This window comes from Odocoileus virginianus, chromosome 31, assembly GCF_023699985.2.
Source record: "Odocoileus virginianus isolate 20LAN1187 ecotype Illinois chromosome 31, Ovbor_1.2, whole genome shotgun sequence".
Lineage (NCBI taxonomy): Eukaryota > Metazoa > Chordata > Mammalia > Artiodactyla > Cervidae > Odocoileus > Odocoileus virginianus.
The window spans coordinates 38,803,815-38,864,762 of record NC_069704.1 but is presented as its reverse complement, the minus strand read 5'-3'; the positions used below and the strand labels follow the sequence as shown (position 1 = coordinate 38,864,762).

Below are 60,948 nucleotides of genomic sequence, written 5' to 3'. Positions count from 1 at the left end.
AGATGCTTTCTCAACAGGACAGGGCTCTCTCTGGGTGATGTTCTACTTCAGTTTAGCATGCCTAGGAAAGCTGTCTGGTGCTGCCCCCACCGTCTGTGCAGAGAAGGAAAACCAGCAGAATTATTGACACTCGAAAGGAGCCAATGCTTCGGGGGATGGTAGGCATCAATACAGAGACAGAGTCTCTGATGAAACCTTCTTCCTTGCTTGAACAGAGAATGCACCAGATGAATGATCATCTTTAATAGGTAAGGAAAGAGAGGACATTTGTACTGCACCTTTTTAAACTCCAGGTCTAAACTAGACTTTTACACACTTACCCTGGGATGTCCACTACAAAGCTTTGTGACCACTGTTATTTTACAGATGAGAAAATGAAGCATAACCAGTCCCCAGATATGCAGCTGTAAACAGCAAAACAAGAGAATCTGACAATATGCTTCAGACCAAAGCCACAATCTGAACTCTTCCCCATTCCAGTTTTGAGGCTGATTGGTCATGCTGGGTGGTTCAATGGTAAAGACTCTGCCTGCCAAGGAGAAGCAGGTTCCATCCCCGGGTCAGGAAGAGCCCCTGGAGGAGGAAATAGCAACCCACTCTAGTATTCTTGACTGGGAGATCCCATGGACTGGGGAGCCTGGTGGGCTCCAGTCCTTGGAGTTTCAAAGAACTGGACACAACTTAGCAACTGAGCCCTGAGTCATGCCCCAAGATGACAACAACATCACAGGTGGTCACAGAATGACTTACGAGTTTATTCTTGGGGAAGGCAACATTGATCTAGGAAGTGGTTTGCCAACCAGGTGCAGTGGGTTGGCCTGTGTTTTTGCCATAAAGCAGCAGATATCAATTTCATTTTCACATCTTCTGCAGGTTCTTCAAAGTCATGATTAGAGGGAAGGAAATATTCAAAGGCCTGTCATCATTCCAGCCGGACTCTAAAAAAAAAAAAAAAAAAAGGTTTATTGGATAGGAAAACAAATGATTTTAGGCATATCATCCAGCATTTAAAAATCATTCTTGGGACTTCCCTGGAAGTCTGGTTTTTAAGACTCTGAGCTTCCCCTGCAGGGGGCAAGGGTTTTATTCCTGATCAGGGAGCTGAGATTCTGCAAGCTGTGTGGCACAGCCAAAATATATATTTTTTAATATTTTTAGAAAAGGATAACAATGTCCCATTGATTCAATAAATAAAGAAATAATAAAAATCATTCTCATCTCATATCAAAACACTTCCATTCTCTTACCTTATCTGCATCAGGCTCTTGATACAATAGTTTATACTGATGACCCAGGAATGGTGAAATTAAAAAAAAAAGAAAGAAACCTGAGGCCCTGACTCAGGGACATGCTTATTCAGGTCCAGGGTAAGTAAATGGAGATGAGTTTGATCTCAGAAATGTGTGTGGTGCTCTCTCTGCAGAGAGACTTGGATGAAGACACTGTTACCTGCTGAGTGTTTGCGCTGCCGAAGGAATGAAAAAAATATCTTCCAAGGAGCACACGTAGCACATTTGATGCCACAGCATTGAGGCCATGCCAGTCAACCCAGAGTAGAAATCAGCTCATTCCATCTCATTAACGCTGTCTTGGTGGTTTAACAGGTTTCTATGCTGAAAATATCACCAGCTGGACACTTGACACACAAGATCCCACCTTCAGAAATGAATTATCAGTCGTAAGTCCAGTGTGATGCCAACTGCACCCTGGGTTCACTTGGATATTCAACTCTCAGAAAGAAGAGTGAGAAATCTAAAAGGGAGGGGGTATATAGATACATCCAGGACTGCCCAGGTGGCTCGGCAGGTAAAAAAAATCCACCTGCAAAGCAGGAGACACGGGAGATGTGAGTTCGATCCCTGGGTCAGGAAGATCCCCTGGAGGAGGAAATGGCAACCCACTCCAGTAATCTTGCCCGGGAAATCCCATGGATGGCAGAGCCTGTCAGACTGCAGTCCAAAGCATCCCAAAGAGTCAGACATGACTGAGCAACTGAGAACGCGTGTATACAGTACATAGAGCTGACTCACTCTGTTGTACAGTATATACCAACACGACCGTGTAAAGCAACTATACTCCAATAAAAGCTAATTCAAAACACAGAGTGTTACAGTGAAAATCATTCCCAGGATCACAGAACAGCCAAAATATGACCTTTTTCACTAGGAACTCCCCCACTTAAAGCAACTATTGAAGCAAACAACAAAAACCTAGAAACAGAGACCAATGATCCTTATACATTTCAGAGGGAAAAATGGCTTAAAATAACTAAATATATAGCAAACATGGATCAATACCATTTAGCTTCTGCTTCTTTAATTATCCATTTACTCCATTATTCAGCATGGGTTCATTGCACACTTGCTGTATTGGAGGCTATTATTCTAGGTTCAGCAGATGTCACCACTCTAATGGCAGAAAATGAAGAACTAAAGAGCCTCCTGATGAAGGTGAAAGAGGAGAGTGAAAAAACTGGCTTAAAACTCGGTGTTCAAAAAACAAAGATCATGGCATCTGGTCCCATCATATCTGGCAAACAGATGGGGGAACAGTGGAAACAGTGACAGACTTTATTTTCTTGGGCTCCAAAATACTGCAGATGATGATGGCAACCATGAAATTAAAAGGGGTTTGCTCCTTGAATCAAAAGCTATGACCAACTGAGACAGAAAAAGCAGAGACAATACTTTGCCAACAAAGGTCCATATCGTCAAAGTTATGGTTTTTCCATTAGTTGTGTATGGATGTGAGAGTTGGAGCATAAAGAAGGCTGAGCGCCAAAGAATTGATGCTTTTGAACTGTGGTGTTGGAGAAGACTCTTGAGAGTCCCTTGGACTGCAAGGAGATCCAACCTGTCAATCCTAAAGGAAATCAGTTCTGAATATTTATTGGAATGACTGATGCTAAAGCTGAAACTCAAATACTTTGGCCAGTTGATGCAAAGAGCCGACTCATTACAAAAGACCCTAAGAAAAGGCCCTGGGAAAGATTAAAGGCAGGAGGAAAAGAGAACGACAGAGGATGAGATGGCTGGATGGCATCACCGACTCGGACATGAGTTTGAGCAAGCTGTGGGAGATGGTGAAGGACAGGAAAGCCTGGCGTGCTGCAGTCCATGGGGTCACAAAGAGTTAGACACAATTGAGTGACTGAACAAGAACAAAAAATTCAAAGCGAAAGTGTGAAGGTGTCAGTTGCTCAGTCGTGCCCAACTCTTTGTGAAACCATGGGCTGTAGCCCACCTGAGTGCTCTGTCCATCAGTTTTCCCAGGCAAAAATACTGGAGTGGATTGCCATTCCCTTCTCCAGGGGATCTTCCTGACCCAGGAATTGAACCTGAGCCTCCTGCATTGCAGATTCTCTACCATCTGAACCACCAGGAAAGCCCAAGGAACCCAAGCCTCATGGAAAGGCAAAACAGGTGATGAAAGGCACATAGGAGGAAGGTAATAGATGGGGTTGCCCAGGTTAACAAAGAGGAGGTGTACACTGTTTGTTAGAGTGGAGGAGCCTTCAAGAACGCACATTTTCATTAAGATCTTAACAAATGTACAAATATTTACCAAGCAGAAACTGAGGACTACAAGGAGATCTGGAAAGTCTGTGGACACCAGGGTTAATAGGTCCATTCATAGTCCATCATAGAAGATGCCATGCTTTATAGAGACCAAGGATGGTAAAGACAGACAGAAGAGGGTGGCTTTACAAAGCTTTTTTTTGTGTGTGAGTGAGGGGAGAGGAATTGGGCAGAGGGGAAAGTTGATATTGGCTTCTAGGGTTCTGTTCTGTATAGACAAGGCCTCATCTGGTCCTTCACCAAGAGAGAGGATGAACCAGCTTAGACTAGAGGCAATAGGAAGTTGGAGGCATTTTTAACTGACTCTTATGTAGATAGTGTAGTGAATTAATATAATAGCAAAGTAAAACTAGGGAAAATTACTCAGAAAAGTTTTATTATTTTTTTTTAAAGGTGACTTAAAAATATTTATTCTACTCCCTCTGCTAACTCAGATGGTAAAGAATCCACCTGCAATGCAGGAGATCTGGGTTAGATCCCTGGGTCAGGAAGATACTCTGGAGAAAGGAATGATAACCCACCCCAGTATTCTTGCCCAGAAAATTCCGTGGACAGAGGAGCCTGGCGGCTACGGTTCATGAGATCACAAAGAGTCAGACACGACTGAGCGACTAACACTTTTCACTTTTTCTTCACTGTCTCAATTATTGTGGTAAAAGCTGACTCCCTCCAGCAGATCCTTGGACCAGTAGCACAGGATTGAATACAAGATAGACTCATTACCTATCATTGAGATTTTAAATAAATGTATTACTTTTTAAAGTAATGAAAATAATGCCCAATGAAGTCAGATACTTAGTGGAAAATAACTGAGATATTGATAATTCTTGGCATAGGACTCAAGTCCCCTAGATGTTGATACAGTACATAGTTCCTCCCCATCCTCAGATTCACGGCTGAATCGGATGAGGCAGACTGGGACCTGGGACCAGAGACCTTTGCTGCAGTGTTTGCACCTGGACAAATACTTCCTCAAGCAACAAAACACCAAGTAACTATTAATATAAGGAACTAAAAATAAATGTGTGCATGTGCGGTTGTGGCAAATTATGGACAAGCAAGATACATAAAGATCAAAACCCAGCTGCCATTTCCAAGGAGCCAGAAACAAAAGCAGGTTCACAGCTAGAGAGCAATTTCATCTTAGGTTGAGTCATACCTTGAGTCTCACCCATACCTGATTTAGATCATATTCAGATGAAAATTTGGACTTTTAGAGTGCACGCTAGAATGAGTTAAGACATTTAGGGCTGTTGTGGTGGGGTGAATGTGTTCTGCACACACGAAGGATCTGAATATGGAGAAGCCAGAGGCAGGTGTGTTATGAGCTGAATCGATTCCCCATCTGCACATTCATACGCTGAAGTCCTCAGAGCTAGAACTTCGGAATTTTATTGTATTTGGAGATAATGCTTCTAAAGAGATAATTAAGTTAAACAAGGTCATTAGGATGGGCTCATCTACAGTAAGTCCCCTATATACAAGTTTCATTCCAAGAGCCAGTTCATAAGTCCAGTTTGTTTGTAAGTCCAACAAAGTTAGCCTAGGTGCCCAACTAACACAATTGGCTATATAGTAGTGTATTGTCATAAGTTTATAAAACTTTTCACACAAATAATGCATAAAAAATAAAAGCAAAAAAAAATTTTAATCTTGCAGTGCAGTACCTTGAAAAGTACAGTAGTCCAGTACCACAGCTGGTATACAGGGGCTGGCCTCGAGTGAACAGGCAAGAGGAGTTACTGACCGGAGCAGGGAGAGGAGGAGCTGAAGAAAGGGGAAGTTTTAGTTGCTCAGTCGTGTCTGACTCTTTGCAATCCTGTGGACTGTAGCCTCTGTCCCTGGAATTCTCCAGGCCAGAATACTGGAGTGGGTAAGCCATTCCCTTCTTCAAGGGATCTTCCCAACCCAGGGATCGAACCCGATTCTTCTTCATTGCAAGCAGATTCTTTACCGTCTGAGCCATCAGAGAAACAAAGGAAATTCTATGAATTCAGAAACCGGGGGAAACATGAATTCAGAGATGGAAGCTAAATGAATGCCACTTTAATCACAATTTCAATTTTTGTCTCATGGTAAGGATTTAATGAACAGCATACCACATTTTAGAAAATTTCAAAGCAGAATTGGAATTAAATCATTAGAAGTAAGAATTAGTAGGGAAAAAACAACAGACTAAAATTCACAAATATAATTAACGTTGGAATTAGCAGTTTCAAAAATAAGAAACAACTACATAATTACACTTAAAGAGTTAAAAGTTGACCAGAAAAAGAAATTAGGAACAAAAATAACCTGTAGATTTAAAAATAGATAAAATATAATTAAAAATTAAAATGCAATGGATGTGCTGAGCAGCATGTTAGACATAGCCAAAGAGAGAAGTAATAAGTTTTATGGCAGGTCTAAAGAAGGTATCCAGTTATGCAGCATTGTGAGATATAGATGAGGGGGAGCATAAGTGACTTATTTAGAAATACTGAGTTGATTGTTTGGTGTATAGTGGATGGAAACCAAGAATGGGGAAGTATACAGCAGAAGCTCTTATCTTTCATTATAAATCTTGAATATTATTGGATATTTTAAACTATATGTATTTCATGAAAAAGTATTTTATTTTTTTAAATTTTATTCTATGATGGTTTATAGCTGATTAATAATGTGTTAGCTTCAGATGTACAGCAAAGTGCTTCAGTGTTACATATGCACGCATCCTGGTGGCTCAGAGGTTAAAGCGTCTGCCTACAATGCAGGAGACCTGGGTTCGATCCCTGGGCTGGGAAGATCCCCTGGAGAAGGAAATGGCAACTCACTCCAGTATTCTTGCTGGAGAATCCCATGGACGGAGGAGCCTGGTGGGCTACAGTCCACAGCGTCGCAAAGAGTCAGACACGACTGAGTGATTTCACTTCACTTCATTCTTTAGGAAAAAAAAAAAAACTTTAAAAAGAGATAAGACAGCTGTCCTTTATGAGACTCAGTAATCTAATTTAGAAATCAAAGTTCTGGTTCATATAAATAAGAAAATAATGTAGACAATTGTGATGAAAATTTAATATATTTATTTTCTGGCTGAAAATCAAAAGATGCCATTTTTCTGATCTTCACAATAATTTTTCCCCTATATTACAAGTTGGTTTCCCCTAGTGGAGAGTTTAGGCAGGGCAGACTAAATCCTGGTGTTGATTCAACAAGCACCAAGACTGTGCCATCATCATTCTGCCGGAGGGACAACGTAAAATTGACTAAGAGACAAAACTGCGGCTGATCCAAAGAGACACGTACAAAGTGGGTCCTTAAAATGCAGTAGAAGTGTCAAGAAATTGCATATTGAAAATTAACTGGAATTGGAGAGTTAGGCAATTTAGGGACAATTTGTTGGAATGAGTAGACTAGGAGGTGGTCTGGAATAATTAGAGATGGGAGTCTGTGCCTGCAGTAGACTTGTGTGAATTCCTCATATACATTGGCATCTGTGAGTTCAACCAATGAAGAGGATGGAGGAGATGAGAAGTCAGACTGTCCTATGAAGTGAATGAGTGAGTGATGGTCACTCAGTCGTGTCCAATGCTTTGCAATTCCATGGACTGTAGCCTGTCAGGCTCCTCTGTCCATGGAATTCTCCAGAACAGAATTCCTGGAGAGGCTTGCTGTTTCCTTCTCCAGGGAATCTTCCCAACCCAGGGATCAAACCCAGGTCTCCCGCATTGCAGGCAGATTCTTTACCATCTGAGCCACCAGGGAAGCCCTATGAAAAGACTCAGAAATTGAACAAACAAACGCACCTATGAATACAAAGGGTAAATTGCTCTCTTATTGTGAAATCAAATGCATGGCTTCTATAAATCAATGAGATTACCAGTCTTCGAGTGATCAAGACAGAACCCAGCTTTGCTGTAATGCTGAAACAGTGTCATGTCAGTGCCACTAGAAATCTGACCGACTTGACAAAGCATCCTGCTTTTGACTAAGAATTCTGGCACTGAGGGGATATTTTCTGGGCAGTGGGTTTACTTAACCTCTTTTCTTTAAGGGGCACTGCTAATATAAGACTGTTATAATCAAATCTTCTTAATACAGAATGATTTTAAAAAGTGATTTACTATTTTAATTAGATGTGATGGTGATCAGACTGCCTTGCATTACACTATAGTACTTAGCAGATGATAGTGTGATTTTCTTATCACTGAGAAAAAATTTTATTAGCAGAGTCAGAGAATGCCCACTTGTATGAGATAACTAAAAATGGTTTTTAGAAGAGGAATAGCTATGTCACAAGAAAAATGGTAAAATCGTCTAAGCCAATGATACTTACAGTCCTATGGTTAAAATCCTTCCCTTTTTCATACCAAAATTTTGATATATATATGTTGTATGTGCTTAGTTAGGATCAACTCTTTGAGACCCCATATAGCCCGCCAGGCTCCTCTGTCCATGGGATTCTCCAGGCAAGAATACTAGAGTGGGTGGCCATTCCCTTCTTCAGAGGATCTTCTCACCCCAGGGATTGAATCCAGGTTTCCTGCACTGCAAGCAGATTCTCTACACTCTGAGCCATCAGGAAAGTCCATGCATATTCTTAAGTATATATTTTTCCCCTTAATTACAAGAGGTACAAAGTTCCTCCTTAAGGCACTTTTTTGACAAGATATTAGAAATAGGACTTTCAGATTTGCTTTAGTTAGCTAGCTTTTTTAATAAAGCCAATGATAACCAAGGAAACGTTGATGTTTCTAGTGGCAACCAGAGTATGGTAAGAAGCCCAGGACACGGTCTGACGTGCACCTTGGTGCTGCGTGTTTGGTTGGTTCGGGAGGTGAAGATTTATCTGATAGGACACAAAAGATACTTTATGTTTTTAAAGATTTTTTGATGTGGACCATTTTTAAAGACTTTATGTACTGAATTTGCTACAATATTGCTTCTGTTTTTATGTTTTGACTTTTTGGTCCAAAGCATATAGCATCTTAACTCCCGACCAGGGATTGAACTTGCACTCCTGCACCAGAAGACAAAGCCTTGACCACAGGACTGCCAGGGAAATCTCCAAAAGATACTTTAAATCACCCTGTTCTCAAGGCTCTTACTTATATCAGCTTGGGGAAAAAAGATTAATTTTTTAAGAAAAAAATCTCATGTTAAGTGGCAAGCACTCATCCAGAGAGAAAAGTAACACGGAGTAACCTACTTCATATGTGAATGTGGATGGATTTGAACCCCAGAGACTTTCTAACAGGCCATCTTTCAGGCTCAAAACTTTGGTTATTGTAGAGAAAAGGAAATAAAGGGGGCAAGAAGATTATTAAACTTCTCTTTGTGTGTTTACATAATTTACTAGTTAAAAGCCAATGGAGATTACTTTTTGTAATTTAAAAAGAAATAGTGTTTTTAACTTAGAAAAATGAGTCATGCCTGATTTCCCATCTCCATCCTCAGCATAGAAAATGGCTTGTCGATGTCCTAAAACAGTCAGAACGAGAACAAATAATCTTCAGTAACAAGGGCACCCCATCCTCGGCCTCTGCTACCACTGAAGGCCGATCGTTAACATGCATTTTCAGCCTCACTGCCCACCTGTCTCCTAAGTAAGAAGCTATTTAGAGTTCCCCACCCACCCAGTGTGCTACTGGGGGATAAGCACTTAGGATGAAGACATTTGGCCACTGTTGACTTAAATGTGGCTTTTGTACTGAATATGAGTATGAGAGAGAAATCCTAGTTTAAAAAAAAAAAAAACTCGGTAAGACACTGAGTAGATGTGAGATGCTTTACCATCTTTTTTGACTCTCCTAAAACCCTAATCACACCTTTTTCCAAAATAGCAAATTCTCTTCTTGCTATTCTTTTCATGCATACTCATCAATTATCCTCACCTGAGTGTGGCATCTGTGACCTGCCTAGACCCTATTGACTACAAGTCAAAATTCTGCTTAGTTTCATGCAGAGGTGGGAAGAACATTCATCCTTTTTTCTCATTTGGTGCCACATGCAATTACATGGGCTCTAAAACAAATTGGCTTGTATCAAGCTAAGTCATTAAAATATTATGAAACTCAGTTCACTATAATCTCAGGAAACATGCAAAAAATAAATAAATAAAACTTAAACTACCATCTCCATCCTTTGTATTAGACCTTGCTCCTATTCACATCACCTCTTTTAAGCATAAAATATGGACACAAAGAGACATGGCAGGTAGGATTATGAGGAGGAAGGCTTGGCCTAGAGCAGGAGTCCCCAACTTCCAGGACTTAATGCCTGATGACCTGAGGTTCAGCTGATGTAGTAATGATAGAAATAAAGTGCACAATAAATGTAATGTGCTTGAATCATCCCCAAACCATCCCTCCTCCCCGCTCCCTGTTGGTGGAAAAATTGTCTTCCACAAAACCAGTCCCTGGTACCAAAAATGTTTGGGGACCACTGGTGGAGGCCATTAACTTATCTAAGCAAAACATTCACAGTTCCAAGACAGAAGTGTCCACACTGGAGGGGGGATGGTGAGGATGTTAGTGGAAGAGTAAGAAATTCATAATTACAAAAGTTGGACTAATCAGAAAAGTTTTATGGACAAGATAAGACCAACTTGATCTCAGAGAAAAAGGATTTGGGACTAGGGAGCTTGGAGTGCATTTCAGGAAGCAGGTGACACTTATGTTAAGTAGGTGTCATGGCAGTGCAAACACAGGGTGGAAAATAATTTCAAGATACAGAGCATTTCAGAATGGAGTGAGTTTATTAAAGACAAAGAGCAGAGATAATGTGGGCACTGCGAGTGCAGTGTGCAAACCTCCTGACCAGCCAGGGAGAGTCATCGGAAGGGAGAATTTTGTTTTATTATTATTATATTTATTATATTATTTTTATTATTACTTTTTTATTAGAGTGGGAGATGTTATTACAGTGGGCTGGCTCAAGGTGAACTGATGCTTTTCATGGGTTGGTAGCAATTTTTATAGCTCCAAGACCAAGAAAATTCCTACTGGAAAGCTGGCATTAGGTGATTGCTTAGGGCACTATAGGGTAAACACTGGGGTGGGAATTTTTGCCTATTTTGGGTCAGAAAGCTGGCTAGTGATGATCAGGAGGGCTTTTGACAACAGTTACAAAGGGACTCAGTCAGCTTCTGAGGTGATCTTGGTTCTGGGCTCTGCTTCTGCAGTCTAGATGCAAGGTCTTGCAGCTGTGACCTTGTAGCAGGGCGCCATAATAACCAAGTAGAACATTAACAGCTTGTGGGCAGCAGGTGCTGGGGAGCAAAGGGAAGATGGAATTTAATGAGTAGATGAAGCCATTCAGTAGAAGAGCTTGAAAGCTAGGTAGAAATATTTAAATTAGATGTTAGATTTAAACTAGCAATAGAAAAACATTGAAATTATAAGCTAAACATGGTCAGCCCACTGGGAGAAATTGTTTCAGTGATTTTGGTTAATTTAATAGGAGTTTGGATTTGTGATGGTGCTCTGTTGGAAAGATCTCCTGGAGAAGGGAATGGCTACCCACTCCAGTAGTCTTGCCTGGATAATTCCAAGGACAGAGGAACCCGGAGGGCTACAGTTCATGGGGGCTCAAAGAGTGGGACACAACTGAGCAGCTAACATCTTCACTTTTCTTATTTTTCTCCTCAGAAGTACTACATTAGACTTTCAGGAAGATGCAGGACCCAATAGGAGCCAAGCCAATTCTTCCATCATGGCCCATTTGGAAATCCTGAAATCTCTAGTTAAAACAGTTATGGCACTTTCCAAAATCTCTGCTTGGTAGAGGAGAGGTGACAGATAAATAGACCTAGGACACAATTCTGAGCTTGGAAACTGCAAAGCTGTCAAAATGTCCAGAAACTCATCCAAAAATGATGGCTGCACAGGGAAGTTTCCCTAATTTCCATTTCTGAAAAAATGAGTCAATAATTCTTTAGCCTCGTGCTACATGTATCATGACACATGTTTGATTTGCAGTCTAAAAGAAGCACTAATATAGAAAAGGGCAAAGAGATGAAAGTGACCCAGAAATGGTTGCAAGCAAAGCCCATTCACAGTGGACCCCAGAAGATTACAGGTCATAAATTGGTGTATGCTTTTTGATCATCTAAATGACTGCCCATGACTTTTTCTTTATTATCTCATAGAGAAGAAGAAGAAATAGAGAATCAGCAGAGAGGAAAAATACTAACATGTTTCTGAACATTTAAGAAGGGCTGGGACATCCCTGGTGGTCCAGTGGTTAAACTTTGCCTTCCAATGCAGGGAGGATGGGTGTGATCCTTGGTTAGGAAGCTAAGAATACCACATACCTTCTGGCCAAAAATCTGCAACATATATAAGTAGCAATATTGTAACAAATTAAATATAGACTTTAAAAAAGGAAGGATGGAGCTCTGTGCTGTTCCCTGAATTGCCTCATTTAATATCAGTTTTATTAAGCACAGGGTTGTTAAGGAATTTGTACAGGATCACACAGCTGCTGCTGCTAAGTTGCTTCAGTCGTGTCCGACTCTGTGCGACCCCATAGATGGCAGCCCACCAGGCTCCCCCATCCCTGGGATTCTCCAGGCAAGAACACTGGAGTGGGTTGCCATTTCCTTCTCCAATGTATGAAAGTGAAAAGTGAAAGTGAAGTCGCTCAGTCATGTCCGACTCTTAGCGACCCCACGGACTGCAGCCTACCAGGCTCCTCCGTCCATGGGATTCTCCAGGCAAGAACACTGGAGTGGGTTGCCATCGCCTTCTCCAGATCATACAGCACCAGGTTATAAATTAGGATGCACCATCTTCAACAATCAATGACTTTCATGTGCTTCTCATCTGGTATAACTGACTGAACAGAAATAGTTGGTTCAAATCTATATATGCTCAACCCAGCGGATCTGATTATTTCTCCCAAGTATTTTCAACAGGTTCACTGCCAAGCTAAGACTGCCTGCTTGCGATCAGTCCTTTATCTCTCTGATCTAAATTAAGAAAGAAAAGAAAGTGAAGTTGCTCAGTTGTGACTGACTAATTGTGACCCCATGGACTGTAGCCTACTAGCCTCCTCTGTCCATGGGGTTTTCCCAGGCAAGAATACTGGAGTGAGCTGCCATTTCCTTCTCCAGGGAATCTTCATGACCCAGGGATCAAACCCAAGTCTCCGCATTGCAGGCAGATGCTTTACCATCTGAGCCACCAGGCTTAACTATGAAGCCTCTACTTAAAGAAGATCCACTCTCTATTCCTTCCCTGACACTTTCATTGTTGTTTTTGTTGTTTAGTTGCTCAGTCATGTCTGACTCTTTGCAACTCTATGGACTGTAGCCCGCCAGGCTCCTCTGCCCATGGGATTCTCCAGGCAAGAATACTGGAGTGGGTTACCATCTCCTCCTCCGGGGGATCTTCCCGACCCAGGGATCAAACACGCATCTCCTGCATTTGCAGGTAGATTCTTTACCACTGTGCCACCAGGGAAGACACTTTCACTGGGTTTCCTTAATTATTTTGCTCCTTCATTTTGTATTTGAGAAAAAAGACTTGATGTTGTTTATTCTTTTATATTTTCGTACATTTTATCACCATCTATATGCAAGGCATTCACAAGGACTACCAGAAAAATAAAACTGCAATCCTTTACTTAAGGAGTTTTTACAAAGAAAGGGAATTTTAAATGTATATTGAGTAATGTGTGTTGAAAGAAACCCTGGAAAACATATCATGTTTAAGTGATAGATTGTATGTGGTGAAGGATCTGAATGCCTGCTTTTGGGATCTTGACATTTATTTAGGCACTGAAGAGTCACTTTTTATTTTTGAGCAGAAAAGTCATTTTAGCATTCCTTAAATCTGTGTCATTTCCAAATACAACTGTGAGATTATTAAGAACTCCATTGTGCATATAGAATAAAAATAGAAAATTTAGAAATGGAAGATGCTCTTAAAATCACTTTGTCTCACTCTCAATGTTCAAGTCAAGAGAGGTTTCTCTTACCTTTCTTTTATTTATTTATTTATTTTTTTACTTTTTCACTTTCTTGTAAAATCCTCAAGGTCTGGGACACCTCTATTAATGATATGGTTAGAAAAATGTCCCTGCATCTACAGGTGATATTTCTGACTTGTAATAAAGTCATTTGTGCTTTACTCCTCAGTGATGGAACTCACGGCTTTGCCAACAGCCAGTGCTTCAGAGACAGCTAAAGCTAAATTCCCAACCTGGAAATAATAGAGATTGGTTTCTTTCCTGCTCTAAAAACCTTATAGCTCTTCTTAGCAGCCGGCCTATTTGCTGAGCTGTAGAAAACCTCTTTTTCATGAAGGAATTTCATTTCACAGATTCAAAATGCAATTCAAGGCTATCACAGGTTATTGGGCCATTTTCCTCATTTTTTTTTCAAGTGAGGAAACTGCCACCTGCAAAGACTGGAGGGCTGGCTAGCCGGCAACCGGGTGGGGCCAGATCCCTCCACACCTGGCACATGTACAGGATTGCTTCCTCCGCACCGTGTTTCTTTGGTCCATGCTCCAACATCAACATCATTCCCCCATCATTGACGAACTTACAACGACCTGTTAATGGGTAGTTTCAGAAAGAGTTCTATCTATCCATTCAATGTCATTCCAGGTCCACATGGATTTTTATTCCAAGCAGAGCTGCTAGGATGAGAAAGAATGAGATGCCATCAGGGTTTCCTCTTCCTTTGTGATAACTTAACTGGACACACCATGTGCCTATTTGTTTTCTATTGAGCACCATTTGCTCTAGTGATTTAGTATCAAAAACATTAGAAAACTGTCAGATAGACGTTCTGCTGGGCACTTTACCTGTTATCTCAAGTAGCTCTCACAAATCTCTGAGGGGGTGTGTGTGCGTGTGCACGTGTGTGTTCATGGATGCCTGTGATTATTATTATACATTTCTATATAGAAAGCTGAAGATCTGAGAGATTAATCTGTCCAGATCCCCTACCTAGTAAGTGCCAAAGCTGAAGGTAAAACTCTTGTCTCTCAGAACCCAAATCTAAGCTTTTTACACTGCACCAGTTTCTTCACTGAACACGTCAATTCTTCTCCTAAATTAAGCAAAAGTCACTGTTGTTTTCATGCAAGGTTTACAATAAACAGAACTGAGCTTAAATTTATGTAGCATTTTGCATTTCCCAAATGCTTTGCATCCTTTTTTATTGCTTGCTTGATGGGAAAAATCTTTAGGAGTGATTTTTGCAAGTCACTGTGGCTAAGGAAAAAGAAAAAGCAAGGACTAGCGGCCTGAGCAGTGATGGCTCTGGCATCCTAGGGCCTTAGAAGTAGGGAAGGATGACAACTTGTAAAGTTCTCTGAGTTCTGTTAATGTCTTAGGTTGATAAGCCCATAAGCTTTTAAGTCTAGATTTAGCATAGGATTGATTGCTGAACCACTAAGAACTAAAGTATCAGATCTCTCTATTAAAAAGCAAAATGAAAAATATTACAGAGATAGACCTGGGAGTCACAGAAGCTCATGGTAGTGATTTGTGGAAATCTTGTTACTGCCACTGATTTATCAATGACTTATGTAATCCAATGAGCCACTAGCCTTAAACCACCTAACATGACCAATCCACTGGGGTGGAGGAGCAGGAAACTATGTTACTGTGTAATACAGTTTCTTTCCTATCCATTTCCTTTGGCTCTATCGATTAGGCTGCATGAATTTACATAAATACAGCAAAGATGCTAGCTTGGTTTATACTGCAGTGACCTCTACTCAGAAACACCAATCCTCCAAAAACTCTAGCCTCATGTTTCCCAGAACTGAATCCTTGAGAATAGTACATTTAAGCAAAATCGAGGTACTGTGAGGTTGAACTAAGATGTGGGAGTTAGTCTTCCCTCCTACCTCCAGATACATAAATAGACCATGCAAAATGATTTAGATCCTAAGCAGAAAGAAAACCAAGAAATGCAGTAGTGATAAAGGACTTTTACCAGCAGGTTTGAAAACATTGCAGGAACAAATTCCTCTGTGAAATATTGTGGCTGAAACCTATCGGGATGCAACTCAAGTCTAAGACAGGTGCTATAAAAATCTGAACTTGCTTCTTGTTCTGCAAGATTTTTTTTTTAGTAATATTAGACACAGAATCTGAATATGGGTACCTTTTTCACATCTGTAGTTTGGGTCGTGTATCTTTTTGACCTACTGACAAAGTGTGTTACTCACATAGAGCATGTGTTGAAAAGTGAAAGTGTTAGTCACTCAGTCATATCTGACCCCGTGGACTATAGCCCACCAGGCTCTTTTGTCCATGGAATTCTCCAGGCAAGAATACCTGAATGGGTAGCCATTCCCTTATCCAGGGGATTTACCCAACCTAGGGAATGAACCCAGGCTTCCCTTGTGGCTCATCTGGTAAAGAATCCACCTGCAATGCAGAAGACCTGGGTTCAATCCTTGGGTTGGGAAGATCCCCTGAAGAAGGGAAAGGTTACCCACTCAAGTATTCTGGCCTGGAGAATTCCATGGATTGTATAGTCCATGGGGTCGCAAAGAGTCGAACACAACTGAGTGACCTTCACTTTCACTTCACTTCACTCCTGCATTGTGGGCAGATTTTTTTTACCATCTGATCCCAGTATCTAATTCATAGTTGATACTAAAGTTAGGCTTATAAAATAGGTCTTCTGATTGTTGATAGCATTCAACATCTTTAAGAGTTTGGTGGTTAAGTGTATAGAAGGGACTCATATTAATAAATCCTATGTTTGATTCTTAACTACACCACTTACACATGCAAACCTGGTCAAATTTGGTAAGCTTTCTATGTCTGATTTTCCTCAAGTGTCAAATATAACAGTATCCATTTCATAAGGTTGTTATAAGGATCAAAGGAGCTAATATATGTAAAGAAATTAGGACAGAAACTGCACATAGAAAATGTTCATAAGTGTCAGCAATATCACTATGTTAAAAATAGCTTCATTAACTCTGAGTCCTTTATTCTATTTATAATTTCTATGACAGGTATTTATGAACACTGAGATACCCGGTGAAGAGCAAGGGAAAGTGAAGGCAGTGATTAATCATCAAAGAGCAAGGATAAACATCTTACACATCCCAGATCCCCCAGTTGGTTTTATATCCTAGAGTACAAACAAATCAAAACATTTTAATAATGCACTTTCATAAAACACAGTGTATGACTCTAACTCAGGAATGTGAAAATGAAAGGCATCTTCTTCCAACTGGTAAAGAGGACCAGAGGACAGGTTTGCTATCTAATTCTGTTGTGAATTCAGTATTATTGTTTGCATTTTTTTGACTAGAATATCACAGGCATAAGATGTTTATTGTAAACCTTTGTCTTTGAGGTTGTTAATTTGCTGGCCCTACCTTGTCATGTATTCTCATTAAGTCCCAATGTGGAAGCACCATTTCAGATTCTGTATCTCATGCATGACTTAAAGGTTTACACATTCCACTGAGAAAAAGGGATTGTTACCTGAAGAATAAGGCAATACAATTTCTAATTTTGTCTTTAAAACCGATAAACTATTTACAATGAGACCTTGTTGAATGCACACAATTGAAAACTTTTATAGGATCACTACCCTGAGCCCCTTCCAGCCCTAGTCATGCAGGCCTGACTATAGTTTGTGAGCCCATCATGTGAACACTCACCTCTGGGTCAAGTTAGGTAAAACCAAAGAGATTCAGAAGGAAACTGGCTGCGTTTTGAGGGTCAAGTGTTGGTTTTACTTCTCCAAGCCCAGGGTCGATTTGGCTGTAGTTATTCACAGGCAGCTGTTTGTAAACTGTGTTGCAGTCTTGCATTAATTTCTACTATCAGTTTCCAGATGACAGAAGCAATTTAGCACGCATGCATGCATATGGATATATATATATATATATATATATATATATATATATATATATAAAGGGTATATTAAGTACTACTGGTGATGTTTTTGTCCTACTGCTGGGTTAAGTTATTTTTCAAGTTATTCTTGCCAGCTACTTCAGGAGACTATTGTAATGACTTAGGACAGTAGTCATACAGTCAATGTACTTTTTCAGCTATGTGTTTTCATTATGTCTGCTTATCCAGTTCTTAATTTTAAAAAAGTATGGATTTCTTTTAATTTAAAAAAATGTGTTTTCTCTACTTCCTTTATTGATTTCATTTTGTTTGAGGCCAAATGAACCTCCTGCAATCATATGTTGATTTCACTTGACTAGATATATCTCCACTATCTAGACATTCTCTTTACTTTGCACCATCCATCATATTTAAATGATAACCCAGATCAAGAAATAATTAACGTTGCTTGTGGATAAACTCATTCAGGTTTATGTACGCTCTCAGAGATGAGGGCTACATTTGGGTCTGTTAGTTTTGACCCAGACTGTGTCTGTTTACTCTGCTTCCTGCTGAGCATCTGGAGATGATTTATGAAGCCTCGTGGCAAAGCCTTTTGTAGTCATGCTCAACTAAACACTAGAATTAGATATACACACACGTATATGCATGTGAGTGTGAAAGTGTTAGTTGCTCTGTCATGTCCTACTCTCTGCAGCCCTATGGACTGTGATCCCCAGTGTCCTCTGTCCAAATCCACTTTTAAGTCATTTAGTCATTCAGTAAATATTATTTAAGCAACTGCATTTTGCCAGGTATTGGAAAACAGAGGAAGGAACAAAGATGAAGGAAAAATGGTCCAACACAAGAAGAAGTAGAATATCTAGATAATTTTTTAATTTATTTTTGGTTCTGCATGGCTGCAAGTTCCTAGAAGACGCAGTTTGTGATTTACTCATTTTTATTCCCTTAGCCCAAGTATAGTGCCTTATATATATAGGTATAACTTTCTCAGGAAACATTCATTCTTTAAGTAAATCATGCAAAAGAATTGTATATTGACAGGACAGTATCTTACTTAGAGGGTTAGGCAGGCAAGGAATTTGACTGGGAATGGTCAAAAATGCATTAATCAATGAAAACATTAGAATCTGGTCTTCCCAGATAGCTCAGTGGGTAAAGAATCCTCTGCAATGCAGGAAATGTGGGAGATGCGGGTTCAATCCCTGGGAAGATGCCCTGGAGGAGGGCATGGCACCCACTCCAGGATTCTTGCCTGGAGATTCCCATGGACAGAGGAGCTTGGCAGGCTACAGTCCATAGAGTTGCAAAAAGTCAGACACGATGGAAGTGATTTAGCAAGTAAGTGAAATTAGAATCTAAACCCAAGGGTCATGTCTCAGAGTCTAAGATGATAATAATTTGATATTTCATCCAATCACAGATAAAATAATGAAAGGAACCCTAGTGATAATCTAATTCAAGTACGTCAGTTTATACATGAGTTCCCTCAAGTGCAGAAATGCTTCCTCTACTTAAAGAAGCAAGAAAGCTACAGCTAGAAGCAAGGTTTCCTCTCTTCTCTAGAGATTTCTTCAGCGCGTCACATTGCTTACCTCTGAAAGCTCTGTTGCTAGGCAACCGTGGGCTCTTTCAACCACTTAAGTTTTAAGTGCATTTTATAAAATTTCTCTGCTTGACAGATTTGAATGATGGTTGGGGTTTAGTAGTGAGAAAGAACAAACCTGGAAATGGCCAGTTTGTGAGCTGAGCGCAGTTAAATCCAATTCATTTCCCCAGTGAGAAAATGGGACTGTTCTGACTGTTGGGAATGATAAACGGGATAATGGCATTACAGCATCAAGCACTCGGTGTTCTCACGTGCCCTGGGAAAGACGACTGAAGCACTCACATCTCTTTCAAAGGTAGCGAATATTAATCTCAGTATGTCCTTCTGGAATACAGCTTTTACATCAAATTACATTTTTTAATTATTTTCTTTCACAGGATTCTCACCTGGGATGTTCTGCATTTAATCTGATTTTTATAGCAACTCAGTGCAGGATAGTCCTTTCCCTTTTCCTTGATTTGTTTTTAACTTTCCCTGGAAAATTGCCTCAGGATCCCTTCTGGTCCACTGCTGAACTTTGGTTCTTTCCATTTCCTTAGCTGATTGACCAAGGCAGCAGGTGGAAACGGAAGCTGATTCCAGAACTGGACTCAGCAGTGCCGCTGCTGCTTATCTGCAATGCACCACAAACTCTTCCAAGCAGAGTTAGCCTTAATGCTGCTAATGTTTTCATTCCTGTATTTTTTAATGTCTAATATACTTCAGTTTGGAACACGGACCACATATATAAGAGGATACAGTCTGATGTTCTTCAAAGCCTTGGCAGTGAGGCACGGATTGTACCCAACTGCTGGTCTCCTGACAACACTTTTGCCCATGAGGCAAACTCTGGACATAGGGCTCATTCCCCCAAAACTGATAATTGGGAGTTTTCTTAACAGCTTAATCCAATCCTGCCAATGTTAGGTCATCAGTTAAGTTACAAGTGATAAAAGAGCTTATGCTAGTTTTTTTAAACTTTTTATTTTGTATTGGGGTTTGGCTGATTAACAATGTTACGATAGTTTCAGGTGAACAGTGAAGGGACTCAGCCATACATATACATGTGTCCATTCTCCCCCAGACTCCCTTCCATCCAGGCTGCCAGAGCTAAGGCTATTTTTATACTTAAAAATATTTGAAAATGTCCAAGTGCCATATGCATTTTATTGAATAAATTCTTGAATTATTTGTAATAAAGCATGTTCAGTTCAGTTTAGTTCAGTCACTCAGTCGTGTCCGACTCTTTGCAACCCCATCAATCGCAGCATGCCAGGCCTCCCTGTCTATCACCAACTCCTGAAGTCTACTCAAACTCATCTCCATCGAGTCAGTGATGCCATCCAACCATCTCATCCTCTGTCGTCCCCTTCTCCTCCTGCCCCCCAATCCCTCCCAGCATCAGGGTCTTTTCCAATGAGTCAACTCTTCGCATGAGGTGGCCAAAGTATTGGAGTTTCAGCTTCAGCATCAGTCCTTCCAATGAACACCCAGGACTGATCTCCTTTAGGTTGGACTGGTTGGATCTCCTTGCAGTCCAAGGGACTCTCAAGAGTCTTCTCCAATGCCACAGCATTTTATTGAATAAATTCTTGAATTATTTGTAATAAAACATGTTAGAAGACAACATATAATCATTTAGTTTTATGTAGTACCTTTCAGATGATAAAATATTTTATTTTTAAAGTTCATAATGACCCTGTGAGGTAGTCTGCTCTGTAAAGAGAAGCTTTTGCTGTTTATACAGATGGGAGAACTGAGCCTCAGAGAGGTAACACGACTTGCCCAAAAGCATTCCATGGAAAAGCTGGAACCTGAAACCAAGGCTTGCAACTTCAAATCCATTATACTACTAATGCTTCTCTTTGTCAAGAGTCAGTGAACTATACTTACTGAGCTATTTATCCCATCCTCTGCTTGGTAGAAAGAAATGCTAATTCTAATTATCTAATACTAATATGAAAAGCAGCAATTGCTTTTGGAAGCCTATCACATAGGCCCTGTGATTGAAGCAGAGCAGGACTCTAAGGTCCTTGCTACCACATCCCTCCCCGCCTCCGCCCACCAGGTCCTCTGCCTTCCTTTTGTCTGTGGGAAACTTTAGTCAAAAAATAAGTTTAATCAGAGACGTGAGGAATGCTGAAACAAAGGAAAACAGTCAAAGGAGACTAAATAGTAATAATGTAGTCATTAAAGATAGTCAAGGACCTTTAGTTCTTTCTCAAGGGCCACAGATAATATTCTGAGTCCTATCCTGTGAGCTGTCTTATAGATACTGAAACACCAGGTGGAGGAGTTAACTACATGATGATCAGACTGTACCCTGGACATGAGCTGCTGCAATTCCAAGAACTGGCCACAGAGAAACGGGAACAAATGGACTCTGGAACTGAAGATTAACTGTACCTAAAACAACCAAGATGATGCTGGTCAGACCACCATGGACCAATCTGAAGATGACTCTTAGAGCTGACTGTGCTGTTTCTGTATGTAGTTCCCTCCCCACTCTGTCTATAAAAGCTCTTGCCCCACTGATTGCCAGTGGGGGTGGGGGGAGTTGGCCTTTGGACAGATGCCCACCACCCTCCTCCTCTCAGCGGCCAGCATCTGAAGTAAAGCAAACTTCCCTTTCCACCAGCCTGGCCTGTTTATTGGCTTTTGAGTGGTGAGCAGCCAGACCCCACACATACCTTTCAGTAACACTTTGACTATGAATATGTTGATAATGTATTTGTTTATTAATTGATCTTACTGAAATATTTAAGAATCGATAAGATACAATAGTATAATGGAATTAATATTAATACTGGAAAGTCATTCATTTAATAGAAAAGAAAACTGACACCCAAAAAAGAACAAATTTTACTCTCTTGGGCATAAGCAAGCCAATTTTATGGTGGTAATGCTTTTTCATCGTACTAGTGTATCCTTTAGCAAGCAACTATAAAACTATTTCACATGGGTGGGATGCATTGAAGTGTTTTCCCATGTATTATCTCTTTTTGATCCTCAACTCAACACTAATTATTTCTGTTTGGCACAAGAGAAACTAGTGCATACCTCATTAAGGAAGTTTAAAGTATAACATGGCTTTGGAATGAATCAGGCTCTCTGTTAGAGATTACAAGCTCCTTAAAGAAACAATGCATTGTATCTTAAGGCACTGACATGGTTCAACCACAGAAAAAGTCAGTTTCAAATCCAAATTTCCATAAATATTTACTTGCAGAGATCTTTGTAGCCAAATGGGCTTCCTTGGTGGCCCAGATTATAAAGAATCTACCTACAATGCAGGAGACACAGGTTCAGTCCCTGAGTTGAGAAGATCCCTTGGGGAGGGGAATGGCCAACTACTCTAGGATCCTTGCCTGGAGAATCCCATGGATAGAGGAGCCTGACTGTGACAGCTCATGGAGGTGGAGAGTCGGACACAACTGAGCAAGAAACACACTTTTTTCGCACCTGCAACCGAATAGGCTAATAGGCATTGAATCCTGGGACTTCTGCCTAGAGCTGGGAGGAAGAGTAAGGCACAGTGGCTAGCTTGAGGCTAAATGCCAAAGCCTTGCTAGAAGGAGCTGACCTTGCAACTGAGGTCAGCTGAAGAGATAACCAGGTAGCTCTGAGCATAGTGAAATAGTGGAACAAGGCTTGGTTATGAGTTTCTAAGTGATTGGTGTTGAGGAGTAGAATCAAGAAGGGAGGACATGATATGAAGAAATTGAAAGGGAGAGGAACAGGATTCTCGGCAATCAGGTAAACTGTTGTTATAGTTCTAGGAAATTTCCTCATTGAGCCGATTCAAAATTGAGCCCCTTGAAGACACAGGTATTATATTTTTCCTATTAACACTCATTGTATTTTAAAGTAATGTCTTGTTACATACCTATCACCTCAATAGACTAAAATCTGTGGCAATAGGGAAAATATCACCTTGTTACTGCTATAACCCAATACTTGACTGGCACATTGTAATTGTCCAATAAATATTTGTTTCAAAAATAAATGTATTGAACAGCTACAGAGAACAAGAGGATCTTAATCACTGAGACTGCATTGCTATTGTTGTTGTTATTTAATCACTAAGTCATGTCCCACTCTGAGACTGCATGGACTGTTGCTTGCCAGGCTCCTCTGTCCATGGAATTCTCCAAGAAATAATACTGGAGCAGGTTGCCATTTCCTCCTCCAGGGGATCTTCTTGACCCAGGGATGGATCCCACAGCTCCTGGATCTCCTACATGGCAGGCGGATTCTTTACCTTGGAGCCACCAGGGAGATTTGATAGGAGAGAATTTAAAAAAACAAAAAACAACCTTCAGATGGAAACTAACAATTCAGAGAGAGAAACCCTAACATGGAAATCGACTTGGGGTTCTAGGGCCAGCTAGAAATTCTGGCTGTGCTATGCCCTTATCTCCACATACAAAATCCAAGGTCAGCTTGACATGAAAAGAGATTCCATGTGACCGCTGAAATTCAGACTGAAGTATATGACTTAATCCCAAGATCAACCAGAGAAAAGCAACTGCCAATCACAACCACTGTTCCTGTAAGGACTGGCTCAGAGAACGCAAGTCTAGCTGCCAGTGGATCAAGCATTGGAGGGCCACAAAAGCACTGGGGCATTTGTCCTTAATTGCATTAGGTCATTTTAATTTAACATTTCTGGCAGACTCTGTAAATTCTACATATTGGCTTCATTCTTCATTGCAATTTGATGGAAAGTTGGGCATTGATTTTTTAAATAAAAGCAAGAAATACTTGGAAAGATTTTGATCACTTCCATTAACTTTATTAGAACTGTAACAAATCAACCACTAGGAAGATAGGAGAATTTGTGTAGAGAAGACAGAGTTCTGTATTAAATTTGTTTGTCCCATGCTCTGCCTCCCCCTAGGCAAGTGCAGTATGTTACCTAAAAATATTTCTAAAGATGTTGCTGTTTCTAACTTATTTTGTTTTTAATGTAAGTAATTCTACTTGGAAAAGACTATTTGCTTATTTGTCTTCAGGTGAATTAAAGACTTCAGGAAATATCCAAACTATTCAATATGCATTTGGATCTGTTAATGGCATTTTCATTTCCCATTTGAACATCTTTTCCTATAAATAGTAAAAGGTAGCATTTAAGGATATGTCGGGCTCAGCTATAAGTCATGTTGGGATAAGTGCTGTATGAGGTGAAGCTGAGACATGATCAGATTGAGACCAATGGAACTAACTCGAGTATATTTTACTCTGCATCCTAGAACTTAGGAAAGGGTCTGAAGTAGAGTTTACATGCTCTGCTCAGAAAATGAATGAATAAAGTGAAACAGGAAATGAACAAACTAATCTTGAAGGATATATGCCAGTTGGCTGCCCAGTGATGTAAAGCCCAGGACTCCTCTGGTAATCCAAATGTTAAGAATCCACCTGCCAAGGCAGGGGACATGGGTTCAATCCCTGGTCCAGGAAGATCCCCACAAGCCATGGAGCAACTAAGTCCATGCACCATGACTCCTGAGCCTGAGCACTAGAGCCCATGATCTGCAACAAGAGAAGCCCCCACAATGAGAAGCCCTTGCATCACAACTAGACAATAGCCCCTGCTGGCTGCAACTAGAGAAAGCCTGCACACAGCAATGAAGACCCAGCACAGTCAAAAATGAATTAATTAAAAAAACTAAAACCCCATAAGATCAAAACAAATAGGTTACTACTAGTAGTTATAACATAGAATCAGGTCAAGCCTGTGGGTTATGAAAAGAGTCCCCATAATTTGAGAGGCCAGCATGGCTCATTCTTGAGGAAAGGTAGGTGCCACCAACAATGGCTAGGTCAAGGTTAAGACTTATTTTACCATGGAACTGAATAGTTGAGCATTCAGTTCACACAGCCGTTTAGAACAAAGAAGTATACTTCAGAGGTAAAGCTTAAGGCTGTATCTTTATGACATTCAGATGTTCAAGGTAAAGCAATATCCATTAATTTGGGAACTGGATGCTGTTCATGTACTTCTTTCTGTTTTGATGGAGATTGGCAAGAGACTCAGAAAGTAGTTAAGCCATGAGTAAAATGTTGCAGCATCTCATGATGGGACAGGAATGAGTAAAGTGGGAGGTGACACCAGAAAATTCCTGCTAAGAACAAAATAGGCTTCCTGGGTGGCACTAATGGTAAAGAATCTGCCTGCCAATGCAGGAGACACAGGAGATACAGGTTCGATCCCTGGACTGGGAAGATCCCCTGGAGGAGGAAATGGCAACCTGTACTCACTCCAGTATTCTTGCCTGGAAAATTCCTTGGACAAAGGAGTCTGGCAGGCTACAGTCCATGGGGTTATAAAGAGTCGGACACGTCTGAGCAACTAATACAAATAAAACATCATCCAGAATGAAAAAATTTCACCCAGAATAAAGGGAAGACAGTAAAGAAGATGGCAAGAGGGAAGAATCTATGCAACTTTTTGTAATCCCTATAACTATTTGTTGTAGGGTTCCGTTTCTCCTAGTTTTATAGACAAGGAAAGTAAAGCTCATGTAATTCAAATAGCTTGTCAGAAATTGCAATTCAGAAAATGATAGAGCAAGGTGTCAAATCCAGATCTTTTCCAAGATCATGACGCCTTAAACCACCTTAAAACTCAGAGGAACTAGGTCTGTGAACTGTAAAAGAGACAGAAGACTTCTCTTCTCTTCTCTTCTGGAATAAACTTTCATCATCCTATTAATTATTAAGAATTACGGTCATTTTGGGGGCTTCTCTGGTGGCTTCCATGGAGACCTGGGTTCGATCCCTGGGTTGGGAAGATCCCCTGGAGAAGGAAGGCAATCTACTCCAATATTCTTATCTGGAAAATCCCATAGACAGAAGTCCTGGTGGGCTATTGTCCATGGGGTCACAAAGAGTCAGACACAATTTGGTGATTAAACAACAACAACAAATTCCTTAAGTGGATTCATCATTTTTTCACGCATAAATAGATTTCTACTTCCCTCTACAGCACATAAACCAATAACAACCCCCAACTTGCCAAAGACAAATGTATGAGAAAGTATAACCCATGGAAAATACTGGATATTTCAGAAGCTGTGGGATTTGGTACACATAGCAGATCATCCGTTTGTGACTCTTTTTGCTCTTTTAGTTCAAGTATGATACATCTCTAGCATGCAAATACAGATATTATGATTCAGCAAAAAAAGGAAATTAAAGTTTCTTTTAAAAAATCAAATTGATCACTGGCATTATAATATGTTTTTAATGGAGATAAGTGGTATTTGCTTCTTTAATCTAACCATACATTATGTGTATATCACATAGAATGTCTTTAGTATTAAGAGTTTGCTCTAACACTGCATCATGTAGGATTTACAAACACAAGGGTTAAAGTATTAGAAACTATTTTTAAGCAACTTGGAAAGTGAACAGCCAATGAAACATTCTTTGGGTGAGGTAATGCTATTTGCCTGTGCTTCATTGGTTGAATTTAAAATTCTTGTCTCCAGGAGTTGAAGGATAAGTTTCTCTGCAACCGGAAAGAACTGGATAGTCTCCAATTGCTTATATAAGATATTTTATGATTACTCAATAAAAGCAAGTCCCTCCTCAACTTGACAATAACTTCCTCTGAATTATATCTCAGCAACACTTGTACATAAACTCGACTGCAGGGATCCTTGCTGGGTCCAAAAGAAAACCTACATAAGAAATTAAGAAACACAGAGTTAAATGCTCAGTGACTATATTCGTGTACGGTGTTGTAAAGAATACTGTACCAGAAGTTAAGACATCTTTCCCTCATCTCAGCTCTGATAAAATCATCTTTGTAACTTTGTGCTGCTACTCCTACTTCTAGAATGTAGTTTGTCATTTTAAAATTTGATTTTATTAACATTTTAAAAATTTTACTACTGGAGTGTGACTGTTTTACAATGTTGTGTTAGCTATATGTGCACATACAGCCCCTCCTTCTTGGGTTTTCCGCCCACCCTGCATCCCACCCCTCTGGGTCAGCACAGAGCGCTGAGCTGAGCTCCGTTCTGTAGACGAGGCTCCCACTGGCTGTTTACACACAGTAGTGTACACACGTCAGCACTACCCTCCCAGTTCATCCCACCTTCCACCCCCCCCCCATGTTTCTTCTAGTCTTTTTTTCTTTTCTTTTTGGGGGGACTCTGGATTTCTTAGCTTACAATGATAATAACTGTGCTAGTCCAACCTATTTCATAGAGTTTTGCATGCAAGGACATCTAATCACATACTGTATATGTAAGAGTTATGAAAGACATAAATGTCTACCTCAAATTCCAGACCTGCCTATAATTTTAAGAAAGGCAACACTGATGATTTCTTATTTTTGAGGCAATATAGCACCCTTTATAAGCAAGCACAGAAAGCCTCTTGGCTAGAAGTGGTACTTTCATATGCTGAAGAGTCCCTGAAGCTGAGAAAGCTGGCTGTGCTTTAAGGCTAGAGAGAAAGATGCAGGCTTTCTCTGGACAGAGCTCTATCCAAGCTTCTTTGAAGCTTAATTATCTAATTAGAAGACCACTTCTATCTTATGAAACATGAAAGACTGTTGATGACTTTGGGACACTTAACTTCCATCTTCATACCCATAGATTTCAAGGCAAGTAATCAACCTTCACGTTACAAAAGTCTAACCATCTATGTGCACAATCCACTGCATAGGCAGAACTACAGCTTTAAGTCTCTTGCTATCTTGGCAAGAACAAATGCAACATATTCCTTTTCTAAGAGACAGCACTGGTTATAGATTTTTAACACATTCAAAAGCAAACTCCTGATCTCCTCACCACTCAACTCCCTCCGTCCAAAATCACCACTCCTCTGATCTTAGTAGGTAGTAATCTTAGTCTTCATGTTGTTAAGAGAAAACACCATGGAAGCATCCTTCTTCCATTATTTCCTCCTTCATCCAACTGTGACTCTATCAGCAAATCCTGCAGGCCTATCTCCAAAAATATATCCACAAACCAGCCCAGTGTTTGACTACACTGCTGGTCAAAACTGCTGTCATATTCCTCTGCATTATTACACTCACCTCTTTACTACTCTCTTTGCTTATGCCTTTGTCCTCATAAAGTCTATGGTTCACACAGTGATTTGAGTGATCATTTTAAAAGCAAAGACAGCTACATCACTCTTCTCTGCCCAACCCTCCAAAGGTCCCATCTTACTCAAAATTAAAATCCAGAGGCCTGACAGTGATCTGGCCCTACCATCTCCGGTATACCGCCTCTCTCTTATCACCATCCCCTTCTGCTCCTTGAATAATTCAACACTCCAACCTCACCTTTGCACTGGGTGTTCATATGGGATTTGTACAGGGTGGTTTTCTCTCTCTCTTTCTCTGGATTTTTCCTCTATTATTACCTTCTCAGAGATCTTTCTCAGATCACTCCATATAAAACAATATCCTCTATATAAACCCCATCTTCTACATTGCTATATTTTTTATATTGCTATTTTTTTTTTGTACAGCTGTATTTTCCTCCATGTTTCTTATTGTCATTTTCTTGCACTACAAAATAAACTCTATGAGGACAATAAGTTGCTCTGGATTTTTCTCCCATATTCTCAGTCTCTAGCAGTAGTTGCTGAAAAAATATTTAACAAAGTACTCAGGAAAGGTACTGTTTAATATGTCTTTTGAGGTAGGCACGAGGTATTTTAATATTTAAGAAATACTGAAGTGCAATTATGAAGTATTAACTTTCCTAAAATATTGCAATTTATATGCTCCTGGGAGAGTTTTCTAGTATTTAATCAATGTCAGTATCGTTGGAATAAATGTACAGTTGCTTAAGGATATTATATTGATTAGGGAAATATGGAAAAGTAGCATATAACAAATGCTTAGACTTCTTTAGACACTGGGTGATTTTCTTTTGTTAGCATTTTTATCTCATTTAGAGAATCTCAGTGGTCAATAGTTATTTATATGTACATATACTTTTGCATTATTTTATAAAACCAGTTTTTGTATGTGTAAGTATGAACATATATGTATTAATGGGATATTAAAATGAGATGGTTGGATGGCGTCACAGATTCAATGGACATGGGTTTGGGTGAATTCTGGAAGTTGGTGATGGACAGGGAGGCCTGGTGTGCTGCGGTTCATGGGGTCACAAAGAGTCGGACATGACTGAGTGACTGAACTGAACTGAACAGAACTAAAAATGGTATTTGCCTGAATATAGATAGTTAGATTCTGACATACAAGTAAGTTAGTCTTTAGACACAAATTAACCATTGTGTATGTTGGAAAGAACATCAATTCTGTAGAATTTTTAAAAGTAGTCTGGAAGAATCAGTGTACCTCTCAGAGAATCTCATTTACGTTCCTCAAAGGGAACAACATGGCATATGTTAAAGAAAAATCTATTTATTCTGACTTTAGCTAAAATGTTAAGGAATATTTTACTCAGGACTATTGCAAAAGGTTTCAAGACTATCACAACAGAAGAGATGTGCATACTAAGTCGCTTCAGTCATGTCCAACTCTTTGTGACCTCATGGACTGTAGCCCGCCAGGTTCCTCTGTCCTTGGGGTTCTCCAGGCAAGAATACTGGAATGGGTCGCCATGCCTGACAATAGAGGAGACAGATAGGGCTTAATACTGAATACAGAAAGACAGCTGGGGATTCACAGCCAAAGAGTCGACCTCAAGGTCAGGGAGTGGAAAATTACTAAGCGAAAACTTAAAGGGCAGGGAGAATTTTGCTAAAATAACAGAATTTTTGCTAAAACTGAACTCAACAGACCAAAGGACCCAAGGACAATGTGAAGTCACAAAGAGAGCTCAGAAGAGCGTAACTAAAATTTGGAGAGAGGGTCTTTGTCACATAAAAGGTATTCTCAAGAGCTCATCTGAACTCCCTTTGCTTCCAGCTATCAATAACTAAATAAGAACCACTTATTGTTTAATTCAACAGTATTCATTCACCCAGCTTGCTCTAGGCACTGCACTAAATAAGGAGGCCATACATTTGAATATGATGCATTCCTGATGTGGGAGCTCCCATCTAGTGAGGAAATCAAGGGGTAAGTTAATAATTACAGTGTGATAAAGCATACACTTTATTAAAGGTATAAAACATTCCTGCTATAGAAACACAGGGGTGGAGAGGAAGTTAGTGCTAAGTAGGAGAGAAAAGAACAGGGGTGGAGAAGATTCTTTGGGATTGGATCCAGGAAGAAGAGGGAGCATTAAACAGAAAAATGAGATTGCCTTTTTCAAGGCAAAAGCAGCAACACTTACACAGGTACACAAAGAAACATAAAACATCGAATGTGACAACTTACTGCGAAATGTAGAAAGATGCTGGACAAGCATTGGGAATCTGGAGGAAAATGGAAATAGTTAAGTCTGACAGTCACCTGGAGCCAGAGAGTGAAAGACATTGTACTTGAATACTTCATGGACTTGGGCTTGACCTTTGATGGAAGGAGAAAGTAAGATTTGTTGTTTAGAAAGATTTCTCTGGCATGAGCGGAAGAGGATAGATTGTAATGTACATATGTGCTCAGTCGTGTCCAACTCTTTTGCAATAGCATGGACTGTAGCCCGCCAGACTCCTCTTGTCCATGGGATTTCCCAGGCAAGAATACTGCAGTGGATTGCCATTTCCTCCTCCAGGAGATCTCCCTGACCCGGAGAGTGAACCTCTATCTCCTGCACTGGCAGGCGGATTCTTTACCACTGAGCCACCAGGGAAGCCCTAGATTGTAACGGGAACACGCCAAATGGAGTAGATTGACTTAGTATTTCCAGAGCCTAGGGGAAAAAAAAGTACTGAAGGTCTCAAGGACAGCTAACACCCCTGGCAAGAAAATTATAGATTTTACAGGAGAGAGATTTCTATTAGCAATCCAAAATGAAGTATAAGGAAAAGTTAGAACTTGATAATGGCGCCCAGATTTCTGGGTTGGGTGTTTGTGAAGACAGGGCTGGTATCCACAAACATAGGAGTACAGAAAGGAATAGGTTGTCTGTGGGATATAAAGATATTTGTTTTGAATATGCTCAGTTTAAGGTGCTTGAAAGACTTCCAAATCTAGACGTCCAGTATGCAGATCTGTGTGTGGGTTTGCTGAACAGGAGGAGGTGGATGTGGAGAAGGGAATTTGCAAATCACTTCAATAGAAACTGAAGTTTGAAGCACTGGAGAAGCAAAAGGGATCCAGGAAGAATATCGGGTAAGGAGGTGAGTCGAAAATGGAACCTTGAGGCTCCAACGCTTAAGAAAAAGCCTTGTGTGTCTAATAAGGAAAGCATGTTTTATATTACATAATCCCAACTGTCCTTTTTTAAAATTAATTTATTTGAATTGGAGAATAATTACTTTACAATATTGTGACAGTTTTTTGCCATACATTAACATGAATCGATCACAGGTACACATGTGCTCCCCCTATCCTGAACCCCCTCCGACCTCCCTCCCCACCCCACCCCTCTGGGTTGTTCCCAAGCATTGCTTTGGGTGCCCTGTTTCATGCATTGAGCTTGCACTGGTCATCTATTTTACATATGGAAATGGTCACCCACCCCAGTATTCTTGACTGGAGAATCCCATGGATGGGGGAGCCTGGTAGGCTACAGTCCATGAGGTCGCAAAGAGTCAGACACAACTGAGCGACTTCACTTTCACTTCACTAATGTAACATGTTTCAAGGCTATTCTCTCAAATCACCCCATCCTCACCTTTAAAGAGGATATATTAAAGAGAAAAGCCTTGTTTTGAGAGCAGATTGATAGGTTAGGGTAAGCAAATTTGAGCTAGGCAAGTTTGCTGAGTTACTCTGCTCATTAAAAAGAACTGAAATTCCTTACAGAAAAAACAGGGGAAGAAAGAACACAAGAGAAAGGCAGGATGCTTAGTGAGATCAGAGGGATACACCTTGGCGGGGAACTTCAGGAAAGAAATAGGCTGTAAAGAGATGGACGATCTGTGTTCAGCTTTAAGTTCTCGCTCCCAAGTGAGAACCTCACTAAGCCTCCGGCCACTGATGTCTCTGTGCCTGTGGGTCACTGACGTTGGGTGTGGGCATCGGCAGTCAGTTCTCAGAAATCCACTGCTCTCCACTTCTGCCTCTTTAGCACAGCAGAAAATGACACAACATTGCAAAGCAGCTGTATTCCAAAAAACATTTAAAAAATGAAAGAGATTAAAAGACAACATTCAGATTTAGTTCAGTTCAGTCGCTCAGTCATGTCCGACTCTTTGCGACCCCATGGACTGCAGCATGCCAGGCCTCCCTGTCCATCACCAACTCCCGGAGCTTACTCAAACTCATGTTCATCCAGTCAGTGATGCCATCCAGCCATCTCATCCTCTGTCGTCCCCTTCTCCTCCTGCCCTCAATCTTTCCCAGCATCAGGGTCTTTTCCAATGAGTCAGTTCTTTGCATCTGGTGGCCAGAGTATTGGAGTTTCAGCTTCAGCATCAGTCCTTCCAATGAAGGACCCAGGACTGATCTCCTTTAGGATGGACTGGTTGGATCTCCTTGCTGTCCAAAGGACTCTCAATACCACATTGCAAAAGCATCAGTTCTTTGGTGCTCAGCTTTCTTTATAGTCCAACTCTCACATCCATACATGACTACTGGAAAAACCATAGCTTTGACTAGATGGATTTTTAATATGCTTTTTAAATATGCTGTCTAGGTTGGTCATAGCTTTTCTTCCAAAGAGTAAGCGTCTTTTAATTTCATGGCTGCAGTCACCATCTACAGTGATTTTGGAGCCCCCCCCCCAAAAAAAATAAAGTCTCTCATTGTTTCCATTATTTCTCCATCTATTTGCCATTAAGTGATGGGAGTGGATGCCATGATCTTAGTTTCCTGAATGTTGAGTTTTAAGCCAACTCTTTCACTCTGCTCTTTCATCAAGAGACTCTGATTCTTCTTCACTTTCTGTCATAATGGTGGTGTCATCTGCATATCTGAGGTTATTGATATTTCTCCTGGAAATCTTGATTCCAGCTTGTGCTTCATCAAGCCCAGCATATCTCATGATGGACTCTGCATAGAAGTTAAATAAGCAGGGTAACAATACATAGCCTTGACGTACTCCTTTCCCAATTTTGAACCAGCCCATTTTTCCATGTCTGTTTCTAACTGTTGCTTCTTGACTTGCATACAGATTTCTCAAGAGGCAGGTCAGGTGGTCTGGTATTCCCATCTCTTTAAGAATTTCCCACAGTTTGTTGTGATCCATAAGTCAAAGGTTTTGGCGTAGTCAATAAAGCAGAAGTAGATGTTTTTCTCTAAATCTCTTGCTTTTTCTATGATCCAACGGATATTGGCAATTTGATCTCTGGTTCCTCCGCCTTTATTATATTCAAAATAGAGGGGGCTATGAGAGACTAAGCCATACAAGCTGATCAAAAAAGTATTGTGTCGAGGGTTCCTTACTTCCCAAAGGGACGGGAAGGTCCCAGTTGAAGTTTGTGTTACATAGCATCTGTCATCATTGTTGTTGTTGTTTAGTCCCTAAATCATGTCCAACTCTTTTGCAACCTCATGGACTATAGCCAACCAGGCTCCTGTGTCCATAGAATTTTCCAGGCAAGAATACTGGAGTGGACTGCCATTTCCTTCTACAGGGGATCCTCCTGCCTCAGTGATCAAACCCACGTCTCCTGCATTGGCAGGCAGATTCTTTAACACTGAGTTACCAGAGCAGCATGTTACACAGCATAGACATACATAAATAATACCTATGAATAAGTCACGTACACTGGCTTTAGCTAACTAGCTATGTGATTTTAGGCAAGTTGCCAATCTTTTCGCACATATCAGCTCTTTCATATATGCCTCCATATTCATATATCAAACTTAAATTCAAAATGATAGTCTCATTGAGATGCATAGCATGAACCATCATATTTAGCTATATATTTAACCATATTGTCTATATATTTAACCACCTTTCTACATACATTACCATGTTTATATGCAAAATGTCACTTCATTGTACATCCCAAAATAATATAGAAAGAATATATATACTCTTTTTAAAGCTACATTATCAATCTCTGATTTTAGAAAATGACTTTTAATTTAATGAGGGTTTTGTGATTAGACAGATCATGCACAACAGATAAAAGAAACTGAAAAACATTTCCAAGAGATGAGAAGGTTCATCAGAAAGGCTTTTCTATACAGGTCAATGCAGCAAAGCAAACCTCAGTCATTGTGCAGGCAGTCTGCTGTCAGGTTTTCATGCTGCCCCATGAGTCCCCAAGGATGCCCTTGATCTTGCTTCAGATACTGCAGAGATGTGGGTGTGGTTTCTAATACAGAAGCTGACTGTCTATGAATATTCATAGACACTCTCTAGCTAAAACCCTCTGATGGTTTTCTGGGAACAGTTAAAATAGAAGCAGTAAATTTTCTATAGCTCACCAGATACAGTTAGTTAAGGAGGAAGGATGCTAAACTCTTGGGAAATGAACGTATACAGCACCCCACTCCCAAGAGCAAATCTCCTCTGAATCAGCCTCCTCTGAGTTATGGGGGCATGTGACTCTAAACAAATTGGTAAGAAACAAGGAGCACAATTCAGCCAGCTGCAAAGCAACAGAATCATCTTCTTTCTTGAGATAGTGTCTATAATTGGATATTTTTTGGATCCCCAAGATGGGTCCCAAAACTCAGATAGACTCAAACTTATTTATTTTGGCAAAACTGTCCACCTAAGGGGTCATTTTCCCCTGAATCATCAGCTGATCTTTGTAAGAGTTGGGAAAAATACAAAGCCGTAAACATAAGCCAAAATGCTTTTAATCCCCTACACAAAATTAAAATTATAAACAGTTAACACAATAGACTATTATTTATTCATCATATATAAATTCCCTTATGCAAATTTTAAACCTTATACTTATCTATCTAACCTATTACTATATAATATTTGTTTTTCTCTTTCTGACTTACTTCACTCTGTATGACATGCTCTAGGATGGACTCAATATTTTAAAGACTTTTTAAAGAGCAGTTTTAGGTTCACAGCAAAATTGAGGGGAAGGTACAGAGGTTTCCCATATACTTGCTGCATAACCTCCCCCATTATCAACATCCCCACCAGAGTGGTACATTTGTTTAACCTGATGAGCCTACGTTGATATATCAGAAGCATCCAAAGTCCATAGCTTACGTTGGAGTTCACTCTTGGTTTTGTACGTTTTGTGCATTTGGTCAACTGTATAATAACATGTATCCATCATTACAGTATCATACAGAATAATTTCACTGGCTTAAAGATTTCTTGTGTTTCATCTCTTCAATTCTCCACACTCAAAACCCCTGGAAACCACAAATTTTTTACCTTCCATATAGTTTTGCCTTGTCCAGAACATCATATAGTTGGAATTATACAGTATGAAGCCTTTTCAGATTGACTTCTTTCACTCAGTAATGTGCACTTAAGTTTCTTCCCTGTCATTTTACTCTTGATAGCTCATTTCCATTTAGTACTGAATAAAATTCCATTGTCTGGATGTACCCCTATACATTTAACCATTAATCTACTGAAGAACATCTTGAATGCTTCCCAATTTTAGTAATGATGAATAAGCTTCTACAAACATTTGTGTGCAGGTTTTTACATAAACATAAGTTTCAACTTCTTTGGGCAAGGAGTACCAAAGAGTGCAGGTGCTGAAACTTATGCAGAGGAGGTTTAGTTTTGCTTTTTCTTTTTTAAAAAAAGCCACCAAACTATTTTTCAAAGTAGCTGTACTATTTTACATTCCCATGAGTGATGAATGAAAGTTCCTATCACTTCACATTCCTCACCAGAATTTGGGATTGTCAGTGTTCCAGATTTTGGCCATTCTAATAGATATGCAATGGTATTTTTTTTTTTTTTTTAAATTTCTCTCATCAGATATGATGTAGAGTATCTTTTCATATGTTTGCTTTCCATCTGTACCTCTTCTTTTGAGAAGTATCTGTTTAGTTCTTTGACCCATCTTTTAATTGGATTGTTTTCTTATTGTTAAGGTTTAAGAATTTTTTGTATATTTGGGGTAATATTCTTTTATCAGATATGTTTTCTGTAAATATTTTGTCCTAATATGTGTCCTATCTTATTATTCTCTTGACTTTGTCTTTCTCATAGCAGAAGTTTTTAATTTTAATCAAGTCCAGCTTATCAATTATTTCTTTCATGGGTTGTGCCTTTAGTGTTATATCTAAAAAGTCACCATCATACTCAAGGTCATCCATATCTTGTCTTATGTTATCTTCATATGCTATATGTCTTATGTTTTGTAGTTTTATATTTTACAGTTAGATCTGTTATCCATTTTAAATTAATTTTGCACTCATAACTTTTATTACATATGCTGCTTTTTAAGTGCTCCTCTAAATGTATTATAGAATGACCATCACATCCATTCCCTGAAATAACATTATTAGGAGTTAATATATTTAATTTTTACTTTATATTGGAGTACTGTTGATTACCCATGTGTTACTTTCAAGTGCACAAAATGATTCAGTTATACATATACATATATCTATTCTTTTTCAAGTTTTTTTCTGAATTAGGTTCAGCTAAGTTCAGTTCAGTCATTCAGTCGTGTCTAACTCTTTGTGACCCAATGGACTACAGCATGCCAGGCTTCCCTCTCTATCACCAATTCCCAAAGCTTGCTCAAACTCATGTCCATTGAGTTGGTGATGCCAGCCAATCATCTCATCCTCTGTCGTCCCCGTCTCCTCCTGCCAATTAGGTGGGTTACAGAATATTGAGCAGAGTTCCCTGTGCTATATGGTAGATCCTTGTTGGTTATTCATTTTAAATATATTAATAGCAGTGTGTACACGTCAATCCCAAACTTACTAACTATCCCTCCAGGATACTTCCCCCCGTGGTAACTATAAGCTTTGAGTTAATTCTTATGAAGAATGTAAGTTCCATGTCTAGACTTCATTCTTTTGCAGGTAGATGTCCGGTTCTTCCAGCACCATTTGTTAAACATGATCTTCATTCTGTTGTATTGCCTTTGTTCCTTTCTCAGATATCAGCTGACTACATATGTGGGTCTATTTCTGGGCTCTCTACTGTCTTCCATTGATCTATTTGTCCATTCTTTTGCCAATAACACACTGTCTTGATTACTGCAGTTTTAGAGTAAGTCGAAGTGGGGTAGTGTCAGTCCTCCAACCTAATTCTTCTCTTTCTATATTGTGTTGGCTATTCTGGCACAATATAATTAAATGTATATTTTATATATCTGAAAATATTAGTATCTTATTATATACTGTTGATAACTTTTTTCATGTTATATCAAGATCATGCTCCCAGCAGAATTCCCTGGCAGTCCAGTGGTTAAGACTTCACCTTCCAATGATTCGACCCCTGGTTGGGGAGCTAAGACCCCACAAACCTTGAGGGCAAAAAGCAAAACATAAAACAGGAGCAATATTGCAACGAATTCAATAAAGACTTTAAACAACTGGTCCACATTAAAAAAAATGTTAAAAAAAGATATTATTCTCCCAAATCTTTAGCAATGATCTCAAAATTCCACATTATGGATATATTATCACATATTTAAACAATGTTTTTTAGAAATTAAGTACTATCCAATTTTTGCTATCATAAATAAGAATATAGCAAACATTCTTGTGTATAAATCCTTGTGGACCTCTTTAGATAATGTCCTATGAATAAAGTTCTTGATTAGAATTTTAGCCAGGATAATCTTCACAAAATTTTGGAAAATTTATCAAAATTTCACTCAGAAATGAACACTTCTTCTTTCCCTACATTTTCACCATCATTAATAATGAAAACTATGGTCATGGTCATGAAAGCAAAAAGCTTTAATCTGCATTCTTTGATTGCTAGAGAAGTCAAAATCCTTTCTGATTATTTCTTCTTTCCTCCCTCTTTCCTTCCTCCTCTCTTGCCTCTTCTCTTTTTTCCTTCTGTATTTTGATAATGGTTGTATTATATGCTCTCTCTATCATTATCAGATACAGTTTTTAGGCATGTGCACTTTTTGTTAAATGAATTGGAAAGCTTATCATCCTTGTTTTTCCTTCTAATCTGACATAATTTATCATGGACATTAAATCTTGAGAGTTCAAAGTAAAAATGGGTTTGGAATTAGTTGGAACTACAGTATTTTTCAGATGAAATTTTTCTAACCAAAAAAAAAAAAAATTCCCCTTTGCCATATCCATGGTCACCTCATTTCTTCTATTTTTAAGCCCATTGAAGTAAAAAAAAATGTGAGATAACCATGCATTTCTTTTGTCAAGACAAATAAAATGTGTCAAGAGTTCTACATATTAGATTATTTACTAAAAAACTCCTTTTGTCTCATCAGTCATATACTCCATTTATATGCTTCATTTCACAATAATAAATCATCTAAACTTATTTTAGAATAAAGAGTTTGAAAATAGATTCTTAAAATGTTTGATTTTCTTAAAACAAAGTATACATTGAGTACATGTCGAAAATACTAATGCTCGTGCCCACTCCTGAGCAGTATTTGTCAGTACTCTGTGTTTGCATCTAAAGTCCAGTGTGATTTCTATCTTCATATAAATTTGGAAAATTCTATTTTGTGACCAAGAGAAAGTCATGCAAACAGTAGGTCTAAAATCCAGGAAAATAGCACCAGAAGCATAGAAAATAGAAAATAATGTATTCCCCTTTTACATGAAAGACAGTTAATATTTTCACATTCCTTATTATAGAGTTGGACATAACTGAGTGACTGAACACCAACAAAGATAATTTTAAAAGTTTGAGCAAATCACACATGACATGCAAAAATAGATATGTTTCCTAAATTATTAGAGAAAGTCAAACCAAATAAGAAAACTTAGCTAAAAAAGAAAAACAAATAAAAGATAAAATGGGGGAAAAGAAGACCAAACATGAGTTATGGTAAAATATTTAATCAAGATACTCTGATTATTCCTACAGAGTGGTTAGCAAAAGCAAAGAACAGCACTGTTATTCTTAATCGCTGGAAGTCTGAGAGATAAAACAAAAGTTCATTCTAATTTATGTTTTTATTGACTAGATGACTATATTTTCATATAGTTATTTTCTATATGAATTGTTTAAATTACATACTCAAAATTTCTCTGCACTATTTGCTCATTAAAAAAATAAAATGTATCACCTACGAGACACTGTTCTTGGAACTTACAACACAGTAATACATTTACTGTACCATTGAAATACTTACTCATTTTTCTTATCTGTAATAGATTTCATTTGGTAGGAATATTGAATCCTTATCTTTAACATGAAACTGATTTCTCCAGTTTTTGTTTATTTCAGTTTTGTTTTTAACTTTATCATGATTGTTATTTGCTAACATGATGATTCCTCCCCACCCCCTACCCCGTCTCCAACCTCCACCCTCCCGCCATGGTCAAAATTGTCATCACTTCTCTATAGAGTTTTTCCCATAGTGCCACACTGAGACATTATAATATTCCCTTAATATTTATCAAAGCACTATTTTATTCTAGTTACATTTCATTTTTAATCAACTTCAATTTATTTTTTATAAGAAGGAGGGAACCAGTTTTATTTTGTTGAAATTCCTAGTCATTTACCCAAATGACATTCATTGGTTAATCAATCCTTTGCTAAATGACTTGGAAAGACCATTCCAAAATGTACTTGTATAAGAGAGATCTGCAATCAAAATATTTTGTAAAATAAATTTTATAGTGTACTTGTATATCTTTTAGAGATTAAAAAACATAGAGTACAGATAAGTAGTTACATCTTCCCACACAACTCAGCTTATTTAATGGCATCAATCTAGTCATCTCAGATTTCTAGACTACAATCAAAAACCTGCTGGAGGAAAAGAAGCCTGGAGTCATCTATATTCCACATGATAAATAGTATGCATTAAATCTCAGCCTCTTACTTAGAATCCACATTTTCTCAGTCAAGTGACCATGATTATAGAACTCCTGATTCACTAAGATCAGAAAGTATGAAAGGCATTAAATCTAAAAGAAGGTTTATGGAGAGCAGTAAAAAATTATGCTAAACCCTGACAGTAAGGTGAAGGAGAAAGGCAGAGCAAAGAAAAGAAAAAAAAAAACTGAGGAATAAAGAACACAATGGTTGAAGGTCATTTAGTATAGTGATAAATAATTCTACTTACTTCAAGATGTTATAAAAATTGATTCTCATGCCATTAATAATGAGTCATAAGTAAACAACAGAATTTTACATGATATTCAGCTAGAAGTGGCAAAAATCAGATAATTCATCTTTTAGAACTGTCAAAGAATTTGTCATTGACAAAATATATATGAATGCTAAAGCATTATGCTTTAGTATCTCCACATGCACTTCCGTGGAACACATTTGATAGATATTAGACTGTGGTCATGTATGGATGTGAGAGTTGGACTGTGAAGAAAGCTGAGCACTGAAGAATTTATGCTTTTGAACTGTTGTGTTGGAGAAGACTCTTGAGAGTCCCTTGGACTGCAAGGAGATCCAACCAGTCCATCCTAAAGGAGATCAGTCCTGGGTGTTCATTGGAAGGACTGATGCTGAAGCTGAAACTCCAGTACTTTGGCCACCTCATGCGAAGAGTTGACTCACTGGAAAAGACTCTGATGCTGGGAGGGATTGGGGGCAGGAGGAGAAGGGGACGACAGAGGATGAGATGGCTGGATGGCATCACCGACTCAATGGGCATGAGTCTGAGTAAACTCCAGGAGTTGGTGACGGACAGGGAGGCCTGGTGTGCTGTGATTCATGGGGTCGCAAAGAGTCGGACACAACTAAGCGACTGAACTGAACTGAAGACCATAAGAGTTTCGTATTGTTTGATGAGGATACAATTCTATTGCTATGCAGTCAAGGGTTAATTTGGGGGCTTCCCGGGTGGCTTACTGGTAAAGAATCCACCTGCCAGTGTAGGAGACATGGGTTCAATCCCTGGTTTGTGAAGATCCTCTGGAGAGAATGCAACTCATTCCAGTATTCCTGCTTGGAGAATCCTATGGACAGAGGAGCCTGGTGGGCTACAGTCCATGGGGTTGCAAAGAGTTGGACATGACTAGTGACTAAAAAAGGGTTAATTTAATAGGCTTGGGTTCCTAAACCCTGCACATTCCAAAGAAATGTGCGAGTTTGTGAGAGAGAACCTCTAAGTCTCTGTAATTTTATGTTTGATAAGAGTATCTTTAAATACCTGGGAACTTGAGACAAATTAGATTTATAACAATAATGTGATTTATGATGAACACATATTTGTATTTGCTTGGGGTCTTGGTGTTGGTGTATCAGTATGACCTCTGGGTGGTTGGAGGAGGGAGAGAGGCTGAGTAGCTAAGGTTGGTCTTGCAGACAGTCTATGCCTATAGGACTGACTTATTTAGAAAATAAAAACCCTAGATTCCAAAGCACAGGTGAACTCTTCCATTAGCAATACTTTGGATGTATCGTCCCATATCATTGCTGGGAGAGGTAGGTGCTGTCTATATGACTCTCCTGGGAGAGCACAGTAGGAAAGTTAAGCCTGGTTTCTCCTGGGCTACTGCACTATGCACCTTTTTCCTTGCCTTATTTTAATCTGTATGATTTCATTTTGTAGTAAATGTTCACCATGAGGATGACAGTTTTACTGAGCTCTGTGAGTCCTTCTAGAAAATCACTAATCTGAAGGTGGTCTTGAAATCCTTGACACAGTTGGTGAGACAGCTAAAAATCTTCAATAAGTACATTAAGTGTCACAGGAGGTACTGAAATGTAAGTTTGGAAATGGCTATCATGGAAATCTGAGCAACAGCTGGAGCTGCATCTTGACTTGTGGATTTCATGTGTATCAGTAACTGAAAGTGGAAGCTACACGCCAGAGGCCTTATCCCCAAGGAACAGACCTAGTCCAGGTGTGGAATAAACCAGGAAGATTCAGACAGGCCCAGAGGGGTCCAGCCTAGTGCTCAGGGCTAGAGGTGAGGACACATGCGTGGCTGCTAAGTCGCTTCACTTCTGTCTGCCCATGGGATTTTCCAGGCAAGAATACTGGAGTAGGTTGTCATTTCATCCTCCAGGGGATCTCCCCAACCCAGGGATCAAATCTGCATCTCTCTCTTTTTTTTTTTTAATTTTTTTTTTCATTTATTTTTATTAGTTGGAGGCTAATTACTTTACATCATTACAGTAGTTTTTGTTATACATTGAAATGAATTAGCCATGGATTTACATGTATTCCCCATCCCAGTCCCCCCTCCCACCTCCCTCTCCACCCGATCCTCTGGGTCTTCCCAGTGCACCAGGCCCGAGCACTTGTCTCATGCACCCAACCTGGGCTGGTGATCTGTTTCACCCTAGATAATATACATGTTTCGATGCTGTTCTCTTGAAACATCCCACCCTCGCCTTCTCCCAGAGTCCACAAGTCTGTTCTATACATTTGAGTCTCTTTTTCTGTTTTGCATATAGGGTTATCATTACCATCTTTCTAAAGTCCATATATATGTGTTAGGTACATATACACCATGGAATATTACTCAGCCATTAAAAAGAATTCATTTGAATCAGTTCTAATGAGATGGATGAAACTGGAGCCCATTATACAGAGCGAAGTAAGCCAGAAAGATAAAGACCATTACAGTATACTAACACATATATATGGACTTTAGAAATCTGCATCTCTTATGTCTCCTGCATTGGTAGGTGGGTTCTTTATCACTAGACCCACCTGGGAGGATACAGTTTGAACCAGATATTTGGATTTATGAATAATACACCCTCGTTTTTCTGATGAAAGGGGTTAAGTTAACCTTCCTGTGCCTCCACCTCTCGCCTGTTAGATGGGAATAATTGTAGGTTGTTTGAACATTGGTTTAACACATGCAAACGTTAGAACAGTGTATACCTAAAAGCTCAACAATTGTTAGCTATTAATATTATTGTGATTATATTGTTTTGTTGCTAGAAATCCAAGGACCCTATCGCAGAATTGAAGATGAAGTTATTTAGTTAATTTGTGAAAGAAAAGTTCCTTGGTCACTTATCAAAGATAGACTAGTCTTGAGGTATACTTAAAATATATCAAAACAATATTTCTAAATAAATATACTAAAACAGAAAATTTTAAGAAGCAACCATCAACAATATTAATCTAGTGAGGTAAGTCTTTATTGGTAAGCTGTACCTATTTGTCTTTCTTCTAAATATTCACATTCAGGATTTATCATTAAAAATTTTTTTAAACAAATAAAAGTTTTTATTGGAGTATAGCTTTTTTACAATGTTGTGTTAGTTTCTACTCTACAGCAAAGTGAATCATCTATACACACACATACACCCTCTCTTTTCTGGATTTCCTTCCCACTTAGGTCACCAAAGAGCATTGGGTAGAGTTCCCTGTGCTACATGATAGGTTCTCATTAGTGGCCTATTTTATATATGGTATCAATAGTATATAAATATGTCAATCCCAAATTCCCATATTCTGGCTTCTTTCTTTTACAGAATTATTTTCATCAGTTATATTGCCAGGGTGAGATTACTGCTATAAAACAATATTAATGTTTTTATGATTGTGCTCTTTCTTGGTGGCTCAGATAGCAAAGCATCTGCCTGCAATGCAGGAGACCCAGGTTCGATCCTTGGGTCAGGGAGATTCTCTGGAGAAGGAAATGACTTCCTACTCCAATATTCTTGCCCAGAGAATTCCATGGATAGAGGAGCCTGGCAGGCTACAGTCGGGGGTTGCAAAGAGTCACACATGACTGAGTGACTAAAATTTAATGTATAATAATATTGTTTTACAACAAACTACACTCCACAATTCAGTGCCAGCTAAGCAGAATGTGCTAGGTGAAATCCTAGGATCCTTGAGTCATTTGATCTGATGGAGGTAGCCACCTCTGCCACCTACAAGCTCTGTGACATGGGACTCGTCACTGATGTTCCTTGGCACTACATACCTCTATAGAATTGCAGTGATGACAACATCAAGATCATATGCATTTTGGAAAATTAAATGAGAAAATGCACAAAAGGTGGTCAGATTTAGCTCCAAGAGTAGATACTCCAAAAATATGTTGTATATGCTAATATTTGTTCTGAGTAGGTACTATGTGCTTTATGTAGTGATTCAGGCAGAAGTGTAGAGATTCAAGGATTTAACAAATACTGAGATATGGGTAAGTGTAGGTACATAAGCATGAAATTACATGTGTCTCAAGATCCTGATGGGTCAGTAAGGAGACAGACACATATAAAGATGCAACATGGCAGAGACAAATGCGTTGTTGTTCAGTCCCTCTGTCATGTCTGACTCTTTGCAACCCCATGGACTGCAGCACACCAGGCTTCCCTGTCCTTCACCATCTCCCGGAATTTGCTCAAACTCATGTCCATTGAGTGAATGATGTCTACAACCATCTCCTCTGCAGCTATGTTGCAGAAGGGCATTTCAGGTAGAGGATACAGTCAGTCCTAGTTTGTGCAAAGGTGTGATGAGCATATTTAAGGGACAGTGAAAATTAAAGTTTCCAGAAGCTAGAAACTAGGCTGTGTGGGTGGAGATGAAGTGGGTCAGAGAGGGCACCCAGGTACTGGAACTGAATCTTTTTCCCCTCAATTCCATCAACATTTCCTTAGTTGCTTTCCTAAAGGCAGAGAGTGTACAGGCATTTGGAGTCTCTGCCTTTAAGCTTTCCCCTTAGACTGTGCAGTCTGTTCCTTCAGAAGCTAAAACAAATTACCCTTATTGGCAGATGGCTGAGACGACTGCAGCTAAGGCTGTCTGGTATGCCTGAATTTCCAATGAGATCCTTCTGATTTATTTCATCTGCAGTAATTAAACTTGCCTTTCCTTGCAGCAATGACTTCAAAATGCCAGGAGCTCTGGGCCTCATTGAAGGAGTTTGTCATTGTGACTGTCGGGTTACCCAGGGACAATTCCTGCTGTGGACATTTCAGATTGTCACCTGCAGACCCTAGGAAAGAGGCCCTCAGCTGTCATACTGAGGTGCATCTCACAGCCATTTCATCCATCAGAGTCAAAGACTGAAAATGCTCTCATCTCTCTCTTTGTACAACAAAACATCGACTCCATCCTAAGATGTCTTGTCAGGGTTCCCCAGGATAATAACAAGGGGACAAAGCCCTGTCAAGCTATAGAGAAAAGAACCACTTCATAACATTATATTCATCTAAAGGATGGAAGGGGCTTCCTGGGTGGCTCAGTGATAAAGAATCTGCCTGCCAATGCAGGAGACACAGGTTCAATCCCTGGGTTGAGAAGATCCCCTGGAGAAGGAAATTGCAACCCACTCCTGTATTCTTGCTTGGGAAACCCCATGGACAGAGGAGCCTAGCTACAGTCCATGGCGTCACAAAGATTCGGACATGACTGAGCAACTGAGCTAAGGATGAAAGATATAGAGACGTCAAACCAAAAATAAATAAATAAATAAACTTCTTACGCATAAAAGAAGAATGCAATTAGTGCTAGACTTCTACTTAAGAAATCCACAGATGGGATTTCTCTGGTGGTCCAGTGGCTAAAACTTTACCTTACAAAGCACGGGGTACAGGTTTGATCCTTGGTCAGGAAGCTAAGATCTTATATGCCTGTGGCCAAAACAAACAAACAAACATAAAACATAAGTAATATTGTAACAAATTCAATTAAAGTGAAAGTCCCTTAGTCGTGTCTCACTCTTTGTGACCCCATGGACTATATAGTCCATGGAATTCTCCAGGCCAGAATACTGGTGTGGGTAGTCGTTCCCTTCTCCAGGAGATCTTCCCAACCCAGGGATTGAACCTAGGTCTCCTGCATTGCAGGTAGATTCTTTACCAGCTGAGCTATCAGTGAAGTCCAAAACAAATTCAATGAATACTTTAAAAATGGTCCACATCAAAAAAAAAAAAAAAGAAGAAGAAGAAGAAGAAGAAAAGAAATCCACAGACATTTGAATTAAGTTTCTATCTCCCCACCTTCAATAACATGCTTTGATTGTCTCATTAAAGACTGCAGGCATAGCAAGAAGGGTGCAGAAAAGACAAAGGAAGCCAAGTGAAAGGCACATGCAGTAGAAACACTCTGTATAATGTTACTGGAACAGATCATTCTGAGCAAGTCATTCTTCAGATAAAACTCAAAGGAGATAGCCAGGTATAATACTATGATTTATAATAAGAAATACCTATTTGGTCTTAGGTCATTGTTGTTCCTGGCACAGAGCTTATAAACCCTTTGGTATTTCCTGTAATGGGCACGATAAAGACGTTTTTCTTTATGATTATTAGGGGACTTTTGGAAAACCCCGAAGGATGAAGACTGGTTGCCAGTAGAACTAACCTTGGGATTAGAGGATTGGAACTTTCAGTACCACACTCCTGACCTCACAGGGAATTGGGGGGCTGGGGGGGAGGCTGCAATCACTCACGGCCAATGACTTAATCGATTGGTGCCTAGGTAATGAAGCCTCCATAAAACCTCAAGGGCAGGGTTCAGAGAGCTTCCAGGTTGGTGAGTACCTGGAGGCGATGCACCCCAGCTCCATGGGGACAGAAGCTCCCATGCGCAGGACCCTCCCAGATCTCACCCTACGGATGTCTTCATCTGGATGTTACCTTCAACATTCTTTGTAAGAATTCTGTAATCTGGTGAGTAAACTGATTTCCTGAGTTCTGTGTGCCTTTCTTGCAGATTAATCAACCAAGGAGGAGAGTCATGGGAATCTTTCACTTATACGCAGCCAGAGGCACAGATATGAACCCTCACTTAAGATGGACCCCTGAAGTGGAAGTGGACTTGTAGGACTGAACCCAGCTTAACCTGTGGAATCTGATGTCAAGTCCAGGTAGATAGTATCAGAATCAAGTTAAATTTATGGGACATTTGGTGAATGCCCCAAGGAAATCGATGTGTAAAAAAATCAAACACATAGATTGGAATTGGTGTCTGAATTGTACCAAGTTAAATGGCTGCGTGCAGGAGAATGAAAGAAGCCCCTGATGTGGCAACCAGTAAGGTTTGTGAAGACTGGAAGAAGAGTGTGTGGTGGAAGTGGTTGGAGACAGCAATTATAATTGTTGCTCTTCTTGTTGTTTAGTTGCTAAGTTGTGTCCAACCCCATGGACTGTAGCCTGCCAGGCTCCTTCTGTCTGTGGGATTTTTCAGGCAAGAATACAGGAGTGGGTTGCCATTTCCTTCTCCAGGGCAACTTTCTGATCCAGGGATCAAAACTGCATCTCCTTTATTGGTAGGCAGGGTCTTGACCACTGAGCCACCTGGGGAGCCGGCCATTAAAGTTATTGTTGTACAGTTGCAGTTATATGGCCAACACTGTGCTCACTTACTCCATCCAGGGCACTGAGCAAAGTCTGTTAAATGTCTTATTTCATTTAATCCTCACCAGGGCCCTGTGAGGTACAACCTTCATTACCCATTACCCCAGTTTTGAAGAGGACTGAACTGAGATTCAGAGGCTATGATGCACTAGTCAAGGTCGTTCAGCTCCATAGCTAGGCAAAGTCCAAGTGATGAAATGTCTTATATTCCAAGTTAGACTTCAAGTTTTCCTCTGAAAGCAATGGGGATACATGGAAGGATTTTAACTAAAAGAGTGGCATGCTCAGATCTGCATTTAAAGATAGACTTGGAGATGAAGGTGGAGGCAGAAAAGGGGAGTCAGAGGCAGAGAAAAGCAAACTAGGACCAATTAGAAAGCCTTAGCCTATATTGAGATAAAGGATGAGCAGAAACTGGGAAAGGAATCACTTTGAATGTTGTAATAAACTTGTTTTGTTTGTTTGGACCATCATTGGCAATTCAAGGGTTACAGCAATGTTCTAAAGCAGATATTAACAACATTTTATTATTTTATATTTCCCAAAGGATGATGAGAATCTGCACAATTAGACAGGATTCACACACTGGTAAATATTTATTTGGCAATTTGGAAAATCTGCTTGGTGATTAGTAGACCAAGTTATTTTAAACTCATGGGCCAGGGTCATTAAGAACAAGAAAATTGCTTCTCTTGTTGCATTATATGTATGTTAATTCCAAGCAGGAAGATTTATTTAGCAGCCTTTGTCATAGAGCTTATAAACAACAGTTTTAAAAAGTGAGACAACATAAACAGCTTCATTCTGATGCAACATGAGTCAGCCTCTGCAAAAGAGGACAGATTTCTATAGCCCCAGACCAATAGCCTGTTTATGAGGGGTCAAAGCTCATTCTCTATCACCACCTCTTAGCTCATTCCCTTGAAATACAGTTACAGATCTCTGCGTGTGTGCATGCTGTCACTTCAGTCGTGTCCGACTCTTTGCAACCCTATGAATGTAGCCTGCCAGGTTTCTCTGTCCATGGGATTCTCCAGGAAAGAATACTGGAGTGGGCTGCCATTTCCCCCTCCAGGGGATCTTTCTGACCCAGGCATGCAGGTCTCTTGTGTGTCCTGCATTAGCAGGCAGGTTTTTTACCACTAGTACCGCCTGGAAAGCCTTACAGATCTCTAGGGGCATTGCAATTAAAATCATTTGGTTAGCATCCCCAGAAACAGATTCCCTTCATTTCTCTCTCATATATTCATGAATACAGGTCAAGGACAAATTTTCACTAGTCTTGGCTTTCCCCCTTAAAACAAACAAACAAACAAAAAACAGTAAAAGCAGTAGCTACTTATGATTTTCCAGGGAAACCAGGATGAGAAAAGTACCAGACCTTGAGCCCCATTTTCCTGTCTTCCAAGTACCTTTACCCACATACTAATAGCACCCTGGGGACTCAAGGCATGAAATAGAATGATTCAGAATTTGGTAGGAAGGCCAACAGGAAATTAAGTTCTTGCTAAATTTTTTTCTATATTTTTAATTACCTTTATTTCACCAACAGCATACATATACTTTATATACACATACCTTAAACTTCATTTCCAATTTTTGACAATCCAAATACACAATATATTATCATCTTAAGAATACAAAGCACACAACATACAGGAAAATTAAGAAAATAGGTTCCCAGCAGTTAGTCACTAGTGATTGCATAGACTTGCTTTCTAATGTCTTCTATTGAAATTAAATGTTCTGCCATGGCTTTGTAAGAATAGAGCTGCAGGGAATGGGAAGCAATAAAAACAAAATGGATTCAAAGTTAAAAAGAGTCAAAAAGGAAATCCAATACAATTCTGTACTTTAAATCTTAAAAATTTCAATTTGTAAATAGATTTGTTGTTTGTGTTGAATTTTCATGAATCATGTTCAAAAAAGGCTTCATATTAAGAAGACTGGACAACTTTTTGAGAACTGCAAAGTAAAACTTAGGATGGGAAAAGTGATTGAAATCCATATAGATTATCTTGACCAGCTCCCTAAATCTTAAAAGGGGCAAGAAGCCATAAAGTTATAATACATATAAGAAGGACATCATGTAAAGTTTCTGAGCACTTTTTAAAAAAACATAACATATACACCAAAATGTGCACAGACTTTAAATATATAAGTTGTTGTATTTTTACAGTGATCCCATCCATGAAAACAGTGACCAATTCAAAAATTGGAACTTGGCCATCGCTTCAATCACTACTTTCTCTTGAATGATGATGCTGTGGATAGTGTTTGTACCCTCTCAAAATTCATTGGTTGAAGCTCTTACCTTTAATGTGATGGCATTAGGAGATGGGATTTAGGGAGATAATTAGGGTTAGATGAGACCATGAGAGTAGGGCCCCCATGATAGGACTAGTGCCCTTAAAGAAGAGATACAAGACCCTGATGTCTCCCTATATATGCACAAAAAGGAGATCCTGTGCACAGACAGCAAGGTGGCAGCCACCTACAAGCCAAGAGGGGAGGCCTCAAAATGAAAACTGACACCTGGATCTTGGACTCCCCAGCCTCCAGAAAAGAACAAATTTATGTTGAATAAGCCACCCAATTCACAATATTTTGTTATGTCAGCCCAAGCAGATTGAGACAAATAATAACCACTGTTCTGACCTCTAACAGCATAAATTATTCTTCCTTGGTTTTTAATTTTATATAACTAGAATTACACGGTATGCATTCTGCATATTTGGTCTTTTGCCTTGATACAATGAGAAATTCATCCATATTTACCAGAATAAGGAAATGCTTTTTGTATTTTTAGTCTACAGAAAGGTTTCTTTCTTTCTTTTTTCTTAAACTCTTAATGGTGTTGAATTTTCTCCAATGTTTTTCTGCACCAAGAGAAAAGATAATTTGATTTCCCTCACACACTTCATTTTCCTGCTAATATGGAAAATTGCTGCATTGGTTGACATTCAAATATTAGCTTACTTGTATTACTGGAGAGAGATTAGTCAAGGTGTATTATCATATATAATTATAATATATATATATGCATGTGTGTGTGTGTAGCTGAAATCACTATGCTAAAATTTTGTTAAGAATTTTTGCATCTATGTCCATAAAAAAGATTGCTGTGCAATGTCATTATCAGGTTCTGAATTCTAGGTTATATTGGCCTCAAAAAGAATAGGAAATTATTCCTTTTGTTTTCATTCCTTGATAATATTTTTAAATTGGCAGGATTTTTTCCTTAAATATTTGGAACATTCATTGGTATAATTACATGAGGATGTTTTTGGGTTTTGCTGCTATTTTTGCATATGGAAGATATTTAATAATGAGTTCAATTTCTTTGCTAACTATTAAGCAAGAGGTTTTTGCTCCCAATACTTTCAGTTTGAGTAGTTTTTTCTTAAGGAATTTATTTCATCCAAATAGTCAAACTTATTGGCAGAAAGTTGCTTCTGACATCATCATCACTTTTATGTGTGTAGCACACGCGGTGATGTTCATTCTTTCTATTGATAATTTGTGTTTCCTCTTCCTTGCTGCCTTTCTTCTTTCTTTCCTTCCATCCCTCTTATTCATTTCTTCTTTTTTTTTTTTTGTCATCACTCTTTCTCGGTTTTTATCAATGTTAATTATTTAAAGAGAATCCACTTTTGTCTTTGTATTCTTTTATACTTTATTAATATCTACAGTTAACTTTATTACTTTCCTTCTCTCACATTTAATTTCATGTTCCTGCTTTTTAAAAAATGTACCAGCTTCTCTGTTTTCTAATACATATGTATAAAATTAAAAATTTACCTGAGTCCTACTTTAGCTGAATCTCATGAGTTGCTGTCAATGTTGTTGTATCTTTGCTGTAATTCCATTCAAAATATTCTCTGATTTCAGTTGTAGTTTCTTTTGACCTACTAATTACTTAGGAGTGTGTTGTTTAATTTTTAAAAGATTGGAAATTTTCAAGTTATCTTTTTATTATTTATTTCTGGCTTAGTTCCACTGAGGAAGAAACATCGTAACTAAATTTTATTAATTATTTGAGTTTGTAAAGCTTCCTTCACAGTCCAGCATATGATAATTTTAGTAAATTTTTAACTCTTTTTTTTAATCTCTCTGTGCTTCTCTCTAGATATTTTTCACTGTTTTTCCTAGCCACTGTTCTGTCTTCTATTATGTTCAGACTTCCCTGATGACTCAGTTGGTAAAGAATCTGCCTACAATGCAAGAGACCCAGGTTCAAACTCTGGGTCAGGAAGATGCCCTGGAGAAGGAAATGGCAACCCACTCCAGTATTCTTTTTTTTTTTCTCCAAATGTTTGCATTTCTTTTTTTTGTTTGTTTGTTTTTTTTAGTTGGAGGCCAATTACTTTACAATATTGTAGTGGTTTTTGTCATACATTGACAAGAATCAGCCATGGTTTTACATGTATTCTCATCCTGATCCCCCCTCCCACCTCCCTCTCTGCCCGATCCCTCTGGGTCTTCCCAGTGCACCAGGTCCTAGCACTTGTCTCATGCATCCAACCTGGGCTGGTGATCTGTTTCACCCTAGATAATATACATGTTTCAATGCTATTCTCTTGAAACATCCCACCCTTGCCTTCTCCCACAGAGTCCAAAAGTGTGTTCTATACATCTGTGTCTCTTTTTCTGTTTTGCATATAGGGTTATTGTTACCATCTTTCTAAATTCCTTATATATGTGTTAGTATACTGTAATGGTCTTTATCTTTCTGGCTTACTTCACTCTGTATAATGGGCTCCAGTTTCATCCATCTCATTAGAACTGATTCAAATGAATTCTTTTTAATGGCTGAGTAATATTCCATGGTGTATATGTACCACAGCTTCCTTATCCAGCTTCCTTATCCATTCGTCTGCGATGGGCATCTAGGTTGCTTCCATGTCCTGGCTATTATAAACAGTGCTGCGATGAACATTGGGGTGCATGTGTCTCTTTCAGATCTGGTTTCCTTGGTGTGTATGCCCAGAAGTGGGATTGCTGGGTCATATGGCAGTTCTATTTCCAGTTTTTTAAGAAATCTCCGCACTGTTTTCCATAGCGGCTGTACTAGTTTGCATTCCCACCAACAGTGTAAGAGGATTCCCTTTTCTCCACACCCTCTCCAGCATTTATTGCTTGTAGACTTTTGGATAGCAGCCATCCTGACTGGCCACTCCAGTATTCTTGCCTGGAGAATCCCATGGACAGAGGAGCCTGGTGGGCTACAGTCGATGGGGTTGCAAAGAGTTAGATACAACTTACTGTTATGTTCAATTTGTTATTAAAATTGCCAATTCAGAGATTGTTATTTTTCAGCTCCATAATGTCCATTTGGCTTTTTATATGTATTCCAACTCCATGTTAAAGTTGTACAATATTCATATTTTCCCTCTTTTCCTCTGTTTTCTAGAATATTCTAATCAAATTAATTTTTAAAGAACTTGTCTGCTAACTCCAGTATCTGGACTACTGACTAGTTTACCTCTAGTGTCTGTTTTGTGTCTTAGCATTTGGTCCCGTATTCTGTCTCTTCACATGCTTAGTAATTTTTTATTGAATGCCATATATTTGGGCAAAACAATGTGCATATGCTTCCAATTATTTTATCTACCATGAAAGAGGTTTCCCATTTCCTTTGCTAAATAGTTGGCAGGAGACTAGCTCATTAATCACAGGCTTCTCTGGGCCTACGCTGAGGTGCAGTGTGGTAAGATTCAGCCAACTTCCTTTTTGAACCTGGGGCATGGCCTCTCATGGTTTTCCACTGAGATCTTTGCAAATCTGCTTCCTTAGCAATGAAAAACTCCAGGAACTTCTGCTCTAATTCCGGGGGGGTTCAGCTTAGCTCTTTAGCCTCCCATCCCACACAACATCACAGCTTGACAACTGTCTTGAGAAGGAGGCCAGCTGTGATTAAAGTCCCATGAGTTTCCAATTTTATCACTCCAATTCTGAGTAAATCACAAAAGCTCTGCTGGTTTCTCTGTCTACAGCAATGGTCCTCTGTCAGAGGTCAAACCTGTATTCTCAGATTATAGCTGTATCAGATCTGCAAGCGCCTCCAGGGAAAAAGTTGGAGCTTCGCATCTGTGTCAGCTCACCAGTCCTAAAAGGGTTTTCAGTTCTCACCTCTTGCTTTCAAGTTTCCTGCCTCTTGCAAGTATTTGTTTTCTAAATAGCAGAAAACTGTAAAATTCCACTCAGCTCTTCTGATATTTGGCCTTGGCTCTTTAGTTTCCTATTCTATGGAGATTTGTGGTTCAGCACATGTATTAAAGGGAACTTGGCCATCTGTTTAAAAACTTCCGCATCTCTAAATCTGTTACTCCCCAGGTGGTTCTAGTGGTAAAGAACCCACCTGCCAATGCAGGAGACTTAAGAGATGCGGGTTCCGCCCCAGGGTGGGGAAGATCCCCGGAATAGGTAATGGCAACCTGCTCCAGTATTCTTGCCTGGAAAATTCCATGAACAGAGAAGCCTGACGGGCTACAGAACAGGGGGACTCGGACACAACTGAGCACACACCAACCGTTCATGAGTGCCCCAGTCTCTGGTGCTCATTTTATATTCGAGAAGTAGCTAGCAACCTAGGCTGAGCCCAGACTCTCAGCCCATGCCCTGAATCAGACAATGTCCACAGTGAGAGCTGAATGTCTGGATTTCACCATCGAAAAGCTTTCCTCTCCCTAGAATTTTACGCTCTAATTCCCACAATTCCATTGTTCTCAGGCACATTAAATCTCAAAAAAAAAAAAATTATTTTATCTGACTTTTCTAGTTGGTTTTGGCAGAAGCATTGGCCTTCTTGCTCCTATCCCAATGCAGAAATCCTGACTTAGCCTTTTACATAAATTAAATAAATGTCATTCCTCGTTTTTTTTTTTCACTTCTACATGTGAGTTACTTTCAGATTTTCTGGACACATATCAAATCACTTTTACTCAGGGCTTCTCAGCATACAAATGAAGACTGACAAAATTTTATTTCAAAGGAAGGAAAATCCATACATCATAATTTAGTTCATCTTTTCCAAAAGTTGCTGGATATTTTTTAATCTACAACCACTGATAAGAGAAACCATCAAAACCAGGTTTCCTGTAATTGTTAGCTTTTAGATAACATCTATATTTATGATTTCTGAATAGGAATTTCTTTACTCATAAATTTTATGGAAGAGTGTTTTCTAATTATTCATTTAAAGATTGATAAAATCAAGCTCTAATGGGCTTCCCTGGTGGCTCAGCAGTAAAGAATCTGCCTGCCAATACTGGAGACACAGGAGATGTGGGTTTGATCCCTAGGTAGGGAAGCTACCCTGGAGAAGGAAATGAAACTAGCTTTAGTATTCTTGCCTAGGAAATCCCGTGGATTGGAGGGCTACAGTCCAGAGGGTTGCAAAGAGTATGACATGACTTAGTGACTAACAACAATAAAATTTAAGTTCTACTTCGTGACTTTTTTGGCCCCTGTATCTCCTTCTGTGACATTATTGGCAGATTAACACCACTCCTGCCCCATATTTGACTTCAAGCATGCAAACATGATCATCTCCCTCAGTATTGTTTATCAGGAGTTTTGATACTTCTGAGTTTCATAATAGAATTTTAGTTGGGAAGCAGGTTTGTAGAGGGATTTGATACTTTTTAAGTGGAAAGGCATTTGATATCAGCATTTGTCTGGTATAATGAGATGGCAGAGTTCTGACACCTCTTTCCTTTTGTAGAATAATAATGGTAATATTAGGGTAGAGCATTTTTGCTTACAAAGTAGCTTTACAAAATCTCACATTTACCTCTCAAAAGGCATATAACAAAGTTATTATTATCCCCATTGGAGAGGTTTATTGATTTCCCCAAAGTGAAATGGCTAGAAGTAAACTGAACTGGGGCTCAAATTCAGGTCTTCCAATTATAAATTCCATGCTGTTTCCTTTTACTTCATTGCTTTATTGAGGATAACTGGTCTAGTAGGTATTGTGTGAGAAGTTAGGAAAACGTAATTATATAAGGTCCTGCCCTAATGTTTATGCAGTCCATGTGAAACACAGACTAATGATCCACAATTTTCAGATGGTGTAAAAAGCATCATACTATGCAGATGGAAACATGGAGACTTAATATTTAAATAAAAAATAACAAATAAGTAAAGGTTTATCTGTGGAGTGACACATGCTGAGTTTTCAAGGTGCAAAGGTTGGGCTAAGAATAAAGGAAAAACATTTCCCAGAGGCAACTGTAAATTTAAAAATGCATATTCTAATATTCTAAGAACAATACTTCACATAGGGATGGTTCTGAAATCATTGATTAATGGTCTATTCTTAGAGCTAGAATTGTTCTCCAGAGTCTACCTAGTCAGTCTATTTGTTAGTAGCCTTGTAGCATCTTTTTTAAAACTTTTATTTTTAATTTTTTAATTAATTTTTATTGTAGTGTAGTTGCTTTACAATGCTGTTACTTTCTGCTGTGCAGCAAAGTGAATCAGCTCTACATATACCAAACATCCCCTCTTTCTGTATTTCCTTCCCATTTAGGTCACCACAGAGAATTGAGTAGGCTTCCCTGTGTGATACAGTAGGTTCTCATTAGTTATCTATTTTATAGATGCAGTAGTGTATATATGTTATACTAACATATAGTAGTGTGTATACTAGCATAGTAATATGTTAAAACTAACATATATATATATATTATTAACATATAATAGTATATATATGTTAATCCCAATTTCCCAATTCATTTCATCTTTCTGTTCTCTCCCTGGAATCCATAAGTTTGTGGTCTACCTCTGTATCTTTATTTCTGCTTTGCCAGTAAGTTCATCTGTACCGTTTTTCTAGATTCCACACATAAACGACTTATACAATGTTTGTTTTTCTCTAACTTATTTCACTCTGTATGACAGTTTCTAGGTTCATCTGTGTCTCTGCAAATGGCACAGTTTTGTCTCTTTTTATGACTAATTAACATTTCATTTTATATATCTACAACATCTTCTTCATCCACTCCACGCTGATGGGCGTTTACATTGTCTCCATGGCCTGGCTGTTGTAAATTGTGTCATGCAGCATCTTACTGATGCCAGCCAAGTGGCATTAGGACAGAAAGGAAACCTTTATACACTTTCTAATAATATTTTCCATTTGCTAACAAGATTTCTTTTATTTCTGAATTCTTTCAATGAATAATCTTAGAGTCATATACTATCTATTTTGCTGTGGTTAGGACTAATGACCATAGACAGATGAGAGCACAAAAAATGTAAAATTAATGTTTCAATGTGTTAAACTCACCATATATTTTACCAACCACACTAGAAAAAGTCATCATGGCCTTTGAAGACATCAATTTCCTTGCATGTGGAGCAGGTCATCATAAATTCTCAGCTAAATTTCCTTATGTTTAATGGACCAAAATTTATAGTTTTTTATGTATTTTTATATTTTTTTATGTATTTTGAGGTCCTTCACTTTCATTTAGTGACAATTTTCTAATGTGAAAAAGATGATAAAGGAAATGTAATTTTATTAAAATAAAATGCAATTAAAATGTATCATTGATCCTACTGTAAATTGAAATAGTTTGTGAATCATAAGAATTGTTAAATTTACAAAAAGTATACTTCTCCAAGATGTCACATACTTTATTTCATGCTTGCATTTTATGACAGGCTCATGAGCCACAACAGACATCACATCTGCCTGTCCCTTGGTCACAAGTACTGAACCAAAATGAAACTCCATTTCAAATCCAGTGATTTTCCCATTATTCTATGCTGTATGACCACTGGTATCCCTCTCTTCCTCTCTCTCCGTTTCTCTTATAGGCTTTACTTTTAAAATTTTATTATACCTTATAAATTCTACAGTGAACAGCCTGGAGTTACCATCCCTTGAGTTTACGCTGTTGATTAGAGTTCCTGAATTCCATAACCAACTGACAAATGACTTTGACTTTGGGGAGCTCTCTCTTTGTGTCAATTACTGAATATTCCCTTTCTGAATCCTAGACTCATTTTTTATTCCTGACACAGATGTAGGACTTGACCTACTTTCTAAATTTATGTTACATTGAACTTTACCCTCACTTCTAACAACCCAATTTATCTCACTGCTTTAAAGAAAAAAAAATGATGTGAACATACTTCTTGGTAAAAGTGATATTGTGGTCTATAAGAAATATATATTTGTCCATTCAGATAAAACACATTTCTCATATATATTTCATCTTTGTCCATAGTTCCTGGCTCACAGGTCTCAGAAAAGTGTTGAAAGTGATAATGGTGTCTTATATCATGTGAATAGACTTCCCTGGTGTCTCAGATGATAAGGAACCCCCCCTGCCAATACAAGAGACTCAAGAGATTCCTGTTAGATTCCTGGCTCAGGAAGATACCCTGGAGTCAGAAATAACAACTTGCTCCAGTATTTTTGCCTGGGAAATCCCATGGACAGAGGAACCTAGCAGGCTACAGTCCATGGGGTTGCAAAACAGTTGGACATGACTTAACTACTGAACAGCAATTATGTTAATAAGATGACTTCTGTAAAGCACTTAAGGATGGGAGCTGGTTGCCAAAGGAGCCAACTAGGTGATTTATTGTTGCTATTTTAGCTGCTAACTTGTGTCCAACTCCTTTGCAATTCCATGGACTGTAGCCCTGAGGCTCCTCTGTCCTTGGGATTTGCCCTGCAAGAATACTGGAATGGGTTGCCATTCCCTTCTCCAGCAGATCTTCCTGATCTAGGGATCGAACCCAAGTCTCTTGCACTGACAGGTGGATTCTTTACCAGTAGCACCACCTGGAAAGCCTAGGTAATTAGGGGGTTGGAAATTTCAGTCCCACCCCCTCACCTCTGCAGCAGGGGAAAAGGCTAGCAGCTGAATTAATGGCCAATGGCCAATGATTCAGTTAATCATGCCTATGAAATGAAGCCTCCATAAAAAACCAGTAATTCTGTGAGCCACTCTAGCAAATTAATTGAACTGGAGGAGGGGTTTATGGGAACCTCTGATTTAAAGCCTGTTGGTCAGAATGAAGGTAAAAGCCTGGGCTTGTGATTGGCATCTGAAGTTGGGCAGTGTGCAGTCTTGTAAGACTGAGTCCTCAACCTGTGTCATCTGATGCTATCTCTGGGCAGAATGTCAGAGTTGAATTAAATGTGAGATAGCAGGAAAACCACTTGGAGAGGGTGGGGAAACCTTCATATATTTGGGGACCAGAATTGAAGTGTTCTTGAGAAGGTAATGGAGACACACAATGAAGAGAAACACATAATAGAGAAGAACTGGGTTTTTCCTTACACAGGAGGACTGTGAGTTTTCTTTCAGTGACTTTTTAACCTAAACTCTTAGTAAACCCATCAGTGCAAGATGAGATGTGTGAAATTACTGAAGAGATAGCAGGGGGAAAATGAAAACGAATCCTAGTTCATCGCTTAACAGAGAGGTTAAGAGCATCAAGATAGATTTTGAGGTCAAGCTCATTAAAACCATAATCTTTGTAAGCAAGTTTGGGAAACAGCATTCTGGTAAGTCATTTCTATCTCCCGGTGAAAAACTGCAAAATGGAAATTAAGATTAAAATATAAGAAAGCCAGAGGATCTATCTAGAAAAAAATTAAGAACAAAAAAAAAAGGGAGACTCTCATAAAAACAGTAACAGAATAAATTTTCCAGAGCTGAAGAAATGAATTCCAGATTTAAAAGGACCACTGAGTGATAATACATGAAGAAAATTTCAAGAGCTTCCACAAGAAAGAAAATCACATGAAGAATATTTGGGATTTGAATGTTTTCAAATTTCTAGTGAACTACTGTTTCACACTCCCCTGGTGGCTCAGTTGGTAAAGAATCCGCCTGCAATGTGGGAGACCTGAGTTCGATCCCTGGGTTGGGAAGATCCCCTGAAGGGAAAGGCTACCCACTCCAGTATTCTTGCCTGGAGAATTCCACGGACTGTATAGTCCATGGGGTCACAAAGAGTCGGACACGACTGAGCGACTTTCATTTTCACTTCACTGTTTCTCACAGAGAAGTGACATAATCATGTTTATAATTTATAGATAATGAGTCCAAATGCTGGTAAATAAATGAATTGGAATGAGAGCAGAGAGGACAGTTATGTGGCTACCACTACTATCCATTGACCTAAAACACAGAACCTGTCAGTTAATTCTCCAGCAAAAACAAATGTATGCAGTATCAGCAGAGAATCGCAACTGGGGTTCTGCAGCCATGGCAAGCTACATGCAAATCCCTGCAAAGCAAAGGATGGAAAACTCTTCTATAAAGAAGGGGAAGGGTAATTGGGAGAGCTATCATAAACAGAGCCGATGGCTTTTCACTGACTGGGTTGTTGCCAGAAAAGAAACAGACTTTCTTCCTTCTTTTGAGTGCTGCCACCAGCATAGAACCTGAGAACTCCCCCTCTGATCTCTCAACTCTATTTAATTTGGGTTTGTGTTTACGAATATTTTTACACATCCAACCAATATGATGATGATAATGAGGATGGAGAGTTGTCAGAGATGTGAGATAGAATCAATAGGAGTGTGAAAATAAAGAACCCCAGGGGAGGGAGACTTACTAATTTCCAAAGTCCCATAGATACTGCCTATATAGTCTCAATGTGACTGAAAATGATACAAAGCTTGTATCTGCAGATAAGCATAGTCTGAAGATTTGGAATTCTTTTCATAACATCAAATAACCTTTACTCTTCTATCCCTACACCATATACATACATCTTTTTGGCTGAATACAATTTTAAAAGAGGGTGGTTTTCCACTCAGTTTTTTTTTCTTTCTTTACAATACTCAAAAGAACAAGAAAAAAAATTATAAAAGTTGGTGACCTGAAGTCTCTGCTCTCAACATAAATTCTAAATAACGTGGCAAGCTGAGTAATTTTAATAGCAAATACATTAAGATGTAAAATGTAGCATGACAACAATGTTCTTTAGCTGTTTAGAGGGAGGGTGTTGTCTTTATACTGGTCATAGAAGTGGAGACTTGGGCAGATGTATTAAGTATGGATGTTTGACAAGTGGAGAATAGATAAGAGACATTGCAAATAGGATAACATAAATAATAGGGAAGACATAATATTCATGCTTTGTATGTAGAGGGTAGAAGGGCCTGGTTCATACTATCCTTAACAAGAAGCTCATTTTTTGTGCTTGAGTAGTGTCTTCCATTGGCAATTTCAGCATCCACCCACAGGATTCTATTCCTATTGTTATACTCACTCCTGCCCACATGCATCCCATACATGCAGGGGCTTCCCAGGTGGCACTAGTGGTAAAGAATACTTGTGCAAATGCAGGAGATGCAGGTTCAATCCCTGGGTCATGAAGATCCCCTGGAGGAGGAAATGGCCACTCATTCCAGTATTCTTGCTTGGAGAATATCATGGACAGAGGAGCCTAGCAGGCTATGGCCCATGGGGTTGCCAAGAGCTGGACATGAATGAGCACATCCACATGCCCATAGCTAGTCTTGGGTCTGATTATATTAATATGACCAACACAAAAATAATTTGGCCCCTATACTTTTGAGGGCTTATTTTATTTTACAGCCCCTCTTTATGGTAGGATAAGG

General features: G+C 39.1%; 1 long non-coding RNA gene across 2 annotated transcripts; it reads right to left on the bottom strand.

The window, feature by feature from the left end:
• Positions 1-234: 234 nt before the first annotated feature.
• On the bottom strand, positions 235-34,288 carry LOC139032367 (uncharacterized). 2 transcript variants are annotated; one of them, XR_011484879.1, is made up of 4 exons: positions 34,198-34,279; positions 5,246-5,563; positions 751-938; positions 235-404 (listed from the first exon to the last, which is right to left on the bottom strand). It is a non-coding gene; the product is annotated as an uncharacterized lncRNA (long non-coding RNA). The 2 variants fall into 2 exon arrangements; XR_011484880.1 differs by lacking the exon at positions 5,246-5,563 and having other exon boundaries at positions 34,198-34,288.
• Positions 34,289-60,948: the final 26,660 nt, after the last annotated feature.